The 60948-nt window shown below is 58.9% G+C and overlaps 1 long non-coding RNA gene across 1 annotated transcript; it reads right to left on the bottom strand.

Annotated features, from left to right (window-relative positions):
- Positions 1-18331: 18331 nt before the first annotated feature.
- Positions 18332-29360, bottom strand: LOC139085181 (uncharacterized). Its single transcript, XR_011543284.1, has 2 exons — positions 26976-29360; positions 18332-21753 (listed from the first exon to the last, which is right to left on the bottom strand). It is a non-coding gene; the product is annotated as an uncharacterized lncRNA (long non-coding RNA).
- Between the last annotated feature and the right edge of the window lie 31588 nt (positions 29361-60948).

Genomic DNA, 60948 nt, shown 5'->3' with positions numbered 1-60948 from the left:
CATCCGGGAGCAGGGTGGGCCGCAAGCCAGGGTGACTGGTGTCCTCATGAGAAGGGACATTCGAACGCAGACACGCTTGCAGGGTGAACGCCACGTGAGGGAGGAGAGGCTGGAGGCTGCCTGTGCGGGCCGAGGAGTCCCAGGTACGGCCGGCCACCACCAGGAGCTGGGGGTGGGCTCGGAACAGGTCCTCCCTCACAGCCCAGACAGGACCAGCCCTGCCAGCACCCTGGTCGAGGCTGAAGGCCTCCAGGCCTAGGGGAGAGCGCACGTCCAGGGTTTGAGCCGCTCCGTCTGTGGGACGTGCTTGCAGCAGCCCTGGGTGCCGGGTCTAGCGTGGGAGCCGTGAGCGGCCGGGACATGGTGAGAGAGAGGTGAGAGGGCAAGGGGGCGTCCACCCCAGACCCTCCTAGCCGGGAGCTCCTTGATTTGGGCCAGGCCAAGCTCCAGCCTGTCCCTGACCTGGGACCGGCCCTCAGAAGCAGGGCCAGCAGAGGTAAACTGAGGCAGCATTCTTGGTAGTGTTGATGGAAATAATCCGTAACGAATCTAGGTATGAAAATTTGGGTGAGTTTATTCTGAGCCAAAATGTGAGGACCATGGCCCAGGGCCTTTCTTCCCAAAGGAAGAAAGGGCACCAAAGAAGTGGGGTGTACAGAGTGGTTATATGCCCCCAAAGAGGATGTTTCACACAGGATTGGAATGTCCTTTTTACAACAGTCACGAGACTGCTCTGTTGGCACAGCAATTGATGGACACAGCAGGTAGGTCTGCTATCTCAGTGGACACAGCAGGGTGGCAGGTCTGTTGTCTCGAGTTGGGTGGTCACACGTGAGCTGGGTGGTCACAGGTGAGCTGGGTGGTCACAGGGTGGGCGCAGCAATCAGTTCCTAGCCTAAGGAAAGATGCTTATTGCTAAGGAAATGCCAATGTGGGGGGAAGTTGTGCCTTTATCTTAAGGGCATTTGTTCTTGTCATAGAAAAAGTTTAAAGCAGATATACAATGTGTGCTCGATGGCCATGTCAGGCCCTTTTGGAAAAACAAAGTCAGGCCAAATTAGGTTTACGCCAAATGGCTTCCTCATATACTCCAATATATCCTATCGCTTGCCATTTCCGTTTGTCAGTAGAAGGGGGCGAGGGGAGAGGGGCAGTGCCCTGGACAGTCCAGCTGCTCTCCCCTCGACACCTGTGACCCGTCGGTCACGTTTCACCTCTCTCCCAGGGGCGCACTGAGGCCTCTGCGGCAGAGGGCCCGTGATGCCCATCTCTGAGTTCTTCGTGCTTTCATATTCTCAAGATGGCGTTCGACCTTTTGGTCTGATAACTCATTCAGTTTGTTGTGTTCCAGAACCACTGACAAGCTCTGAGTGGCCCTCCCCAGGCCAGGGATGCACGGGCCAGATTCCTCTCGCGCCGCCCTCGTCACCGAGCTCAGTGGGCCTTTCCACGTTCGTTTCCTCGTTCCCAGGAGTGAGTGTGCAAACAGCAGAGGAAACTCCAAGGTCTTTGTCTTCTTCAGGGGAATCATTATTCCCCATAGAAATTCTGATCAGGGATCCAGGCAGTGTCCCCGCTGAATGCTCGTCCACGGGCACACTCACAGCGCCATTATTAATTCCTTTATGAATAACTTGATCTTCATCACAGCCGCGTATTATTTATGATAACTGTTACATTATTTAGATGTCAGCGGCTCCGTGCTAATTGCAGCTGCTGGCATGGGCTGTCAGCTCAGAGAGCCCTGGACCCTTCTGTCTGGGTTCCAGGTGGTGGCCAACCCCTGAGCCTTTCTCCCCCGGCCTCTCCCTTGTTCTCTGCCCTGTCACCCACTCTGGGAGGCCAGCTGGCACCCTGCAGCAAAGAAGGGCAGCCGACCTGCTGGGCTTTTCTGCTGGGTGGGGGCTGGCTGGGGGCCTGAGACTCTGGAAGTCCTCAGATAAAAGGCCATTTTGACTCAGGTTTGTGGAAACTAGGGTGGGGGTGGGGGGTCCTGAGGCTACGAGGATGGCAGTCCACACACGGATGTCGGGCCTGTAGGTTGGATCACAGCGCTGGTGGGGGGAATCTTACCTGCCATCGTCATGAGCAGGTCCTAACTGGTCCCAGCTCCTTGCCCTTGTCCCCACGCCATCCTCTGCAGTCATCAGAGGGATCCCAGTAAAACAGCACTGTCCAAGGTGCTGGTCACCAGTCGCACGTGTCCCCTTCAATTGAAATTAATTCATTTTAAGGTTAAATATGAAAGGGGGTGAATGACGAGCGAGGTCTGCTCCAGGCTCCAGCCTTCCCACCCCACACCTGTTCTGACTACGCCTCTCCTCTGTCACTTCCTTCCACACAAGCCAGGGCCCTGGGGATTGGTCATCTCCGGCTGCCGTGAACAAGCACCATGCACGAGGCAGCTTAAATGACAGAAATGCACTGTCTCCCAGTCCCGGAGGCTGGAAGTCTGAGAAGGAGGTGTCAGCAGGGCTGGTTCCTCCTGAGGCCTCTCTCCTTGGCGTGAAAGGTGGCCGTCCCCTCCCTGTGTCCTCACGTGGCCGTCCCTCTGTGCATATCTGTGTCCTGATCTCCTCTTCTTATAAGGACACCAGTCAGGCTGCGTCAGGGCCGCCCTGTGACCTCACTTACTTTCATCACCTCTGTGAAGACCCTCTTTCCTAATGCAGTCACGTCCTGAGGCGCTGGGGGTTCACTCTCAACAGAGGGATTTTGCTGAACGTCACGGAGACCCAGCTCAGCCCACAACAGTCACTGCTCGGTTTACAGATGGACAGCGGTCTCAGAGAGAGAAGCGACCAGAACCCGCAAGTGTCGGAGGGAAGATGCGACACAGGCACTTCTGCCCCCAGGGCCAGCGTGTTCTCCAGTAAGCAGCCTGCCCCCTGAGCCAACCCAACAGCTCCCGCGTGGCTCCCGGCCTGTTTCCTCAACGGTGAAGTGGGCACCTCCTTAGCTCTTCCCCAGCTTGTTTTGGAGAGTAAATGAATGGCTCACTAAGTCCGGAAGCATTGTTGCAGGGTGGGCGCCAGCGGATATCTCTCCCTTCACTTGTCCCTGCTCCCCTCCCTCCTTCCTTCCAGGAACATGCGCTGGGTCCTCACGATGCGCAGCCCTGTCCTGGTGCAGGACACTGGGGGCAGGACGTCAGGGGCCTGCTTCTAGGGCTTTCTGTTTGAGCAAAGGAGCCAGCGGTAAATAATAACTGGGAAAGGTGGACAGTGCCCTGGCAATCCTTGCCCTCGCAGGAGCGGGGACACAAGACAGGAGAAGGGCTCCCTGGAGGACATGACATTTATGCTGACCATAGAACCCAGGCTGCCCTCTGCCACAAGAGCTGGCATGGTGGCGGTCACTCTGGGCTCAGGCGAGGCCTCATCCAGGGAACACAGAGCCCACCCCAAGGAAGAGGGTGAACTGGCCACCCAGGCCCCTCGGAGATGTGACCCCTTGTCCAGTGGCAGCAGTGGGAAGCGTCCATCTGTGCCTCCAGACCTCCTTCCCTCTGCTGAGCCTGCCTGTTCCCGCCCTTCCCCCACCCGAGTCATCTAAATGAATTTGCATACATTGTTGATAAATTTGCATACATTGTTTCCAGTGATCCCTGATTGTTTCAGGAGCTAGACATTTTGAATCTAAATAGATTCACCCTCCCCAGCCTTGTATTGAAGAATTCCAGAAATACCCCACCTGACAGCTCCCAGCCAGCTTTGTCCTGACCACCCCCACTTTCTTTCTTTTGGTTTCTCATTATCACGCCGCCAATGCGGGCGGGGGATTCTATTTTTATTTTTCATTTCTCGCTTAGCAGCTTCCCTTCTGGGTGAATTCTGGCTGCTGGCCAGCCTTTGACGGCCCCCGGGAAAAACAGAGGGACTTGATTGTGGGTGGTGACATCTCGATGTCCCCTCGGATGGCAGGCGTCAGTCCCTACAGCCGGCAGCTTGTTCTGAGCCCTTGCCGGGGGCTCAGGAGCAGGACTGCGAGGGAGAGCTGGCGTTGGCAGCAAGGCTCATTGGTTCTGACTCTCTCTTTGCCTCTGCTACTGAGGAGAAAACTGAGGCCTCGAGAAGCCCAGCCACCCGCCCACTGTCCCAGGCTCTGGCCACGGGGCTGTGTCTGCCACCCCTCTATCTGCCCCAGAGAGGGGAAAACGGGCGCTCACCTCCATCCCAGAAGAGGCCCTGCGTCGTGGCACAGGACCTGGCGGTGTGAAGCGAGAAGGTTCACAAGCCATGCCCAGAGGGGGCTGTAGCCTCCAGGCGGGGTTTGGGGAAGAGGCGGCTCTTGCACTCCTCGCTCCAGCGCCCTCCGTGGCTCCCTATTGCAGACAGGCAAAGTCTCTGCTTCCTGCTCAGCACCCAAGACCTCACCACGGGCTCCTCTCTGCACCACTGGGCCCTCCACACAGACGCTGAACAGAGGCAACATCGGCCGGGCCCCCAGAGAGGCTGCCTTGCACCTGGCCTTCCCTCTTCAGATGCCCTTCCATTCTCCCCTCGACCCTACGCTGCAGGAGCTGCTGTCCCCATTTTACAGAGGAGGAAACTGAGGCTCAGAGGTGTCACACAGCTGGCAGGGGGCAGGGCTACGGGTGTATCTGAGTCCAGAGTCTGTACCACTGTCCACACCCTCACGTGCATCTGTCAAGTCCCTGGGCCCGCCCAGCACAGGCTCTGCACACAGTGGGGGCTCAGTTCATGCTTATTATTATTATTATCATTGCCATGTGTGGTGGTCAAAGGGCCCGTGGCTAAGGGTACCGGCCAGTGCAGAACGGAGGCTGGGGGTCTGGACCTCCTGCTTCCGCTCGAAGGGCCTGGAAACCCCTGCACTCACCTCTCTCACCCCTTCTTGGATTTTCTTCCTTCATTTGTTCATCCGTCTCATCTCACAAACATCTGTTGGGCCTCTGCTCCCGGCAGGGGTGGGGTAGGGAGGGGAGGGGGGCCGACCCAATAGAGGGCTAGGGCCCAGGCTGCCCCAGCAGGGAGGCAGACCCAGGCCAGGAGGACCGCAAGGACTGGGCCTGTCCTGTGGACAGAGGGGCCGGGAGGGGGCCGGGCCAGCCCCTGCGGCCCCACATCTGCACCAAGGACTCACGTGGATCCTGATGTGGTGGTTCACTGAACACACCCGGTGTGTTTTCATGTGGCCAGATCCTGCTCCCGCCTCTGGAAGGGAGGGTGTGAGCGCCGGACGCTGAGAACCAGGCGGCACGTTGGCTGAGCACCAGGCTGTGCTGCAGGGGCCACAGTCAGGACTCAGGTGGGCTCCCACACAGGCGCCCCAGCCCTCCGTGCTGGGGTCTTTCAGACAGGCTCGGCCAGTCGGCCACAGTCCTGGGCTGTGGGGCCAGGGTCGCGCCTCCTGTTTGCCTCTGGGAAGCCTCGGATGGGCTCAGGACCAAGGCATCGCTCTCCTTTCCCGGGTCCTCTGGAAATCGTCCTTGCCCACCGACCCCTGACACTCATTTGGCTTTTCCTTGTAATTTCTGTGACTGTATCCACGTGCAGCGGATGGGCTAATTCTCTCTGTTTAAAAAATATATTGTGCTGGGGGCCGGCTCCACGGCCGAGTGGTTCAGTTTGCGCGCTCCACTGCGGCGGCCAAGGGTTCGGATCCTGGGCATGGACATGGCACCGCTCGTCAGGCCACGTTGAGGCGGCGTCCCACATCCCACAACTAGAAAGATATGCAGCTAAGATATACAACTGTGTACAGGGGAGGTTTGGGGAGATAAAGCAGAAAAAAAAATATTGTGCTAAAATACACGTGACATAAAATTTACTATCTTAACCATTTTCAGGTTCACAGTTCAGTGGTACTGAATGCACACACGGCGGGGTGGCCGGGTGGCGTAGTGGTTTCATCTGTGCGCTCCGCTTCAGAGGCCCAGGGTGTGCAGGTTTGGATCCTGAGTGTGGACCTAGGCGCTGCTCATCAAGCCATGCTGAGGCAGCATCCAGCATAAAATAGAGGAAGATGGGCATGGATGTTAGCTCAGCGACAATCTTGCTGAAGCAAAAAGAAGGAGACTGGCAACAGAAGTTAGCTCAGGGCTGATCTTCCTCACACACACACACACTCACACACACTCACACACTCACACACTCAGGCTGCCGTGCAGCCATCACCACCGTCCATCTCCAGAACTCTTTCTTCTTCCCAAACTGAAACTCTGTCCCCATCAAACATCATCTCCCCGTTCCCCTCCCCCAGCCCCTGGCACCCACCATCCTACTTTCTGTCTCTATGAATTTGACTGCTCCAGGGACCTCATATGAGCAGAATCCTACAGTATTTGTCCTGTCGCGACTGGCTTATCTCACTCAGCATAATGTCCTCAAGTTTCACCCACGTTGTAGTGTGGTGTCAGAATTCCGCTCCTTTTTAAGGCTGAGTAATATTCCACTGTGTGGATGGACCACATTTTGTTTATCCATCCATGCATCCATCTGCAGACACCTGGGCTTTCGTGAACAACGCTGCTGTGAACACGGGTGTGCGAATGTCTCTTTGAGACCCTGCCTCCACTTCTTTTGGGTGTATATATACCCAGAAGGGGAATTGCTGGGTCATGTGATTGTTCTGCGTTTATTTTTTTGAATTTTAAAGAGCCACACTCTTTCCTACAGTGGCTGCACCGTTTACACTCCCAACGGTGCACAAGGGTCCCTCTCTCCACAGCCGTGCCAGCACTTGTTGTTTTCTGTTTTTTGTAGCAGCCATCCCACAGGTGTGAGAGTGTATTTCACTGCGATTTGATCTGCATTTCCCTGATGATTAGTGATGCTGAGCATCTTCCCATGTGCTCCCAGCCTTCTGTGTGTCCTCGTTGGAGAATGTCTGTCAACTCCTCTGCCGGGGTTTCATCGGTTGTTCTTGTCGGGTGGTACAGCTTGTGTGTCTTGGGTCCTGTCTGTGAAGGTGAGCCAGGACGGAAGGATGGATGGCCCTGGCACGTGGCACGCTGGTGATGGTGGTCATGGTGGGTGTGGGTGTGATCTTGGGGATGACAACACTATGGGCTATGGTCACTGGGACCAGAAGAAGGGGCTTGGGTGACACTGTTGATGATGCTGAAGGTGGTGAAGGTGACGTGATGACAGCGATGGGGCTGCTATTGATCAGAGCGTGGCCTGATTCACTGAGCAGAGTCAATGCCATCGCCTGGTTCCTCGTTTCACAGAAGCTTTTCGTGGGATGTGGGTGGGGATTAAGGGCCTTGCAGCTGTCACCAAGTTGAGGACAAGGTGGCAAGCAGGGCAGTGGGGAGGGAGTATTTATGGAGCAATGGACTCCAGGAGCTGATCCCTCTGGCTGTGGAGGAAATTACAAACAATCCTATCAAGGGTGGTTATTGACTGAGGCTGAGACCGAATCTGACATTCATCCGCCCGCGTTTGACATTAAAGAACAAGCCGGCAGTTGGATTTGCATACATCTCCAGGGGAAGAGGCAGCTGGGGAAAAACTCATTGAGAATGGGCACGGAGCTCTCCCGTCCTGCAGGGAGGGCAGAGGTGGAGAGGCCCCCGCATCCCTGGGTCATCTGGAATTAGCACAGCGGGGCCAGGGCCCGGGTCCACACTGCAGAAGTTGTGGCCCTTGGGGTGGTGGAGCCAGGTCTGGGCCTCCTGCATCCGTCTCTATTTTTCTCGGCCCCAACAGTGTGACAGGGAGCCACGGCCTGGTGGGGAGGCAGACCTGTGAGCAGAGGCCCGTAGGTGTCCTTGAGGACGCCCCCGAGCCCCACACAGGCCTGACCCAGGGAGGAGGCTCCCTGTGTGATGGTGGGGCAGGCTTGGCCTTCCTTCCTGGACCCCACTGCGCTGCCTGCTGCCCCGTGTCCCTCAGCCCCAGGGCCAGTCTCTGTCCCCTGCCAGGTCTGCTCCTCCAGCCCTGCTCCTTCCTCAGTGCAACCCTCCTCTTCAGGTCCCCAGCCACCTACCTTCCCAGCCCAGTCACTTAGGCCCAGGTTCCCGCCCCAGAGCCCCAGCTCAAAGCGGGGTCCTAGTCTGCTTGCAGCCCTGCCTTAGCTCCTGGCATGTGGCCTGGTATGTGTCCACTACACAGCACATCTGCGGGTCAACAGGGAGGTCCCCAGATCGACTGTACCCCAGGATGAAGGCTGGGGGTCAGAGGAGCGCAGCGGTCTCCGAAGTCTCCTGAAATGAGCCTGTCAGGACCCCCCAGGGCTTGGATGTCAGGTAAGGGCCCAGGGCCAGCAGGGAGGGAGGGAGCCGGGGCCACCCCTGATGGCTGTCCCCAGGCCTGGGGACAAGGAAGGAGCAAGAGGTTCAGCCGAGGTGGCCAAGCAGGGTCAGGTGGGGGTGGGGACTCCACCCAGTGGGGCAATGGGGAGAGGGAAGGGCCCAGCAGAGCCCACCCATCCCGTCGCTGGGCAGGCGGCTCACACACAGCTCTCTTCTGTCCCCACTGGGAGACAACGCTTGGGGGGGAGCCAGAGTGGCTGGACCCAAGAGGCTGGTGGCTGGGCCCGGCCATCCCCGCATCGACGTGGCCCTCTCCCCTGCACCCTGCCAGCCCGGCCGGCGTCTGGGCTCCGTGGACACATGACATTAAGATTTTCCCAGATTCGAAGGCTCACCTCCTCATTTCCCTGGCAGTTAGGAACACGAACAGTGTGGCCACTCAATAAAGCAGGGGCAGCGATGGCCGTTATCGATCAGAGGGCCCTGGGCCGCGCTCAGCAGAAGAAAGTCAATTTTCCCCTCCAGTTCAGTTCAGCAAACATCTATTGAGGGGCTACTGCAAGCCGGGCCTGTGCTGGGCGCGGGGGGCGCAGGGGACGGACCTCCCATGCTGGCCGGGAATCCCAGCTCTTCTCCTCGCTCTGCACACGCTGTCCATCCAGAGGGACGCACTCAGCTGGTGTCCTGAAGACTTCGCCTCCCTGAATGCTTCCACCTGCTCGCGGGGGCTCCAGGAGCTGAGGGAATTGCCCAAGATCAGCCAGCGAGGAGGAGGATTTGCCGGGCCGTGCTGGCAGACGTGCAGAGCACCGCGCCCCCCTGGGGAGTCGCCCGGGTCAGGGAGGCCTGGCTGGAGTGGGCTCAGCAGGCGCAGGGAGTCGGGACACCTGTGTCCAGGGGGCCGTGCTGTGTGGCCAGGCCCGTCGCCTCTATAGGCCCCACTTTTCTCCACGGTAGACACGCCAGCGGACACTGCAGGCACCGGGGAGCCAGGCTCTGCACTGTGGGCACCGTGGGACCGGGCACCCCAGCCCACACGGCCAGGAAGGGCTGGTCTGAGAGAGCTCGGCAGCCGATGCTCACCCCCAGGCCCGGCTGCCTCGGGGGCCGGGGGGGCAGGAGCCCTGGAGCGTGCAGCGCCTGCATCCACAGAGCCTGCGCCCCTGCACAGTGGGGACGGGGAGGCCGTGGCACAGTCTATATCCCCTCCTTTGCTGCCCCCCAGCCTGCTCCCCAGCGCCCAGCACCCCCGGCTCCCAGCCTCGCTCTGAGTCAGTCTGGGCTCTGCCCAAAGCTTCCTCTGCGCAGAGGGCTCCGGGGCAGGGACGGGGATGTGGACCACAGGTCCAGCTGCTTCCCAAGCACCTTCCATCTGGCCCTCTGGGCGCAGCGAAGGTGGCATCTCTCAAGAAGGCGATTCGTCCCCCGGGACACCTACTGGGTGCCAAGTCCCGGCTGGGTGCTGGGGGGCTGGTGGGAGCTCCTCCAGGTCCTCCCTCTCCAGTGGGAGACAGCGGATCCCCTGCGATGATGGAGCTGGAGCGGACATTCAGACGGACCCCATGGATGGCACTGCAGAGCGGTCGGGGGCCGGGAGGCTGGGGAAGCACGGATCCTGTTGGCCAGAGTCGGCGCCACGGCTGTTGACTTCTCTGCACCTGCGCTTCGGGCTGGGACTAGAGAGGAGCGAGCACAGGGCAGGGAGCAAGACTGGCAGGTGTGCCCACAGCTGACACCAGGGACGAGGACGGCGCCGCTGTGAGCTGCTCGGCCTGCGACGGCAGCAGTGACCAGCGACCTGGCCTTGAGTCTGCTTCTGGGAACAAGGTGTTGCCAGGCCTCCTCTGGTGAGAAGGCCATTGGGAGGTCAGTGGGCGCATAGCAGTGACACAAGAGGGTGACTAACAGGTCAGCGAGGCCTCTGACGTCCTGGGCACGGACCACTGCTGTCCATGCCTCTGTTCACACAGCCCTCGACAGGCCCGCTTGGCAGGTACCACTCCCCCCACTGTAGAGGTGAGGGCCCTGAGGCTCAGAGGGGATAGGATGCGCCAATTGAGTGACAATAGCAGCTGGGGTCAAGCCCGGGTGTCCTACTGCCAGGCCAGGTAAGTGGTCACAGCACACAGGCTGTGTCAGAGGAAGGAGTCCCCAATCTCTGTGTCTTGGTGAGGCCTCCCTGCAGCCCAGCCTTTGCCCTGCTGTCACACTGTCCGGGCACCCTGCTAGATGTGCTCGAGCTCTGAATCGGCCTATTAGCCGCTGGGTGACCCTGGGCCTGTAGCTTGCCCTCTCTGGATCTCCACCTCCCTTACTAGTTAGGCATGATTATACCTGCATCTCGGACCCCGCAGGGTCTCTTCTCCCCCCAGCATGTCAAAGAGCATAGCTGGAGAAGAGGAGTGAAATAAACCACCTGATGCTCCCCTGACATCTCTTGTCACATCTTAAAAATCTGCTCTGCATTCATAGTGTAGCCAAGTGTGTATGTTTGTTCCGACCTAGACAAGGCGTTCTGAATCACGTGCAGTTAAGTTACTTCATTTTCCAGCTTCATATCTTCTTGGTGCCCCAGGAAGACAAGCTCCACGTCTCCTGCTGGCTCTGTGCAGCCCTGCCCTGCATGGCCAAGTGCCCTGGGGAAGACGGGGGCGCAGCCAGGCTCCCAGCACTGCAGGGTGAGAGAGGACTCCGATCCAGGCACCCTGGGCTGCGGCCGGGTGGCATGGTGGTTACAGAGAGTGCGTGCAGACCCTGAGGACAGACTGCAGGTACGGATCCCGGCCCATCCACTTCTCCAAACGTTGACCTTGAATCGTTGGGCCTCCTTGACCCACTGACCTCATCTGTGAGGAGGGACCAGCTCTGGGGCCAGCCCCGCAGGATACCGTGAGGCCTGAAGAGGTAACACACAGAAAGTGCTGGACACTCAGCAAGTGCCAGGCAAGTGCCAACTGCTGCGTGGCTCTCTCCTTGAATCCTGACAGCCTGAGAGCAGCCACATAGCTATTCTGTGCCTCAGTTTCCTCATTTGCCAAACGGTTATTAACTTGAGCCCCGTGAAACTGCCATTTATGTGGATGCCTGGGCACATCTCTGCTGAGGAGGCGCAGATCCCAGGGCGTGCCCAGAGGATCACGGCCGCCACTCTCCCTGACCTGGGTCAAGCATGCTCCTAAGAAGGGAGGGAAAGACGAGGTCGGCCAGTGGGGACATTTCCTGAGCTGTGCAGCCCGGCGCCGGTCTATCTCCTCCGCAGGCTTGTAAATCACTGCCTGTGACCAGACTGCGTGAGGCAGGCATCGAATGTGCACCTGCTTCTCCGCACATGGGTGGCACGGATGGGCCCGTCTCCCAGGGCTGGTCCCTGAATCTGTGCTCCGGGTGGCAGGGGTGGAGGAGGGCATGGAGGACGCAGAAGGTTCTGGTCAGAGGCCACATCCAACTCTGCCACACTCGGGGTGAAAAACAATAACAAACAATAAGCGAACAAAGGAAACAGCCATTGTTCCCGACGGCACAGTGGCCCAGATGGTTTCTCAGCCGCACGAGGTGGAGGGCCTGGTTCCGGGACACGAGTGAGCGAACTTGCTTCAGGTGACGCCTGGGCGATGGCAGATTGGTTCAGGTTGATTTAAAGTGTCAGCGTTTTCTAGGCCTGCGAACAGACGACTATTCATCACGCTGATCCTGAAGTTGAAGACACAGGGCCCTTCGTTATTCGTAGCTCACATCCTTCCCGAGGGAGGCCTCGCCCCACAGTTAATAACATCCCGGGGCTTCCGGCTCAGGCAGGTCAGGCGAGTAGATGTCTTATTTATGCCAAGTGCATTTTTCATGCACTCTGTGTCCCCAGGCAGCTGGGCAGGGGAGGCCTTGGTGTCCCAGCCCCATATAGGCTCCTTCCTGGACTTCGGTCTGAAAATGTATTTGAGTCCTGTCAATACCTCTTGGTGGTCAGAGACAGAGCCAGCCAACTCAGAATGGGTCTGGTGTATCCAGATCCCTTCCCCAAGTGGCGTCAAAGACCCCCAACTGGTTTAATGACTGTTGACAGAGCCCCAGTCAGCATCATGTCTGCGGCCTCAGTGTGATGACCATGATCACCATTTGGTGACCACCATCCCACCTTATGCAGGGCACTGCCTTCATTGCCACCACGCCCACCTTCCAGTCAACACTGTCACTTCCATAGTGTTCACCAGGCCAGACTTGGCCATCCTATATGGTTACATGACCATGACCTTTGCCACCACCACCATCACCACCACTATCACCACCACCCCCACCACCATCACCGCCACCATCACCACCATCACTGCCACCACCACCAACACCACCACCACCGCTACCACCGCCGTCACCACCATCACCGCCACCACCACCACCAGCACCACCATCACCGCGACCATCACGACCATCACCAGCACCAGCACCAGCACCAGCACCACCACTACCGCCACCACCACCGTCACCACCATCACCATCACCCCACCACCACCATTACCACCATGACCACTACTACCACCACCACCATCACCATTACCACCATAACCACTACTACCACCACCACCACCATCACCACCATCACTGCCACCACCACCACCACCATTACCACCACCACCACCACCACCATCACCATCACCCCACCACCACCATCACCACCACCATCACCACCATCACTGCCACCACCACCACCTCCATTACCACCATGACCACTACCCCCACCACCATCACCACCACCGCCACCACCACCACCACCTTGCCATCACCATCATCACCATCACCATCACCATCACCACCACCACCACCATCACCACCACCACCACCATCACCACAACCACCTCTCCACAATTACTGTCCTTGAATTTTAGCCCCCATGGTGAGTTAAAGCCAATTGCTTGGTCGATGGGTTCACCCAGGAAGCAGGGGTTGTGTGCTGAGGGTGTCTGTGGCACATTGTAAGGTGCTGTGGTGCAGTGAAAGAGGGGCTTGGACCCTGCCCCGGGGGAGCCAGTGGCCAGACTTAGATCAGGAGATGGAAACAAGCATCATGGATGTTCCAGAACCAAAGATCTGGATGTTCCAGGAGTACTCAGTATGGGGTCCTGGGCTCTTCTGGGTGGTCAGGGCGAGGCCAGGGGGTGCCCCAGCAGGGGGTCAGCCTCCCAAAGGAGGGGACACATTGGGAGCCAGAGAGCAGGTTGAGGTACAGGGCAGGCAGGGCCAGACTGGAGAGGAATTTAAAGCCCAGGCTGGCAGGTGTGGAGCGGTGTGCTGTGAGCATGGGGCGAGCCTGTGAAGGGTTTTTGGAAGGAGTGGGGAGAGAACAGTTTGGCGGTGGTGAGGGGGATGGGCCGGGGGCAGGGTTGGCAGATAAAACACAGGATGCCAAGTTAAATTTCAATTTCAGATAAACAGCAAATAGCTTTTTAGTATAAGTATATCCTAAATACCAGATGGGACATACTTATACTAAAAAACAAATTATTGTTGATCTGAAATTCACATTTAAGTGGGCATTCTATATTTACCAGGCAGCTTACCTGGAGGCAGATGGACTTGGAGGCTTAGTACGGGGACACGGGCAAGAAGTGAGGGTGGCTTGGATCTGAGAGGGGGGTGGCTGGGAGGACAGACTTCATGACAGCCAGAGACATTCACAAGGATGCTGCCCTGACCACAGGCCCCATGAGGCCCCTCCCACCACCACCCAGCTGCACAGCCCTGCCTGAACGAGTGTCCCTGCCTTGGAGCCAGCCAGCTTTGGGCCGGGCTGCAACCTGTGCAGGCCATGGGTGGCCTCTCCAAGCGTCCAGAGCGGGGACCACACTCAGATCCTGGCCCATGTGGGGTCAACAAGTGGCTCACATCTGGCTGTCAGGAGCACCTGGGCAGGCGTCTGGACAGGGCCGGGTGGTCTGTTGTCCCAGTGTTGCCCACCCCAGGTAGAGTGGGTTGGAGGTCCCCGAGAAGGATGAATGGTTGTGTGACACCTGCCCTCTCCTCTGGCCTCCCCGTGCCCGGCAGGGCCCTGTGCCCCAGCTACACCGATGTGGATGAGCTCTGCTCGCAGCTCTCGTTTCCCCTATCTGGACGGCGCTGAGTGCTTCCAGGAACCGAGCTGGCCAGGGAAGCAGGCTGGAGGGGAGGCTGAGACCAGAGCTGACCCAGCTAAGTGTCTGAAGTGGTCTGTGCCCTGCTCAGCCTCCTGACCAGACCTGCACGTGGGCTTCCCTCTAGGGGCTCAGAGTCATGGAGCCGGAGACTCAGAAACCTCTGGCAGTGGGTCATCAGAGAATCTCACAGTTTCCAACCCTTTGCTTTCCATCACCGAGTTAATATAAGTCAATCTATGAACCTACACCATACAGCTGTGCGGATGAGCAGGCTGGCAGCCGCATGCCCCCAAAGCCATTCTGGAGCGCAGCCATGTGTGCCATCAACAAACAGCAGCAGATGGAATCATGCCAGCCTCTGTTTAACCCCCTGAACTGTCGTTTAGCAAAATCCACCTCACACACGTGACGACATCGCTGCGTATGTCGGCACTTCAGCAGCCAGGAAGTATTCCCTTGCACGGATGTTTCACCGTGAAGCCAAAACTCTGAAAATTACCTGTTCTCCCTGAATTTTGGACACAATGAAATTGTGCTTACGATGCACATGCTGGCTCGTGCACCTGCCGCTTGAAAGGTTTTTACTGACGTTTTCACAGTGGTTCCTCCGGGGGCTGAGGGGACGAGAGAGGGAGGGACCGAGGGGGTCTCAGCTCTCTCTGTAATAGTTTATTTCTTAAAGAACATAAGATCAGAGGCAAGGATGGCAGAATATTATAATCTGATAGTGGTGGTATTTGATAATGCCAAAGTGGCAGGTTTGTGGGTGTTTGTTACATGGTTTCTCCAGGCTCGTTTAAAATACTTTATGTGACATTTCTAGTCATTTCTCCTTGCCCCTCTCCCCCTCCGGCAGCCGCCCTCCTGCATACACAATCGCAGCCTCACATATCTTGGCTTGCGGGTGGGGCGGGGGGTTCCTGGTTTACAAAATTGGCATCAAATTGCGTCCACGTCTCTGTGATGGCCTTTCTCCCCCGCTGGTGGGGCTGGGCCTGGCTGCGGCCTGTCGACGCGGGTGTGCAGGGGTGACCCCTGCTCAGTTGGCAACAGCTGTATGTGTGCACTGCTGTAGATGCCCGGGGGCAGGGCCAGCGCTCGGCAAACAGACACACAGGACACCCGGGTAAACTGCAATGTCGGATAAATGATAGGTACTTTTTCAGTAGAAGAATGTCCCATGCGATCTTTGGGACATACTTATGTTAAAATAGCATTTGTCGTTTGGGCAGTAAAGGCTTAAACTCGCCCAGAGAAAGGTTTGGCCATTGCTGGCTCCTGGGAAGTGGCCTCCGAGCCCTTGGAAGGTCCTGCCTGACAAGAGGGTCTTTGTGGCCTGGGGGCCTTGGGCCACATGGGTGGTCTATGCTAACAAAGGGATTTGTGTGGGGCCGGGCGTCAGCTCCACGTCTGGAGGGGCTGGAGACTAAGGTCAGCCATGCAGGGGGTCAGCTATGTTTGCAAAACTGACCCCCAATCAATACCCAGGACAGCAGGGCCACACATCACGGCTGGGAGAGGTCAGCGTGTTCATGTGGCTCCGTGGGGAGAGGGCAGCTGGGTGCTCCCGCCCGGTCTCCCCGGGGCCTGGCGCCTCTTCCCTTGACTTGTTTTCCTCCATATCCTTCACCGTGATAAACTGTAGCTGTGAGCACAGTGGCGTTTCTGGGTTCAGTGAGTCCTTCCTGCAAATCTCTGAACCTGGGGGTGGTCATGGGGACCCCAGGCTTGTAGTTGGTGTCAAGGGTGAGGTGACTTTGGGGATTCCTGAAATTTATGTCCTTTATTCGAAGTTCGGATTTAACCGGGTGTCCTGTGTTTGATCTGGGAACTTTCTGGGGGGCATGCAGCCTGAGCCGCCTGGCCCCTGCTCCCCAGGCTTCCCCCACGGGGACCAGCCTTGGGCCCTGTGCTCTGTCCCCTGCCCCTCAGCCCGAGGCCTCTTCGGCAGTGTCATTGGGGTCAGGCAGTGCCATGGGCCGCCTCCTCAGCCTCCCGGACCACCAGGCTCACCTCGAGCTGGCCCCCCAGGGCTGGGCCTGCTCTCCAAGGTGTTCGCTCCTCCCAGCTTCTGCCGTAAGGTGGCCCCTGTCCAACAGAGCGAGACGCAGCCCTCCCAAAGAGGACGCTGAAAGGCTCAAAACTCACCGTTACAGGAAACACGGATCCATGGGTCCCTCATCCCAGAATCCAGGCGCAGTCATTGCTGACTGATGAAATCGGCCTTAAGCATAGCGCCGCCGGGCCGCTGTGGCATGCCCAACGGGAGAACGTAGTGAGCTCTCCGACTCCGTCCTTTTGGTCTGCCCCCTGCAGAAGCGCGAGGTTTGTACCAACCCTGATGTGATGCTGTCCAGGGGGCTTCGATTTACTGAGATGATGAGAGTGTAGCCCCTTTGGTCCCCTTTCCCAGCAAGCCAGGGTAGCAGCCAAGTGGGAGGGATGTTGGGGCTGAGGCTGTCTTGCTGGGGGCGGTCCCCTAGGTGGTGGGGGACAGGAGGGGCCCTGAAGTGGCTCATGCTGAGAGTTATGTTTTTCTCCAGTACTGCAGCTGGTCGGGGAGCCAGGGGGCCAGCAGTGGGGGCGGGAAGAACCTACCCCAGCCTGCCAGCCCTGGACGGAAGCTCGCAAGGTCCAGGAGTGAATAGGGTGGGTGCCATGGGCACCCGCTGCCATCCGGCCAGCCACCCAGAGGGGTTTGACCAGCACCAGCGGGAGGGAGGGCCCAGGACACCCAGGGGGCTCTCCTTGCCGAGGTGGAGACGCCAGAGCAAGAAGGGTCCTGTGGAAAATGCTGCAGAGCAAAGGAGGGCAGGCCTCTGAGAATGACTTAGGACAGGAACCAAGAGACAAAAATTCCCAGCCTGCTCCTTCAGTGCGACGTATCAAGAAATGTTTGCTCCGCAGCAGGAGCAGAAGCTAGAAGGGGTCGGGCTGGGGGGAAAGGACGCGCAGAGGGTGACTGGGATGGGAGGAAGGCCGCAAGCAGCAGGGGACCCACAGCTCACAGAGGGGCAGGGCTGCTGTGGGGGTGGGGTGCAGGTGAGCCGCCCCTCCGCTTTGATTAGAGGGAGACGTGGAAGACAAAAGCCATAGATGCAACCTGAGATTTACGGAAGAAACCGGAGCAATGGGAGCAGAAGGAGTAATCAGATGTGACGTGGGAAGCCATCACGCGGAGCGGACCAGCGCTCTGAGCGTGCCCATTAAGGGGGCTGCTGTGAGAGGAACCCGTGCTTCCAGACGTGTTCTGGCAGAATCTTTGAATTTTAAAGATAAATAAAAAAGAACTCAGTAAGTAACTGGGCAGGAAAAACAATCCAGGGCATGTCCTGATGAGCAAGCATCCGCAGTCCCAGACTTCTCCTCCGCAGTGCTCGTGGCGTGAACCAGGAGACGAACGACACTGGCGAGTCAGGAGGGGGACACTTGTCTGGAGTGGACGTCACATGAGCCGTGTGGCAGCTCCCGATTTGGAGGATGGCTGGTTCCCAAACTTGCGAGCCTGCGGGAGTCACCCCACCTTGGGCTTCTGGGGGATTAAAGCACTGAGGGAAATCGGGGGAAGAGCAGAAGCCAAGCCACGCCTCGGAGTCTGAGCCCTTGGCACCCAGGGCAGGGAAGGACCCATCGAGGGGCGGTGGGGCCCTCGGCAGGCCTGGCATCCTAGTCCTCGCCTCCAGACGGAGACCCCCGATTCCCCTGGGCACACGCACGTGCGGAAGGGCAGACCCCCAGCCGGGTGCTCGGTGGGGGCTCTCCTGGGCCCCCTGGTTTCGAGGTAACTTGGCAACCACACATGCAGATTCCTTCTAGAAAAGGGTCTCTCTCAGGAAGGATTCGTCAAGGAATTTAAAATCTAATTGCAACAAGGTGTTTTTTCTTTTTTTAAGAAAAGGATAAGCTTAGGAAAAAAGCCCCCATCGCAGCACAGCTGTCTGCAGGGACTGGGTGGGTGGGCGAGGCTCTCTTCCTGTTTCTTTGTATTTGATTTTTCTTGTTGAGAATAAGAACATGTTACTTTTTGTGGGAAAATGCTTGAGACTAAAAGAACGTTGTTCATTTACTGGTCCATAACATTTAAAGACCTCTTTTCTCCTTCCTGTAAAATGTAGACTACAAAACAGGACAGAATACTCCTGGGGTGTCCAGACAAGTACAGTGGAGCAGATTGGGGTGGGGATGAGCTCCCCGGGGGTGGGGGCCAGTCCTGAGCGAGGGGACGTCCACTGAGTGCCCTGAGCCTGAGCAGGGAACGTGGAAGGGGCACGGATGCCCATCTGGCCCGGCCCACAGGGAGCCCCTGAGGGCTTCCTGCTCTGCTTCCGCAAGTCTGTTCTCTCTGAACCTGCATGACCTCCCCTGTGTGTGAGCCGAGGGTGCCCGCGTGGGGCAGACGGTGTGGAGACGCTGGGAGTCCAGGGGACCATGTGGCAGGGCCTCTTGGCTTACCAGGCACTGCTCTGTGTCGGGTCTTCCCCCGCACGCTGCTCCTTCAGCCACAGCAGGCAAGGGCCCTGGAGTGGCCCCCAGGACAGGGGTCCAGAGTGTACCCCTAAATGTACCAAAGTCAAGAGTGGCCCCTGGGAGAAGAAGAGACGGCCCTGGGTGGAGTGGCCAGGAGGCCAAGGAAGGGGACTTCACGGGGCAGGGGGACCTCGAGGCTGCTGGTCACCCTCCTGTGTTATTTACCCGTTGGTGGCTTGTTGCAGACTGGGTGCTGGGCAGACAGGTGGGCGAGGTGTGGCCGCTGTCCTCAGGGTCTCAGCGTCCCCACGATCAGTGTGGCTCCAGGACCTGCTTGTTTGCCACCAGCCCATGCAGCTCTCACTCCCTCCCCGTCCCAGGGCTCCCATAAGTCTCTGTGTTGACCTCCCGGGCTCTCACATCTGCCTGTGCCAGCGCGGGCCTGCCCTGGACCCGGCGTGTGGCCTGCGTGGTGTGCAGTCCTGTACGTGCCAGGCTCACAGGGTTCCACTGACTTTCTCGAGTTCCCATGGCTCTGAAGGCCGCCAGCCTCTGGCCGCTTTGCCTGGTGTGCTTGCAAATGTCAGTGAGGTGGTGGGCCCGGGCCTTTCATGCACGCAGCGTCCCCATCACGGGGCCGCTCCCGGGAGGCTGAACTCGGGTGGGCACAATCGGGGACGTGGGCGGGCTCTTCCGCTGTCACTCCCCTGTGGCTGGGAGGGACCTGCCATCTGGGCATCCCTGGGCCGGGCCCTGCGTCTAATCCTTAACAGCATTAACTTAAACCCGATCAGAGGGAAATACAGGAAGAAGAGCGAGAAGATCAGCGCACTCGCAAGGTTCTTGATCCGCGCGAGAACAAGGGATTGAGGACAACAGCGTGTGCTGGCCAACAAGCGGATCCAGATGGCACAGCGATCGTCAGAAAGCGTGAAACCCAGATGCGGCGGATGAAAGAGGGAGCTCACGAACAGGCAGGTGGATGGCCGTTCGTGGGAGAGCCCGCTGAGAGCTCTGGGCCTCCCCCGGGGGCTGTCTGTCTCGCGGACACGGCTGCCTCGGACGTAGTGTCTTCTCCACGCCATCTTGGGATGGATGTCTGTACCCCACCTACTGCCCCTCGCATTCCACAAGGCCCCTTCTCATGTGAATAGGGCCCGTGTCATCGTGCCCATTTCACAGACGGGGAAACTGAGGCTGGCAGGATGAGTGACTCCCGTTCCGGCTGCCAGCGAGGGCAGAGGTGGGGCAGGGACCTGCGTCCTTGTTCACAGATCCTGACGCTCACACCCCGTGAGCTCCGGCTGCTGCGATTTGATGAGGCGAGCCGTGGGCACCAATAAGAGACCGCCAAGGTCAGCTCGGTACAGCAGCTTCCGGGGGGTTGGCAGCGGGGCAGGGACCAGGGCTCGGTGGGGAGGGGGGTGACGGAGGGTCAGCAGGCTGCTCTGCCACCCCTCACCCAAGACTGCCGGGCTCTCACCTCTCGGATGCTGCTTTCCCGCATCTGCAGAGCGGCCGGCCCGTGAAGAAGGGCTTAAGAGGTGCGAGCGAGGCCCGTGGTGTCATGAACTGTGAAAGGGCCTCTGTTTCTGCTCTTTTCTGCGTGTTTTCTCTGCTGTTTATTTGCTCTTCAAGCACCCCCTGGAGAGGGACCAAGGAGAGGCCACCTCCGTCCTTGTGTCCACGTTCAGTTTAGCCCTGCTCCTGTGGCACCAGGTCCTCCGCTCCAGTCCCACTGGCCCTTCACTGTGGCCTGTTTCTCAGAGAGGTTGAACCATCCTGGCCCAGGGGATGGAAGACTGCACTCGCGGGCCAGGCTCTCTGCCACTCTCAGCTGGTTCATCTCCCACTACCCTCTCAACAATCAAGGGCGTTAGAGTTTTATCCCTGTGTACAAATGAGGAAACAGGCTTGCACAGGCCCAAGGTCACACGGAATTCAAACCATGTGGCTACAGAGTTCGTGCTCTTGACCATGGACACTCAAAGGTGGCTATCATAGAGATGAGGCTCGGAGAGGTTCCACAGATCACCCCAGGCCACACAGCACACTGGAGCCCATGTTGGAACCAGACTCTGTCCTCCTGCTTCCCTTCTGGGTCCCTGTTCTATGAATCTCCCAGCTCTCTGCGGGCTGACTCAGGAGGCATTGACAGATTTCTTCTAGGTATGGCACACAACGCATGGGGGCCATATGCCAGGCCGGGGTCAGGGAGCCAGGCTGTGCCTCTGGAGTCATAGAACTCTGCTCTGGAATGACCCTTGGAGGGGTGAGGTCTGGCCTCCCTGGCCCAAGCTGGGCTACCTGGAGAACACCTAGCCCTCTCTGGGCCTCGATGGCCCTATCGGAAATTCAGGGGCAGCCTCCTGCTGGGCACACCAGCCTGTGGGCCGCAGGGCAGGGAGCAGCTTCTGACCACAGTCGGTGGTCAGGTTGGGAGGCAGGTGTCTTGGCCGGGGTCTGGGAGGGACATTCCCCTGGGCAGTGGCCCCTCCCACAACCCTCTCCGAGTGGGCAGCCGCCTTGGGCCTCGCTGTTGAGGAAAAGCGGGGCACGGATCCCCCGGGCTGGGCCCATGGGTTGCGGAGCACCGCTGAGCCCTCTTCTTGGGCATTCCTCTGTGAGCTGCTCCCCACCTGCGCTGGAGTCAGTTGCCTGGGTGTCTGCTGGCTCCTATTTGCCACTCACCAGCGCCACGAGGCAGAGGTCCAGGCCGGAGCCCTGGTCTCTCAGCTTGGGGGGTGGCTGAGGTCTTAACAGCCCCTCTGGTAGAGGCCTCCCCCTCCTGCTCTCCTGGAATCTGCAGCTGCGGGGGGAGGAGTCCCAGCTGTGAGCAGACACAGAGAGGCCTCAGGGGAGCGGCGTCTGTGATGGATTGGGACCCATGCAGAGGCTTCAGGAGGCGAGGTGGGAGTGCTGACCGGGAGCGCGGTTCCACAGCCCCTGGGGAAAACCAGGGAGGGAGTCCGTCAGAGACATCATGCAGGCACAGGATTCCACAAGAAGCAGGACAGAGGACAGGTCACGGTCGAGGGCGAGTCTCCTGAGAGGCAATGTGAGGGCAGAGGAGACACACGGCTGGGTGTGCTGGCCTCAATGTGCAGCCTGGACGGAGGGGAGCGGGGTCAGGAGGTCAATGTGGACATGGTGCAGTGACCCCAGGGAGCCTGGAGTGATGCACGGGGCTCAGGCGGGCCTGACTGAGCATCTCCAAGGAAACAGCTCCTTCCCTTCATGCTCAAGATGCTCCGTGGACCACTGCTCTCCAGCCGGTTTTGCTGCGTCCCAGGGTCTCAGGAGGGGCCCGGATCGTGGTCTGGAGTGGAAAGGGGGAGGTGTTGCTTCCAGTTGAAGCAGGACCTCTGCCAGAAATGGGTAGGTCAGGGTCAGTTCCCTGAGGGGAGATGGTGTGGCTAATGTCAGCAAGGGTGTCAGAGCCCAGCCACGCAGTGAGCCTGCACTGGGATTGCAGAAATAAAGGCAGTTTCCATTACACGGTCCAGGCTCTCTGGGGAAGGGTGGTCAGACAGGGTGTGGGCAGCAGTTGCAGGGTAGGAGTTCCAGGGGTTCAGGGCGGAGACAGCGAATCCAGTGGGACATGGAATTCCTGTTACTCTGCTAGGTCCTAAGCACTGGATGAAGAACACACTGGGCAATCCATCCATCCATCTTTCTATCTATCCGTCCATCCCTTCACCCCATCCATTCGCTCATCCATCTATCCATTGATCCATCCAGCCATCCAGCCAGCCAGCCATCCATACATCCACCCATCCATTCATTCATCTATTAATCCATCTGTACATCCACCCATCCATTCATCCTTCATCCACCCATTTACTCATCTGTCTATCCATTAATCCATCCATCCATTCATCCATCCATCCATCCATCCATCTACATATCCATCCATCCAGTCATTCATCAATTATTTTGAGTGTCTGCTGTGTGCTAGACACCTTTCTGACCTGGGCTGGACAAGGGGGATGAGGAGGGCGGGTAAATAAGACATAGTCTCCATGTTCGGGAGCAATCATTGCTCTGTGCACAGCCCGTCTTCCTTGAGCGAAAAGCCCATACTCTTGAAAGGAGGTGGGTGGTCAGTTTTTGAAGACGTTCTCATGGTCAGTCCGTATTTGGGAAATTATTTCCTGAACTTCCCTCGGGACCTGACTCCATCTGGTTTCGTCTCCGGTCACCCCTTCTCTTGCCCCAGCCGCAGCCCCTCCAACTGGAAGCAGTATTTATCTTCCTCCTAAAGCTCAAACTTTGCTACATTTCCTAGACCTGGACTAGAATTTATGGTCGTTTTCTTCGACATCACAATCGCTGTTATCGATCATGATAATAAATCAGCGATGGACCCTCATTGGCCTAGCCTTGAGCTCCCCGACGCCCTGTGGGTGCTGCTGCCTGAGATTGCTCCCTCCTTCAACCCGGCTCAGGTCCTCTCCAATGCCGTTTGGCTGAACTCAGCTTTGCCAGAGCCAGCCCCTGTCCTTCTGGTGGGTCCCCAGGGACAGACGCAGATGATTCAGGTCAGAGCTCTTGTGCCTGCAACAACGCAATACCGTTTGAACTCTCCCGCACTTCCTCCTTGTCTGTGGCTCCTGGGCTGAGCACGGGAAGGGGGCCCTGGCCCTGTCCTGGAGAGAAAATGTAGGTGGAGGGCCCCACCTGACCTTGGGGGTCATGGCCACAGGGCATTTGCCACGTGCCACAGCTCGGGTATGGCTGTTGTTATTGGTCACACGTGTCTGCAAGCAGGCAGCCTGGGGGCTGGGGCGTGGAGGGAGGCCAGAGGGCCCAGTGGCCCAGCCTGATCTCTCTCTGTCCCCCAGCACTCTGCCCGTCTCTGATCCTGACTTGAGCTGGAGGCAGCAGACTTGGAGGAGCGGGGCCGGGACCCCTGTCCTGCTGCCAGCACCGTCTCAGGGCCCCGAGGACCAATTAAGCTGAAAGGGCCTCTCACCCCTGGGGAGTTAAAGTGCTTTTAAGAGGCCATTATTCAGGATTTTGTGATTTCTGCTTCCTAAGTGCTCTCCCCTTTGCTTGTCCTGACCTGAATGGAATTATTTCCATCCGCCCAATTCGGAAGAGGGGCCGGGCCTTCGCAACACTTGATACCTACAGCCCCCACCTTCCGCCCCGGAGGCCGAACGCACCCCCAGACTAGGAGAGCAGCAGCCTGGCCCGGCCACTGGAGGACTTCTCCTCTGGGGAGACTGCCCCCTCTCCTGGTCCCCAGCCCCAAGTGCCAGGTTAATTCATTGGCTTCTCCGTCAGTTTATTCATTTAGCACCGAGCTGTGGGGCATCTCCTCCTGGCCAGTGCTGTGTAAGTACCAGAGATCCAGGAAGGAAGGGACCCCATGGTTCCTGCCAGGAGCTCCGTCCAGTCACCACCGCCCAGCGTGAAGGCCCCAAGGTGCCCGGGGGGAGTTGTACGGCTGCGAGGCCGGCCGGGGTCCACTGAGGCTCAGCGGGTCTCAAGAGCCGGAACTCACTGCTGGCTTGTGATGGTTCTGTGCTTCCCAGGGGCCCGCCCTGACCACCCCCGCACCGGAGCCCCCGAGGGCAGGAGGGGTCTCCCCAACCGTGGACGTCTAGTGCTGGACTTCAGAATATGAGCACCGCATGGAGGGAACTCAGACCAAACTGAATCGAGCTGATCTGATGTAAGTTATGTTGAATCAAATCGAGAACCAGTGGTGGTAAGTTGAGCGGAGGACAGTTGGCAGGTGGAATGGGGGCGCGACTGGCGGGGTTGGGGGCGTGGGGAGGGGAGGCCTCGCCGCTGGGGAGGCGTGGGCTCAGGGCTGACCTTGGAAAGAGTTGCGAGAAGGAGAAATGGACGTCCCTGGAGCCAGGCCCTGGGATTGGGCTCCCCTTTCTCAAAGGGCCCAGGAGGGGCATGCTCAGCATGGAGCAACTTCCTTTGCAGGGTCCTCCTCGTCCCCTGCCCTCCAGCCTCCGGGGGCCTCTGCTCTTGGCCTTTCCTCTTCCCCAACTGCCCCGCCTCTGCGTGAGGCCAACACGTCTTACGGCTGTAACGCAACGACTATCCGCAGCTCACCACCTGGTCTGTCCAGCCCGGACCTCTCCTGTAGCGTCCACACCCTCGTTGGCTTCTGTCACCCGCCATCTCTACCCGGGTGCTCAACAATGCCTCAATGTGTCCGAAACAGAACTCTTGGGTTCCACCCACCCTGGACCTCCGACCCTCTTCCCTGGCTTGGGCGACAGTCAGGACCTGGAGTCATCTTTGCGGCCGCTCTTTCTCCCATGACCCACATCCAATTCTCCAGCCAATCCCACTGGTGCACCCTGTTTCCCCTCCACCGCCCCCAGTCTGGACCAAGCTGCCATCTCCCCTCGGCGTTTTGACAATGGCCTCTAGTGGACTCTGGCGTGCACCTTGCACTACAGGCTTTTCTCCAAGAGCGGGTCCTGTTGAAACAGTCAGATCCTTCCTTCCCTGCTCAGGACCCACCAGTGGCACCCCCCACTCAGAGTACAGCATGTCCTCTCCAGGACCGAGGCCCCCCTGAGCCCATGACCCCATCTCCTGCTCTTGACTGTCCCCGCGCTCTGCTGCAACCCTGCTGTTCCACTGGCCACAGCCGGAATACAGGATGCCCCTGCCCGGGGCCGTGGACCACTCCTCTGTCTACTGGCTCCTCCCATGCTCCGTGCACCCCATGTGCATGGTGCTATGGACCTTTCATCCACGCCCAAACCCACAGCACCCTGACCACAGCCCTGCCCTATGCCTCCCCAGCACCTTTCAGCTTCTGCCCTACTACACAGCTTGTCTGTTCTGCTTGCTGTGGGCTGCCTGTCTCTGCCACTGGAATAGAGCTCCTGCAGGGCTGGAACGGCCACCCACCCTCTCCCGTCTCCCCGTGGGGCTGCGCTCCCTCGCGGCCTGCGGTTGGGCCCCATGGGGCCTCCCGCAGCTCTCCCGAGATGGGCTATCTCTCACCCTTCCTTTCTGACAGAGAATGCCCCAAATGAGCCTTATTTTCTCTCTATCTTCCTGCCGCCTTGCTGGTTGCATGAACCAGGCGAATGGTGGTGGGTCGGCATGGCAGGCTCCCTCCTCCGGCGGCCGGGAGCTGTGGGTGCCCGACCCTCTCATTAGGCTGAGGCTGTGCCCAGGGCCTTGCACTGATAAGCCCAGGAGTCCACTGCAGGCCCACTTGAGGCCAGGATGCTGTGGAACCTCCCAGAACACGGACTGGGCTGATGGGCTGGGCGCCACCTTGCAGACATTGGGGCCCCACTGGACACACAGGGCTGTCGGGGCAGCTGGGAGGAACCTTGACAGAGGGAGGATGCATGGCCACTGTCGTCATGCCCCAAAGGGTGATCCCGGGCACTTGGACCCTGGCCCAGGGGGCTGGGGCAGCTCAGATCAAGTGGGGTCCACAGAGATGCCAACTGGGGTTCAATTCAGGAGACAGCTGCGCCCTGTCAAATCGATTCCAGGATGGGATGGCTGCCTGGGGGTGGGTGCCGCTGCTCCCCGAGGGGAACGAATGCCTGGTGGCCCCATGCGGGGACGCGCAGGGCGGGTGGTGGAACAGACGCAGGATTGCTGGGATTGGGCTGGTTACCATCCCGAGAGGTTGCTTCTCAGATCTGAGGCTTGCGGGGGGCGGGGGGGGGGGTGCGGGCCGGCTTCCTGTGCTTGGTGGGGCTGAGGGCAGGGGATGAGGCAAAGCCGCCCCAGGACCGAGGGTGCAGAGACTTCGGGGTGCCCAGCAGGCCTCCCCACCTTGGTGGCCCCAGAGTGAAGAGGAGTTCTGTGCTAGTGGGTGGTCAGGGCCTCATCCTGGAGGGAGCTGGCTGCAGCACACCCCCAACGAGCAGAACAGACATTTTAGGGGGTCTAGGTCCTAATTCTTGGGGGTGCCCAGTGCGGGGGGGAGAGGCGGGATCCCATTTTGGGGGACGTTGCATGCTGGTGAGGAGCATACGGCCTTTCCCTTTGGGGTTCACTGGGGAAAGCTGGGCTCCTCCCGCGGGGGCTCTGTTTGATCGGGACCCAGAGTAAGGTCGCCAGGTTAGAATGACCACAGAGGTTTTAATTTCAGATAAAGGACGAATAATTTTTAGCATCAGTGTGTTCTACCCCCATGATCCCACCAGGGACGTACTCACAGTGAGCGAGTCTTCGAGTCTCCCTGGCGTCGGTCTTCATCTGGCAACCCCTCCGCCCGGGGCCAGGTTGACGAGGCAGACGCGACTCCTTCCCGGGCTTCCTCATCCGCACAGAGGTGGCACGGCGGGGACCTGACGCATACACCAAGGGGCGCGGTCCCAGCGGGTCCCCAAGACAGGAATCAGACCAAGACCTGAAGGAGCTCCACAGATGATCTCAGGTCCCTGGGGCCTCGGCCAGCGGCAACAGTGACCTGGGGCCTGTCTGGCTCTTGTAGCCGAGCTGCCCGCCCGCTGGGGGCTGTCAGAGGGTCAGTGGCCTGTGAAGAGACTGAGCCAGCCGCTCTCCTGTCTCTTGAGGCTTTCTCCTGGAGCCAGCTGGGTGCTTCCTCAGAGCGATCCTGCTGGCTCAGCCAGGACCCCCAGGGCTGGGCAGACCCGGGATTGTGCTGAGCCCTCTCTCGCTCCCTGGTCACACCGACACCAGGGTTGCGGCCCCTTCCACTCCCTGCAACTCTAGTAACAACTGTGGTGACCCCTTCTGTGTACTGGGCGCCTCTGAACACACACACTGTCCTCGGCACTCCGTGCTCACATCCATGCTCTGCTCAAATGTTGGTATCTCCACTTTACAGACAAGTCAACTGAAGCTCAGAAAGACCACACGACTTTCCCAAATCCCACAGCAAGCAGGTGGCAGAGCCCAGCAGGAGCCCCAGTCGCCCCCTCTAGAGCCATGCACTTGCCCTGGACCACACCACCTCTCACGTGACGGAAGGATCTCTTTAGACCATCCTGAACCACCACCTCCTCCAGGCTGTCTGCTCTGACTGTACCATTGCTTTTTTGAGTTCCGTGCACCTGAGTAGATATTTATGTCCTGACTTGCATTCTTCAGGACACCACAGAGGCACATGTCCCCACATGGGTTGTGAATCCTGGGAGCAGAGAGCAGGTTTTCTATTGTGCTGTTTCTTCCTAGGTACCAGGTAGTTACAAGGCCTATGTGAACGCTCAGAAAAATTCCTGCCCTTGCTGGATGGCTGACTGCACGTCCAGACCACTGCCAAGCAGGCACTTCGGCCCACGGCCCTGCCAGAGTCTTCTGGGCATCCTGGGCCCTTGCACAGGGCAGCCTCAGGATCAGGGTCCAGGCTGGGTAAGTGTTCACTGCTGTTCACTGCTCAGGAGGCGAAAGCTGCTGATCAAGCCAAGGAAAGGGTGGGTCAGCCAACCCCCACCCCACAGTCTCTGCAGCCCCTTCAGTGACAGTGTCATCTCGTTTGACACCCACAATCCTGGGAGGGACTTCATGATCCTTGTTGAACGTGGGGGAAACTGAGGCTCTGGAAGTGAAGTGACTTTCCTGGGGTCACCCCTGCACCCTGGGTGGGCCCCAGAGCTTGGACCTGCTTGCCTGTGTCCAGGGCTCCCGGCTCTCCTGCTCCCTGCACAGCAGTGGGCCCAGCAGCCCACGGTGGGGTAAGGGAGCCCCTGCCCAAGGGGCCCAGGGCACCTCTGTGTGATGGCACGTCCTCCTCTCTTCTCGTGACAGTTTGTGGGGGGACTCTCCACTGTCCCCTGACTGCCTGCATGTGACAGTAAACACTGTTTGGATCCAAAGCAAATTGGCTCTAATTAACCAGCCGCCAGATTATAGCTTGGAGGAGCCAGTGGAAAGGACGGGTCTCCCCGAGGGAGGGGGGAGGGGCCTAATTAACGTGGCAGCCAGGCCGCTCCTTCCACCAGACACTGTCTGCTCCTCTCCGCCGTCCTCCCGTGGGAGCATCCACCGAAACTCAGGACCCATCTTGACAAACGGTTCAGCTCGGCTTGGAGCAGCCTGTCGGGGGACAGCGCTTGCGATCTTAGAGGCCCACTCACTGTCGGCCATGTTTAGGGATGGAAGGAGACAGTATCTCCGTCACAAGAAAGGTCTTCAATGTCACTTTGACTGCTGTCATGAGTACCATAAACCCTGTAAGCATCTCTGTTGATGCTGTCACCACCACCATCACCGTGGTTACCACCACCACCTCCACCATCACCATGGTTACCTCTGCCATCACCATGGTTACCTCTGCCATCACCATGGTTACTGCCACAGCCTCCACCGTCACCATGGTTACCACATCACCACCCCTGGGCTGGATATTCTCCACCAGCTCTCCGGATCCACCCTCCATTGATCCAGTGTCTTGGGAGGCTGACCTTTGTGGAATGCATCAGTGAGCTACTTCCCTCTGATTCTCGTGGGTTCTGCCAACAGGAAGTGGAGGAGGAGGAGGAGGAAGCGAAGGAAGAGGAAGAAGGAGAGGAGGGAAAGAACGAAGGGGAGGAGGGACGCTCTGGGAGAGGCTGGAACTGTAAGGAACCACCGAGTGTGAGCAGGTGGGAAGAAGGAGGGAGAGAGTCCAGGGAGGGGTTGGAAGCCTGAGGTGATGTCAGCTCACATGCAGCTGTGAGCAATACCACAGAGAGATCCCGCACAGCCTGCACTCCTTTCCCCGCTGGTGGCATCTTCCAGAACAGTCACAGTAGCCCGACCAGGATGCTGATGTGGTGGGCTTCCTTTTAGGATTCCATTCTTCCTGTGGCATTGGGGTGGATTCGGAGGGTGGGAGGCACATGGGCGACGGCTCCTCCCTCCCAGCTCCCACTGCCCCCCACCCCACCCCCTGCAGAGAAGGGCCCGCCCCTGCCCTGCCCCCACCTCCTGCCCACTCTGCAGGTGGGAGAGAGGTGCCCTCCCTGCAGCCTGCACCTCTGTCCCAACGGCCTCACCATTGCCCTCCTCCCTGTGCTTGAGCCTCTGGAAATAGGTTAAAGAAGTTTGTTCAGGAGGCCGAGTCGGGCGAGGAGCGTGGTCCAGCCTCGTCCACCCCACCTTCTCCTCCGAGAACCCCACTCAGGAAAGCAAGGAGCACTGATGCTGAAATATTTAGGTTCTAACATACTGCTCTGGGGTGAATGTGGGTGCGACGGAGGCCCCAGTACTGTCCGCACAGCCCCAGGACGGGCTCCACGTGGGAAGGCCGACGGCCAGGGGATCGGGGCCTCTGACTGCAGACTGTTCCCACCCCCATCCCGCAGGCGCCGTGCAGACAAGGTGCTGAAGTTCAGTGTGGCCAGTTACGCTCGAGGTCCAGACCCACACGGAATACCTTCTCAGGTTGTGTCTCGTGTGACGCCTGCCGAATCTGGCAGCCCTCCTGTCTCCCCCGCTTGTAGGAGGGTGGTGCTGACCCAGGCTCGTCCACGAGGCCGCAGCCTCTGAGCCCAGCCCTGCCTGGTCCCGCCCTCGCGGGCTCCGGGTCCGGCTAGGGGCAGACAGAGGGACAGTTCTCACCCAGGGAGGCCCGGGGAGCCGCGGTGGGCAGCACCTGCAGGGCATTCGCTCCCATGGTTCCTGGGCCCCAGTCTGACCACAGGCCCAGGTCACTGCAGAGCTCTCTGTAGACAGCGGTGGACTGAAGGGGGGACCAGGTCTGGCCACCACCCCCACCCACCAGCCCACCTGCTCTCTTTAATCCCCGCACCTTGGGCAGGTGGACGCGGTTCTTACCCCTCGCAGACGAGCAACCAAAGCTTCAGGGACCAGAGGCGGAGGGGTTGGCGTCTGAGCTGGAGGACCAGCTCTCCCATGACCACCTCCCACCTGGCGTCCTGGCTCCCGGGGGCCTCCAGGAGGGGGAGTGCTTGGGGAGAGGCCGGCGTGTGCTCCCAGCAGGTTATGGCCTCCTCATGAGGAAGCAAACATCAGCGTCAACGCCATCAGGAAGAGAAACGTCTCCCCTGCTGGTTTAGGGCCTGGATTTAGAAACGCTCCCAGTGTGTCCTGCCTTCGGTCTGGAGAGACCTCCCCGCGTCTCCGCCTCCCTGGTGCGCTAGCTCCCACGGGCTCCCACGAGCGGAGGTCTGACGGTCCTGATGGCCCATCGCAGCACTGGGATGGTAAAATGATTATGCCCGTTTCACAGTTGAGGACGCTGAGGCTGGGAGGGGCAAGCTGCCGGGAGAAGGCCGCCCCATGAGCCGCAGCGCTGGGTTCCATGGGCAATCTCTTATGTTGGGATTGTGTGTCCACAACTGCCTGAGATCCTTATAGTGACGGGGATCTCACTCCTCCCAGCCTGCCCCACTGTCTGCATGTGTCCCTGTCTTTCCCCCCGGCCCCCGCCAGCCGTGGCCTCGCACACCCAAATCGCTTCCTTTTCTGGGGGATGCGGACCAGATCTTCCCCCTCAGGGTTCTCACCTGGTTCCCGGACATCCTGGCTGCCATCCAGGTGTCCCCCTCGGAGGGAGGGCCAGGCTGCTCGGGGAGCAGCCGGGTGTCGCGTGGCCTTGCAGGAGGCCAGGGTTTGAGCCACTGGCAGGAACCCGTTCTGCCGCTCAGGAGCTTCGTGACCTTGGGCAAGTCCTTCCCTGACGTGAGCCTCAGTTACTTTCTCTGTGAAATGGGGGCAGAGGCTGCGTGGGTCTTAGACGACGTTTGTGAGAACAAGCGGCCTATGTGGGAATTCAGGAAATATCGGCTCCTCGTGCCCTCTCCCTGCCAGTCCCAGAAGGCTAGGTGCTGCACCGAGCAGACGGGACAGACAGGAGGTGGCCTGCAGCCCTCTGGCCCGAACAGGACTCCCATGGGTGGCACCGGCCGTGCCCACGGCGCACAGAGGCCAGGCCGATACTCCATTTCAGTTCCACCCCTGAAGGGCCCCATGGGCCCTGTGGGCTTCCTCTCTCCTTATTCTTTCCTTGAGGAGCCCGCTTGTCGTGAGTCTGACGCCCAGCGACGACAGCGCCCGGCTGGTTTTATGCCGGCCCGCATAATGCGCCAGCATGCTAAATCTCCTTGGCTGTGCATGAGCGCATCCTGGGGAAGCCGAGTAAACACCATCGGGGCCAAGCGGCCACTCGGCGCCTCCCCAGAGAATTCAAGATGCTGCCACGCCACTGTCCCCGCGGTCCCCGGCCAGGCTTCCAGTCCCCGAGGGGGAGGCCGGGGCCCGGGGCTCCTTGCTGTCCAGAGCCAGCCTCCCAGGCCAGCCTTGCCCCCGGTTCCTTCGCTTTCCCTCTGCATGTTCCATTTTCTGGTGTGAAGGACAAAAGCCGCCGCCCGAGCCCCTGGCAAGGTGTTTCCTAGACTTCCTCGGGCTTGATGGGCACGCAGCTCTGCAGCGGCCACCCGCCCACTTCTTTTGGGGTCAGATGTGCCCACCTGTGAGACTGGGCCGTGCCCTCCCTTCGGCCAGCTCCCCTCGGCCTGCTCGCGTCCTTCCAGGTGAGTCACGCTTTAGATCTGTGGGCCAGTCCCGGGGCCCTGCGACCCCCTCAGCCAGTCTGAACCTCAGGCCGTCTGACTCAGGCTCTAGGGCAGGCCGGTGTCTGCACCTTCAGAAAGGGCCCCACAGGTTCTCAGGGGCTTCTGAGGTGGGGACGCCAACACGGGTGGGCTTTGGAGGGTCTGGCGAGGAGGCAAGGTGAGGATCGGGGGTCAGTGAGTGTGGGACCCTCAGGTTCCACAGACTGACCCTCGTGGGACCCCGGATAGAGGTGGGCAGAAGATCAGGGTCTAAGGGCATCCTGACGCCGCCCCAGAGTGGAGGCAGGTCCACACCTCAGCTAAAAGCAGGCCGTCCGCCCTCCCCCTGCCCACCCCCCCCCGCCCAGCAGAACGTTGACTTCTGAAAGGCAGAAATGGGTGGAGCACAGGCCGCCGTGCCCTGTGCCCTCGCCTCCAGCGACCTGAGGGGAATGGAGTCTCCCCTTCAGAGCCCACGGCCTCCTGCGCCCGGCACCCTCCAGCAGCAGCAGCCGCAGCAGCTCCTAATCAGGCCCCTTATCTGCCTCCCCTTCTGTGCCCAGGCTGCTGAGGGGTCAGAGCAGAGCTGGGTGGAGAGGTGGGAACAGACCCCGGACAGCTGTCCACCCTGCTGGTGCAGGGGAGGCCGGGATGGGGAGGCGCATGGTGACCAGGTGCTGTGGTGGTGTGGGGAGGGCCAGGCCAGCCAGCCTCCCCAGCCGGCCCCGCTTGGGCAATGCCTATCCCTGCCTGGACCATCCCCCCTGGCCCATCCCCCCTGGCCCATCCCCTCCTGGTCCATCCCCCCGGCCCATCCCCCCTGGCCCATCCCCTCCTGGTCCATCCCCCCTGGCCCATCCCCCCTGGCCCATCCCCTCTGGCCCATCCCCTCCTGGTCCATCCCCCCTGGCCTATCCCCCCTGGTCCATCCCTGCCCTCCTCCATCGTCGGGGCCTGTCGTGGGTTGGCTGGTGTCCCTAAAATGCGTGTCCACTCAGAACCTCGGAATCTGAACTTCTTTAGAATAAAGGCTTTTGCAGATGTAATTAAGGTAAAAATCGCGAGATGGGATCATCCCGGATTAGGGCAAACCAGTGACTAGCGTCCTTAGAAGAGATGGAAAAGGAGGGACACACAGAGACAGGAGGAGAAGGCCACCTGAAGATGCAGCGAGATGGCGGGCCGCGGCTGCAGGGAGGAGCGCCTCCAGGGACCACGGCCGCACCAGAGGCGGGAGAGAGGCTGGCAGCCGCCCCTCCCCTGGAGCCTCTGGAGGGGACCGGCCGCCGACCTCATTTCGGGGGAGCCTGGCAGGCAGAGGCGAGCACGGTGCCTTCGGGAAGTGAGGCACAAGTCCCTCTGTGACTCATTATTCACTCACTCCTTCATCGCATGGTCAGCGAGTGATCACAGCCCCCTGAGACCCGGGTCCTTCCACCATTCCAGGTGCTGAGGACGCTGAACAGAGCAGCCAGCAGGAGAGGGAGGACCCTGCCCTCGGTTCACCTTCCAGGGGAGCGGTGGGCGGAGACAATGCAAAATGCAAGAGCATTTCAACGTGCTGACTGCTGTGACCAAAGTAAAACGGGGCCCCTGAGAGGACCTGAGGGTGTCCCCTTAGATGGGGTGGCTGGGACAGCTTCTTGAGGGGGAGATATCTGGACTGAGACTCGAATGATGTGAAGAGAGAGCCATGCAAAGATGCGGGGAAAAGAACTTTGAGAGGGAGAAGAGGCTATGCAAAGGCCCTGGGGCAGGAGCATGCTTGTGTTTGTGCAGGGGGCAGAGCAAAGGCCGGTGGTGAACTGCGATCCTCAAGGTAGAAATACCCTGTATGTGGGGGGCTTTGAGCCGGCCAAGTCCTGGCCCTGGGGACAGCTAGTGATTAACAGATAGCCTCAGGGCTTGTTGCTCTCGGTAAGATGGAGTGACTAGGAGGACATGGTTTTTTCTAGTCCTGGGGATGTGCCAGATGGGGGCGTACAGCCTGTTATGGGACCGAGGGACACCCGGGCCAGGCAGGGAAGGCTTCGTGGGGGAGATGACCCAGGGGTGGGACCTCTAGGCTGAGAGGCAGGCTCTGGTCAGAGGGTCCGCCCTGGCAGGGCCCTAGGTGACTGGGGAATGCAAATGGTCCCGTGGCTGCTCGCTGAGGGGCAGCAGGTGGAAGGGAGCAGGGAGCTGAGGCCAGAAGAGGAGGCCAGGAGCAGATGACGTGAGGCCACTGCAGTTAGCGGCTGTGCCCGAGGGGGGTGTGTTCCTCCAGGAGGCGGGGAGCAGGGAGTGGGGTGAGGTGTGGGGGCCTGTCTGGTTGGACCTCAGCCGGGGAGGGAGTGGTTCGCCCTCGCAGCCTGCACACGGGGGTGGCCTCTCCCAGCCCAGAAGGTGCCGTCGCTCCTCCTAGCCCCTAAGGGGCCTCTGAGGCCCCCCGGGAGCACCCAGCACCCAGCACCCAGCATGCACTGCACGAGTGGGTGCGCGTGTTCGTGCCTGCTGGAATTTTTGAAAATTCCGCAGTCCCCACATCTTGCAAAGTTCAGGCTCCAATGACCAGATATTGTTAATTATGCAGAACTGTCAGCGACTTGTTTTTATGGAGCCGGACAAGCCCGGCCTCAGGCCACCCTGAGTCCTGTGTGTATGTGCAAGAGAACACCGCGGGGTCCTCGCGGTTTCTGGCTCACTTCAGCCCCCGTCAGTTCTACTCAATCTGACAAACGTTTGCTAAGCACTCGGGGGTGAGGCTCTGCCATGGGAGCAGGAGGAGGGGTGCCTGCCCCCCAGAGCTGGCAGCCTGCTGGTGGAGCAAGGACTGGGCTGCGGAGGCTGGGCCTCTGGGCTCCTGTGCTTCTGTTCCCTCTTCCATTCCCTCTGCCTGATGCCCTTCCCTCAGGCGCCACAAGGCTGACTCCTCGACCCCTGCCGTCCTTTCGCGATGCCTCCTTCTCATGACCAGCAGATGTGAGATTGCGCCCACCCTGATGCCATCCTTGCCCCTGCCGGGCCTGACAGCCACATTGCCCAACTCATGCATTCCTGACCGCCTTCCTCCCCCAGGATGTGGGCGCCCTGGGAGCGGGCGTGTTGTCCGTCATGCACATTGTGGCTGGTCCGTGAAGACGGACGGGGTTGCCTGAAGGTCACGTGAGCCTCACCTGGTGACGGAATTGGAAGACATGGTGGCTCAGGGCTTCCCGGGCAGAGACAGTGGCGGCGCCCTCATTGAAGTGGCAACGCTGCCGGGGCCCCAGGCAGGTGAGGGGAGAAGGTGTGGTGGGCACGGTGGGTGTGCTGCAGGGAGTGTGGGGTGTGTGGTGGATGTGAGGGCGTCCCTGGCACCCTCTAAAGGGAGGCTCAGGGCTGAGCCCTCCCAAGTCCCCATCCCCCAGGGGACAGAGGGAGACACCAGTGTTCTGGAAGATTCCAGCACGTGGGTCCGGGGTCTCAGACTCCACTGCTCAATACGCTGTGTGGTGCGCAGGTCGTCCAGGAGTCCAAACTATCCTGACCCAGCGTCAGCCTTGGTTAATCGCATCGCCATGGTCCTCAGTTTACTCAGGGCCCCGGGTGGATGACGCTGTCGTCATGGCGCTCTGCAGACCCTCGAATCCAGGCTCCCCCAGGGGCTGGGACCAGGGGCACGCTGTGCAGGAGAGCTCTGGGGGTGCGGGCTCCACCCTCAGGAAGGGAACCATGTGCCTGCAATGCCCGCCCCGTCCTCAGTCTGATAGAGGAGGTGCCATCCCTGCGCTCGCTCAGCAGCTGGCCCGACGTCGGGGCCCTCTTCACGGATCCCAGGGCTTTGGGGAGTGATGTTATCCTCCCCAGGGCACCCCGGTTCTGAAGGGGGAGACCCCTCCTCCCCGAGTGGTGGGGAGCACCGGGCGGTGCTGTCTGGCTGGTGTCCTGCTCTGTAGATGGGGACATCTGTTGCTCCGCCCGAGGTCTCATCGCCAAGCGCAGGGAGCAGAGCTTCCAACCTGGCCCTGTCTCAGTTGGACGAGGACGTCAACCTGGGAATGGGGTCCTGGCTGTCCCAATGGGAACCACACTGGGCAGCCTCGCCGCCCTCACTCTTTGGGTTTCCTTCCAGGCTTTCTTCCTGGCAGAGCCCCTCTCTGCACTGGAACAGACCCCGACTGCAGACGGCTCAGCTCCATGACAGAGCGGGATCCCTGCCTCCCTGTCTGCCGGCTGCTGCCCGGCCTGCCCAGAGCTCATCGGAATGTCCTCGCCTCGGTCTGCCTCATTTCTCTCCAGCGCTTGGCTGGGGTCTGTTGGAGCAGGTGCTCAGTTAATGCTGACGGAGAGAGGAAGGAACGTGCTGCCCACTGGCCACGCCCCACAAGCACTGGCTTGAGGGGTCAGCGTCCACTCCCCTCTCTGATTCAATGGAAGCAAATTTCTTTGTGATTTTTAATCACAACTTTATCGTAATGATGATAATTATCGTGCTCCGCTGCAGCCGGGGCTGTAGAGGACATCCACACACAGCCTGGTCACCCAATCGTCTCAGCCCGGAGCCCACCTGGCTCCAAGGAGCAGCAGGTTTGCCGAGGCCCCCGCCCGCGCGGCGGAGGTGGGAGGTGTGCCTGGTGCCACCGTTGGCCTGAATTGTGCCGCTGGGACCTGGGCGGCCAGAGGGCAGCGGGACCATGTCGCAGGGGTGTGGTTGTGTGGTGTGCCTGCGTAGGGGCCTGCATGCTCATCTAGGCCCCGACATGAGGGTGGTAGTCCCTCCAACAGTCAGGGGCTGACACCTCTGCAGGGCTGGACGCAGGTGGCAGGCGGGGCAGAGGGCAAGGCAGAGAGCGGCGGCCGCCCCCGGGTGCCTGTGAGCCCGCGCCGCCCATCCTGTGAGGTCTGGACCAGGGCAGCTGAGAGCTCACCCCTGCCCCCGCCTCCGAGCTTCAGCAAATCCTGGAGGGTTGGCCTTCACATATGCCCAGGGTCTGACCGCTTCCTTCCAGCCACTGTCCACCCCGGGCCGAACTCTGGCAGCTCTCACCTGGACCGTGGCCACAGCCACCAGCCTGGCCTCCCAGGCCCTGCCATCTGTCCTCCCCCGGCAGCCACAGGGATCCTGTCTAACCTCAGACTCAGGCACCCTGCTCCCTGGGATTGGCCTGTGCCTCTCACGGTAAGTGCGTCACTCAGGGCCTCACAAGCCCCTCCCCATCACCTCTGACCTTGCCTCCTACTCCAGGCCCCTTTGCTCCCTTAGTCCGGGGCGGTTCCCCAGAGTGTCACCTCCTCCCTGTGGTAGCCCTGCATTCCCTCTTGTAGCCCAGTGGCTAGTTCCCTTCCCACTCAAGTGTTCAGCCAGAGACCTCCCCTCCCCAGCACCCCTGCCCTCTGGGCAGCTCCCTTCTCTCTCTCTTCTCTGTGTCACCTGTGCCCTCTAACGCACGAGGCAACCAGCTCGTCCTTTGTGCCGTCTGTCTCCGCCAGTGGACGTCAGCATGCGAGGACCAGGATTCCTGCCTGTTTTGGTCCAAGAGCCTAGAAGAGGGCCCGGTGATGCAGGAAGCCCGTGGGACAGAGCCTCTCCTCGCACTGGCCTGGGGCGGAGCTTCCTGAGTTTCCAGGGAGGGAGGTCTGGAGTGAAGCTCTGAAGGGCCCCCATCCCAGCTGCTTATAAGTAGGCAGCTACCAAGCTGCTCTCCTGCTCAAGAACCTTCTGTGGCTCCTCTGCACCAACAGAGTAAGGCCAGAACATTCTCCAAGCGTTGAGGGCCTCGAGGGCCTTGGTCCTCTCAACCCCACCAGGTTCCCATTCCCCACCCGGGCTGTGCCTCAAACCCCGTGTGCCCTGCTCATCAGGCTGGCTGAGCCCCTGAGATGCAGCCACAGGCACCTTCGCAAACATAGCTCAGCTACCTCCTGTCACCTCTCTCTTTTCAAGGCTCAACATAAGCCCTGTCTTCTAGAGGACGCATCCCAAGACCCTGGTCCACGGGGCTGGCCTCTCAGATGCTCCTGCATGACGTCGCCGGGGCCTGCAGGGCCCGGGATGAAGCGGACCCCATTCCAACCACAAGAGCTCTTAATCCCGTGGGTTCGATTCAGCGGGCGTCTCTCGTCCCCCCTGTGTCACCTCATTTCATCCTCCCGTTAAACCTCAGCCCAGCCCTGCAGGGAGTGTGCTGTTGGTGCCCATTTCACAGGTGAGGGAACCGAGGCTCAGAGAGATATGGCAGGTGGTGGAAGGTGCCCAGCTCTGGCTATCCCCAAGTGTCGGCGGCTGCTCGTGCGTGGCTCGTCCCACCAAACGCTGAGCTTCACCAGGGTTGTGCTGCTTTCAGAGCCCCATTGTCACGGTGGATACATTCGGCTGTCCCAGCTGCCACAGAGGGAGAATTGCCTCTCCAACATTGAGTGACTTATGTGAGATGTCAACACGCCACCTAGGAGAATAGAGAAACACCAGCAACGCCGCTTTAATTACTCTTCTCAGATGAGGTAATGATCGTTAATGTGCACTGGATCTCATTAATTAACTCTCTGTCTTTAATTAACTTCTTGCCTATTTCACCTGACATAATATATTATCACAAATGTCAACTTTGCAGAATGTTTCCCTCTTGGAACAAAATAAGAGACGTCAAATAAATGTTGCATTTCTGATGCTGTACAGGACAGAAGCCCTTGGTGGGGGGTGAATGCACCACCAGTGGGTCACAAAAATGTCTGGATAGAAACAGAGTTTTCTAAACACCGCCTAAGATTCATAGTCATAATCAAATTTGTTCCTAATCACACTGCCGTGACTTCTTTCTATTCCTCAGACACAGCGCAATGAGAAACAGAACAGCAGAACTCCTGAAGATACAGCAATGTAAATTTTGGGGGAAAAAAGGCACTTTATTTCCCCCATGGAGGCTCCCAGGCTCCATTAGAGCGTGCAAGGCTTGTGAGATGCGGGTGCAGGACCCCAACTGAGAGGGCATCCTTCACTTTTTAACTTGTTTGGAGAACCAATGCCCTATTGTTGAGGAGACTGGAGAGATGGTAGAGAATGGGTTCATAGTCATGACAACTCAAAGCTTCCTCCTTTGCTATCACTGTGACCTCCACCACCACCACCACCATCACCATCACCATCAGCACCACCACCATCATCACCACCAGCACCACCACCAGCACCACCACCAGCACCACCACCACTACCACCACCACCACCACCACCATCACCATCACCACCATCACCACCACCACCACCATCACCATCAGCACCACCACCATCATCACCACCTCCACCACCATCATCACCATCACCACCACCGTCACCACCACCACCACCACCACCTCCACCATCACCACCACCACCACCATCACCACCACCATCACCACCACCGTCACCACCACCACCACCATCATCACCATCACCACCACCGTCACCACCACCACCACCATCACCATCATCACCATCACCATCACCACCACCTCCACCACCACCGCCACCGCCACCACCACCATCACCACCACCATCATCACCACCTCCACCATCACCACCACCACCACCATCACCACCACCATCACCACCACCGTCACCATCACCACCACCACCACCATCACCACCACCATCACCACCACCTCCACCACCACCACCACCACCACCATCACCACCACCATCACCACCACCGTCACCACCACCACCACCATCATCACCATCACCACCACCGTCACCACCACCACCACCATCACCATCATCACCATCACCATCACCACCACCTCCACCACCACCACCGCCACCACCACCATCATCACCATCACCACGACCATCACCACCACCATCACCACCACCACCACCGCCACCACCACCATCATCACCATCACCACGACCATCACCACCAACACCACCACCACCATCACCACCACCACCATCATCACCACCACCGCCACCATCACCACCACCACCATCACCACTACCATCATCACCACTACCATCATCACCATCACCACCACCACCACCACCACCATCCCCACCAGCATCCCCACCAAAATTACCACACGCTCCATCCCTATTCTTGCACAACACCACTGCCATTCATAATATAATGACCGTCAACATTATGCTCACTTTACCATCATCTCAGAAAGGCCCAGCTCTTGTTCCCTTCACTGTGACCAATTCGGCCGGCGTCACCGTGACCATCACCACCGCCTCCATCAGCGTCCTTCTCCTCTTCATCACCACACTTCTGCACCACTATCACTGTTATCACTATCACGTTTGCCAACGCCCCCAGCACGTCGCCCCCATCTCGGCAGGACCCAGAGCGCTTTGCAAGCACTGAGGTGGAGAGCGAGAGAGCTCATTGTCATGACAGCAGCTGAAGAACCACGTGTCCCCAGGCTCAGCACCATTGCTCCAGCTCCACTGCCAGCACATCTGCTGGTGTTGTATGTCACTACTCTGTATTACTCCTGTCCCCTCTGCTGTGCCTCCTGCCAGGCCCCCTGTCACCTTCACCAAGCTGGTTTGTCCCAAACCTCAGTTCCCTGGGGCCTCACTGAGGGTTATCTCCCCTGAGAGTGTGAACTGGCTTCCCTCCTCTGTGCGTTTCACATGACTGACACGAGGTCTGACGCCGTTAGATGTGAGTTAAACACGAGACCGTGCACTGGAGTTGGGCCTGGACTGTCAGCCTGGCCAGCAGACGAACTCCTCAGCCTTTGGGGGAGCAGTGGAGGCCCCCAGCAATGGAAGCAACCTTTCTGTGAGGGGGTGGCAAAGTGAACAGTCCCTGTCCCCGGCAGCTGGAGCACTGTAATCAGTCCAGCTGGCTAGAAGCGTATGACTTAATTTCATACCTCAGTGGGCATTCAGAGGGAACACAGGCTATCGGCTTGGGCCTTTGTCTAGCTGGGCCCTGTTGCTGTCATCTCTTAAACTGTCTCTGCAGGGGACTTCTGACTGCTCAGATGCAATGCATCTCCATTCCCCTTTCTCTCTGCACCACTCACACACATGCACATACACGTATCACACGCACATGTGCACCAGGCAGGCATGCACATACATGCACATACTATGCACATGAGACTATACACCACCCATATACACATATCACATACATGTGCACACACAGGGCATATAAGCACACACACACGCACACACTGCACATGCATGCACACACACAAGCACACGTCATGCACATGCACATACACATGTGTGCACACACATGCAGAGTAATGCCTTTAAGCTCTCAGAAATGTGGCGATGAAAGAGCTCAGGTGAGGAGTCGTGCAGGACAAACAGGGCCCTGGGAGCCGGAGGGACAAATTTACCATGTGGATTTGGGTAAAATCCCTTTTCGGGGCCTCAGTTTCCCTATTTGTCCATTTTTCTAAAAACATCTGTTAGGAGCCTACTGTGTGTCAAGAGCCTTTGGGGGGGCGGTGAGAGCCTTATTCCAGTTCAAGGTCACAGCTGGGGGTGGCAGGTCCCCGCTCTCTCTGCTTGCCCCCGTGGGCCTGGCCAGGCATGGGCAGGAGGTGAGCTCAGACTGGGCGGGGAGCAGCGGGGCTGCACCATGGCGGGCGGGTGTCAGGAGGGAGCGTCAGAAGAAAGGGCACGTCCTCTATAGGTAGAAGCATTGAAAGTGGGGGCCAGAGGGAGCTGACGGCGACAGAGATGTCAGCAGCCCCCGGCCACCAGGATCCCTGCGGGGTGGCTGAATGGTCCAGGCACCTGGACAGTCTACACAGGGCTCCGATAGCCGCAGTCCTGCTTTATCCTCATGACGCCACGTGGGGTAGGTAACCTTGCAGATGAGGAAACCAAGGCACGGGGGGTGAAGGGCATTGCTCACAGCCATGGGTGGTCTCAGCCTCCAGTGTCCCAAGGCCAGAGCCAGAGCTCCGTGCCCCGTCCCAGGGTGGACTGAGCGGATGCCGGCTTCCTTCCAGCTCTGACAGCCTCTGTCTCTCTCTCTGGTTGCAGTAAATGAAGATGTGTGTGGGGCCATGTGGGTGACTGTCACACCGGGAGATGCACTCCCAGGTGACATCCTTGAGGGCTCGGCTAGGCTGAGGCTCGTGCCAGGGCTTCCTGCCTGGCAGTCTGAAGGCCTTCTCACGGACATCGCTCCAGCCCAGGAAGGGCCACCCATGCCGTGTCCAGTAAGCAAGACGGGTTTGAGAGGTGGGCACTGTGCAGACCGATCTACAGATGGCTCCTGCCTCCGTGGTCCCTTCTGCTCTCCTCCGTTGCCACCAACTCTCGCCACCCCCTCAGGTCAATTCAATCCAGCCAGAGGGCGATTAAATCCGGGCCTGTCAGACTGATGGATGAGCCGAACGGACTGGGTGTGCAGACAGCGTCCAACGTGGACAGGCCTTGCACAGAAAGCGTGGCTCACTAAGTGTGGGTCACCACCTTCGTGCAACACTTGGGTCCCGTGCACTGCCATTCCTTCCATGACCTTTAACATCCACCCACGGTGTGCTGGCCACCATGCTCGGGACAGACCCGGCCCCTGCCCTCCCAGAGCTCAATGTCTGGGGGGGAAACAGAAAATCAGCAAAAAACCCCAGCAAGTGGTCCCAAATAGTGGTGATGCCACAAAGCCGGGACAGGGTGATTCAGGGCAGTGGGAGTGGACGGCAGGACAGTCCAACAAGCTGTGGTTACTGAGTGTCCACCGAGCGTCACTGTCAGCTGTCCGCCAGCTCGGGGTTTGCAGATGAGCGACACCGGGGCCTGTCCTGCCTGAGCTCGCGGACCAGGGCAGCAGACATGGTGTACACTCTCATACACGTGCAGTCAGCGGCTTCCAGGCTGCTGTGGTGTCAGGCGGCCCGGCGGCAATGAGAGGGTGGGGTCCAGCTGAGCCTCACCTGAGGCACCCGGCTTGGCGGGAGAGCGTGGGTGGAGTTCACCTCCTGGGCATCACTGCCTTCGGTGCTCTGAGGTCCAGGACTGTCTTGGGGCTCAGCTAGCCCACCTGTAAGATGGACAGTGTGGATGTGGTCACCTCCAAGGCTCCATTTGTACCCAGTAATCTGACCCTATGATGGAGAACCAGGTAGCGGGCACCAGGCCGTGCGGTGGCCCGCCCCCTCTGAGGGTCTGCGATTCAGCAGAGGGTGCTTATCCCTCACTGGAGGTGAGGGCTCGACGCCCCAGCCACAGGCAGAGACCCCACAAATGCCGAGCCCCCTAGGGAAGCACCAGAGTCATGTAGGCAATTCTGGTTGAATGACCGGTGACTTTGGCTGAGATGGCAGAACTCAGCCAGCAGAGCTCGGGCTCCAGGACGGAGATGCTCAAATGAGCGAAGCTTCTGGCCAAGGGGCACCTGGCTGTCAGCTGCCGGGTGGGGAGTGCAGAGGGCAGGGGTCTGTGTTATGAGTCTGTGCGTCGTTTATCCAGACCCTTCCCCCTGGGAACCTCTGCAGCCCCCCAGGGCCTCAGGGGAGCCTGCATGGCAGGGTCCGGGTTCAGCAGCTGCCTTTTGCTGTGAATAAAAAGTTTTATTGGGATGCAGCTTGTGCGTTTGCGTATCGTCCACGGCTGCTGTGGGGCTGTGACAGTGGAACCAAATGATCGTGACAAAGAGTGGCTTGCAAGACTGGAAGCGTTGACTCTGTGGCCCTTTACAGAAAATGTGTGCTGAGCCCTGTATCTTGGGGACACGGGTTTTGGGGGAAGAGCAGGCAACAGACAGGTTGAGGACAGGACGACAGGCCTGTGGAGAAGGGGGCTCCATCCACCTGGGGAAGCTGGGGGTGAGCGCTGGGGGTGGAGGGACTCAGGGAGGAAATGCTGGGAAGGAGGGCAAGATGGAAGTGAGCTTCCACATGGGCAACAGGGAGCCACTGATGGTTGGGAGTGAGAGAGTGGCACCTTCTGATGTGAGCTCCTCCCCTCAATACAGTACAGGTCTTGGTCGTTGCTGCACCCCTCCTCTGAATCACCAGCCTGGGCTGACTGGTCCCTATGAGTGATCCTGGGGGGGTTCCAGGGGGTTCCTCTGGGCATCCCGACTATGTCCCACCCCATCACACAGAGTTGACAGCTTGCTCTATATTTGAGGCTCTTGGGGGCCCCCGAAGGCTCGGAGGGATGGCAGACGGGGGTCAGCCCATCCCGCCAGCCCTGGCAGATCTTGGAGCAGATCTGCACAGACTTGGAGAACAGATGCCACAGAGGCAGCCAGAGGCGGGGAAGTCGCTCCTCAATACTAAATAATTTGTGTTGAAATAAATATTTCAGAACTGGAGATGAAGCAGGGACCTTCCAAGAGGAAGGAAGAGGCGCCTGCCCTGCTCTGCCTTCTCCCGGCTTCTCCCGGCTGCACCCTTCCAGCCACACTTCAGGGCAGGAGCGAGGGGCAGCCTCTTCTCTCCTCCGGGTCGGGCTGGGGCTCCCATGTGGCCTCGGGACAGTCACTTCGGTTCCAGGGTCTGGCTGCAGCCCTGAGGCCCCCTTTGCCGGGCCTCAGTCGTCTCCTGCTCCTTATGGGGGAGTAAAGTGAGGCTCAGGGGGGCGGAGCAGCCTCTCAAGGCCACCGGGCACACAGGGACATGGCACGTGGCTCGTCAGCACTCATTCCGTGGCTTCCTGTGGGGAGGCAGACGAAGGCCTTTGTTTTGACGGTCCTGTAACCAGCTGGGTGCCCCCGAGAGGACATGCAGGGAGGGGAGGGGCCTGGGGCTAGCCGGCTCCCCACTTCTCCCCACCTTCCCTTTGGTCTCAAGTGGCCACTTTATTTTGGTTAGATCAGCAGCCACTGGGTGTTTCCACCAGGCTAAATGCTGGAAAGAGCAGGAGAAACACAGGGGGCAGGGTGAGGGCAGAGGGCAGAGGGCAGAGCCAGTGAGGAGCCTAAAATGACCTGGCAGCCAGGAGCTGGCCTCGACACCTCCCACCAGAGCCGGGAGACGGGCTGGTGGTCCCATTTGATGGTTGGGAGACCGACGCTCAATTCACAAAGGGCAGCAAGCGGGGGTGGGGGGAGCTGAGGACATCGGCTCCACACCCAGGTCTGTGCCACATGGCCCTCCCTGCCATACCAGGCTCCTCCTCCCCTGCTAACCATGCCTGGGCCAGCAGGTGTTGACACATAAGGAAGTAGTCTCACATGGGGAGATGGCCCTGTCCAGTCACACCTGGGGAGGGGCAGGGCAGGGCTCAAATTCTGGTTCGGAGGCTGGAGCTGCCCCTCCACATACATCCTGGCGGGCTCTGGTGTCAGCAGCTGGCAGATGACAGGAAGACCCCAGCTGCTCACTCACCAACCCTCCAGCCTGGTGTGGTGAGTGAAGGGATATTGTCCCCAGACCAGGTTATGAAGACTCACATGACAGAGCCAGGCCTTCTCTAGGGCAGCGGCAGACAATTGTGTCCACCATTCTTGTCAGAGAAGCAAGCCAGCTCATCTTATTGACAGAATCAGGGAAGCCCTCCAGGAGGTGGCGGGACTAAAGCAGGGCATTGACATATGGGTAGAATCTCGGTGGGGAAAGATGGTGCGAGCAAGGGCATCCTAGACAGAAGGCACAGCGTGGGCAGGGCCTCCAAAGCAGGGACAGTGAGTGATGCAGCCAGACTATGGGAAGTGGAGTGAAGTTGTTGTGCAAGGTGAGGTTAGACAGGAAGACTAGGGCCTGGAGAGTGTTAAGTGTCAGGCACAGATTTTTGGATTTAATTTGGTAGATAATGGGAAAACAGGGTGCTCGGAGAGCAGGAACCACTTCTTAGTAATCTTTTTATTCCCAGTACCTGAAACAGTGTTGGGGCATAACAGGGGCTCAATTAATATCCATTTAGTGGATAGCGGATGGATGAATAGGTGGATGGGTGGATGGATGGATGGGTGGATGGGTGGATGGATGGATGGGTGGATGGGTGGATGGATGGATGGATGGGTGGATGGATGGATGGATGGCTGGATGGGTGGATGGATGGATGGATGGATGGATGGATGGGTGGATGGATGGATGGATGGGTGGATGGATGGATGGATGGGTGGATGGATGGATGGGTGGATGGGTGGATGGATGGATGGATGGCTGGATGGGTGGATGGATGGATGGATGGATGGATGGATGGGTGGATGGATGGATGGATGGGTGGATGGATGGATGGATGGGTGGATGGATGGATGGGTGGATGGGTGGATGGATGGATGGATGGGTGGATGGATGGATGGATGGGTGGATGGATGGATGGGTGGATGGATGGGTGGATGGGTGGATGGATGGATGGGTGGATGGGTGGATGGATGGATGGATGGGTGGATGGATGGATGGGTGGATGGATGGATGGATGGATGGATGGGTGGATGGGTGGATGTGGATGGATGGGTGGGTGGATGGATGAGTGGGTAGATGAGTAGATGATGATGGTGATGAAAGTTGGGGGATATAAATGGACAAACGGGTGATGGATGATGGGAGATGCACGGATAAATGCTTAGAGGAATAGATGATGTACAGGTGGAGGGATAGAAGATGGAAAGATATAGGCATGGATACATGCTGGGGTGAAAGGGTAGGAATTCAGGCAATGGTGGATGAAAGGATGGATGGACGGATGGGTGGGTGGACAGGTAGATGATGGATAGGTGAGTAGATGGATGCATGGATGGGTAGATGGACGGTTGGGTGGATTGATGGATGGGTCGATGGACGAATGGTGGATGGATGGATGAGACGGTAGATGCTTGGGTGGGTGGGTAGATGGACGGGTGTGTGGGTGGATGGACAGGTGGTTGGATGATGAAAAGGTGATGATACATGGATGGACAAATTGGCTGCTGATAAGTGACAGACGGATGAATACGTCAGTGATGATTCGACGGATGGGTGGGTGGGTGGATGTAAGTTGTGGATCCTGCAATTCCTGGAGCCAGCATAAATGGAGAAAAGGGGTGAGTTCTTCCCAGACTGTCACTTACTGGGGACAATCTCATTCTTTCCCATAAGGAAAGTCGGAGACCCTCCATTCAGATGCCACTTTCACCTCTGCACGGTGTACTTTGGAGCCTAAATTCCTTCATAATTGTGTCCCTGTGTATTTGAGATTAATCCAAAGTTAATATATTTTTTTCAAATCACCGAAATGCTGTCAGGAAAGTTGCCTAAGGCTTGTGTGTGTGTGTTAGAGAGAAAGAGTGGGGCAGTGGGCTGTGGCCTCTGCCTGCCTCCCTCAGCCCTCCCCCAGCACTGGCTCCTGCTGTCTCCGGCCAGTCCGCTACCTCTCCTGAGGGCCTACTGTGTGACACCAAAGCCTCTGAGGCATGGTCCCGGCCCCCAGGAGCTCGCTGTCTGGTTGTGGTACCTCTCCAACACCCAGGTTGGTGAGTGCCTCATGGAGGGGCACACTAGTGAGGCACTGAGGGGGCTGGTCCCCTGGGAGCCTCGTTGTCAGCCAGCCTCCGAGAAGGAAGAAGAGCTGTCTAGGCGGGTGAGAAAGGCCCCGCGTGGGAGGGGGAAGCGGGCGTTCCAGGCTGAGGGACTGTCCTGGAGCCAGATGAGTGTTTGAATCCTGACTGCATTCCTTTGAGCCAGGGGGACCACCTCCCTTCTCTGCTGGGACGGCCTCGGCTCCCACTCTGCTTCTGATCTCAGCCTGGGGCCCATCTGCATTGAGCAAGGTCACATAGCACTGAGCCCTGAGTGGAAGAACCTCAAGGCCTCAGAGCTGGAGGAGGCGTCTGCGTGTCCTCAGGCTGCATGCCTGAGGGCCAGAAGAGGGTCAGGGGGACCCCAGACTCCCACGCTGTAGGAGGCTCCCAGGTCTCCCAGGCGCGCCACAGGGCAGCTCTGAGCTTTCCACCAGTTCACAGCCCCGTCCGCGGTCTCCTGGTGAGCGGCCTGGCGAGCTGGCGGCACAGCACGAGGCTTCCTGCCTGACTATCCACCCTGAGGCCCCCCTGTCTTAACTCTGAGGTTTGGCTGGCCCCCCCCAAGGCCTCCTTGGAGGTCCCCTTGGTCCTGCTGACACCCCTGGGGTGAGGGCGGAGGGGCCCCAGCCCAGACGCCCCCTCCTACTGGGCTCCTGGATTTCAGCAGAGAGAGGGAAGGCTAGCGGTGACTCTAGAAAAGGGGTGGGTCCCAGGCAGGCTGCAGAGCTCCTGAATCCTGGGCCACCCTCAAAGGGCTGGCTGGTGACCCACAGCGAGCCTCCTCGTGGGGGGAGCCAGTGCTCTCCCTGGAGGTTAGCGGGTGCTGACGCCTGGCGAGCAGACCAGGTTGGTCTGGGTCTGGGGGTGCCCAAGCCCCTCACGCTATTGGCTTGGGGTGGGGAGGCCTTTCGACCTGCCGGCCTGGCCGTGTCCCAAGGTGGGCTTCCTGAGGGCTCCACCATAGAGAGAGAAGCCTGGGGCCTCGGTTAGGACACGTGTGTGAGTGAAGGAGCACGTGTGAGTGTGTGATTTTGAGTGTGAGAGCATGAATGTATAAAAGTGAATGTGAGAGGGTGAGAGTGAGTGTGTGAGGGTGAGTGTGTGAGTGAGTGTGTGAGCACAAGGGTGAGAATGAGTGTGTGAGGGTGAGTGTCAGTGTGAGTGCGAACAAGTGTGTGAATGTGAGAGTGAGTGTGTGGGGTACTAGTGTGTGAGGTGAGTGTGAGCAAGTGTTGTGTGAGGGTGAGTGTGAGGGCACTGCCCCCACATGGGGCTCTCCAGGGGCGCGTTAGACTCCAGGGCGCTGGGGTGGACTGTTGTGGACCACGTGGGAGGCCACCTCCTCTGTGGCCGGGGCGGCCTGGCCGGGACTCTGAGAGCAGGTCCTCCTCAGCGGCCCCGTGGCAGCCGGGGCCCTTCCTCCAGGCATGGAGGAGCCCGAGCGCACAGGGCCGCCCAGCGGGAGAGGACCAGAGCCGGTCCAGCATCCCGGGTGGGGGCGAGCCGGCTCATCCTCCAAATTCCTCCCTGTCCGCTGCCTCTGGGCCCGCGGGTGCTCCTGGCCAGCGCTGGCCTTCCCGCCGACAGTGGCTGGGGGAAGAGGACGCCAGCTGGCCCTGCGCTGGCTGGGCAGCGGGGATGTTTGGTTTGCACAGGGCTGTGGCGTAATTGTGTTAATTAAAGTTTGATGGAGTCAGCGGCAGCCAGCGGGTGGGAGGGAGCATCGCCCAGTTTGGGGCAGCGGTGCGTTTAGCCTCTGTGGGTCATTGGGCAACATCCTCAGGCGTGGGGAATGGCCATGTTCTGCTGCTGGAAGAAGGCAGACCCAGCATTTCCCTGAGCTGCAGGCCAGGGGTGGCAGTGCCACCACCGTCTGCTCCAGAGAGCTGTCCCACGCCTCCTGCATGGGTGTGCTCTGCCGTCAGAGCTCGTCAAGCCCTTCAGTACCTCCCGGTCTTTGCCACAGATTGTCCCTGGCTTCCTGCTCCTGCCCAAAACACCAGGGACCCCTCGCTTGGCAGCGTGGCTCCTGCTGGCCTCTGTGTGCCCAGGGGTCTCTGCCTGCCCTGTGCTCACACATCCCAGAGCGGTGATGGCTCAGGGCCTCAATGCATACCGTCTCCTCCACGTGCCTCCTCTCATCGCCAGCTTCTCGCTCATCATCAGCCCCCTCACTGCACAGCTCACAGGGGGCAGATGGATCGTGCCCCATGGGCTGTTGGACTAGTACTGGCTGGCTGCAGTGCTGTGTTGAGAAAGAGTCTGAGGCTGTGTCTGGACTCAGCAGGTGGCTCCATCTGCAATGTCTGCAGGGGAAAGGCAGGAAGCAGGGGGTCAGGCCTGTCTACCCCCAGCCTTCTCCAGTCCTTTCCCCTTCCACCTTTCCCAGGGTCCTGGGGACCTTCGGAGGGTGTCCGTGAGTCCAACAGGCACTTCTGTTTGCAGAAGGCACCACCCTCCAGAGAAAGGAGAAGAGCCCGGGGTCCCCACGAGGGCGTGAGGGTGCAGGCAGGTGGGCAGGGAGTCCTGGCTCAGGGTGGCCCGTGGTGAGGGGTCTAGTGTTCCACCCACACTTTACCCCAGACCCTTCTCCCTTGTCTCTAGCCCAAGCCCCAGACACATCTGGCCACATCTGGAGGTCTTCTGAGGAAGGGAGAACAAAGACCCCACCTCCCCTGGCACCGTGCATGCTTGCTCTCTCCCTCTGTCTCCTTCTCTCTCTGTTTCTCAAAGCGACTTGCAACCTAGTGTCCGAAGGCTGTGTTCGGCCTCAGACGTGACGTTGGTGGCCAGCAGAGTGACTTATACAAATTACAATGTTCATACACTCGGAATGGACTGCGAGGACCCTTGGCTCTCGTCCCTCCGTGTCCTCTTTCTCCAGCCAGCTCACCCCTTCATATCGTGGTCTGGTCCCTGTAGGTGTCTGGGTTTTTGTGCCCCGGGTGTGGCTGTCAAGGAGCACAGACGGGAGATTCAGAGGAGAATAGTGGGGGCATCGCTGGAGGGCACACGGGGAGCAGGCGGTTCAGGGTGGCCCTTCCCCCGGGGAAGGTCCCAGGAAAGGGGCTGCCTGTGCCAGGCCCCAAACCAGAGATCCAGAGCTTCCAGCTGAGGAGGTGACGGGGTGCATGGGGGGTGGCCAGTGGCCCCAGTCCTGGGTTGACTTGTGTCCCCCAGAAATACCTATTGAAGCCATAACCCCCAGAATCTGTGAATGTGATCTCACTGAAATGGAAATAGTGTCTTGGCTGATATAATCAGGGAAAGATGAGGTCATATTGGAGCAGGTGGACCCTGATTCGGTGATGGGTGTCCTGGGAATAAGATGAAATGTGGACACACATGGGGAGAGTACCACGCGGAGATGCAGGCAGAGTGGAGGGGTGCATCTGCAAGCCCAGGGCTGGCAAGGATGGCCTGGAGCCACGAGCAGCTGGGAGAGAGGCCAGGGACAGACCCTCCCTCAGGGTGGCCAGAGGGAACCACCCCTGCCCACACCTTGATTTTGAACCTCTGGCCTCCAGAACTGAGAGAGCATAGGCTTCTCTTGTTTGAAGCCCTCAGTTTGTGGTGCTCTGTTAACGGCAGCCCCAGGAGATGAACTCATCCCCTACGGCCATGGCGACTTCCCCCGGGTCTGCCAGAGCCATCTGGACTTCACCACCTTCCAGTCACTTTGACCGGCAGGACCACTGCATCGCCACAGCCCATCACTGCCACCCCCTCACCTGTCTCTCACGTGCAGTGACTGTGCAGCTGCTCTGTGCACTGGCTGGGCTTTCCACCTCACGTAACTCCCATGGCAGCTTCTAAGAAAGGATGACGGCCTCCGTTTCCTGCCATCGTTCTGCTGCCAAGAGGCACTGTTAATGCCGGGTCATCCACACCCCGCATCTCTCCCTGGGGAAACTGCTCCCCTGGGCTGGGATGGCGCTGACGGGTATGTGCGGAGTCGCCCATGCGTGTGGGTGCTTGGCGCTGGCTGCCCGCAGGGAGACAGCATCCATTTGCCGCATGGAGTCAGCGCCCTTTGCTCTCGGGGGAGATACATGCCCAGATATGACAGTGCAATATCCTTCCGCCGGACAGCTCCCTCGGATCCCCAGATAAGCTGTCGATTGCACTGCTCCTCCAGTCGCTGGCTATCTGGCTTCATTTCGCCGTAATGGTGGGGAAGATGCAGTTGGTAACGACCCGTGACAGCTGCTGTATTGATATTCCCAGTCTTGGGGAGAGAGAGAGGAAAAAAAATAAACACTTGATAAAAGTATGATTGAAGATTAATAGTTGTCTGGCGACGATTCGCAATGAAACAGGCCATAAAGAGATGCCTTGTCTGCAGAGCCGAATTGCTCCCAGCGGCAGCAGGCTGCAGCGAAGCTGGCATTTCAGAGCCGGCACGGCTGGGCCGGGGGTCACTGGGTTCCTCTGTGTCGGGCCAGGGAACAGCCCCAGGGCTGGTGACAATTTCTGGAGCCGTTGGCCAGGGTCTTGGAAGATTCTCAGCCAGCGAGGGCAGATGGAAATTGCTTTGGAACTATTTATTTATTTATACTCCACCATGTTCCAGAAAGGACTTAAAAAGGCTTAGAAATGGCTTTGTATGAGAAGCTCCCGGGAACCCTCGCGGCTCTTCCCCAGGCAGGCGCAGTGGATTCTCCAGCATCAGTGCGCGGAGTGGGGGAGGCTGAACCTGGCTCCCACTGGGGTGAAGTGACTTGCCCGATGTCACCTGATAATTGGACGGAAAAGCCAGGGCTGAAAATCACTCATTCATTTATTCGTTCGAGACCTGCGTCTCATGTGAGCTTTTATTCATCAGGAGAAGGCAAGAAGACTAGTCACAAGCTGGGAGAAGCTATTTGCTGCAAACACATCCCACAAAAGATCAGTGTGGGGAATACACAGACAGCCTCACACCGACAAGCCAGTAGAACGGGGCGGGGGGCGGAGGGCGGGGGGCCGAGACTCAGACGCTGGCGCCGCATGGAAAGGGAACCCGCTTGGCCAGGAGAGACGCTCCCGCTACCAGCCTCCAGGTCAAAGCCGCAGAGGGTACGATGGTGTCTGTTCACTCGGCAACATTCCAGATTGGAAGTGAAGCTGCCCTCGGGAGGGGGAGCAGGAGGGGCGCGCAGGAGACAGACGCTGTAGACGGCCCCGCCCGCAGCCCCGGGTTCACGCGCTTATCACATTTACGAACAGCAGACGAAGCAAGGCCGGGTATTACTTCCCTGTGGCCACCGGAACCAAGCGCCATGAGCTGGGCTGCCGAAAACAACAGAAATCCGCTCCCTGCGGGTTCTGGAGGCCGGGGCTCTGAGGTCGCCATGTGGGCAGGACTCCTCCTCCGGAGGCTCCTTCCCGCCTCTTCAGGGGCTGGTGGTCCCAGGGCTTTCTTGGCTGGGGCAGCATCCCTCGGATCTGCACATCTGTTTTCACGCGGCCTCCTCCCTGTGTCTCTGTGCTCGCTCTGCTTCTAGGCCTTGCAAGGACAGCAGCCACTTGCTTTAGAGCCCACCCTGGATTCAGGATGATCTCGGCTCGAGATCCTTGACTTAGCTACATCTGCAAAGAGCCTTTTTCCAAATAAGGTCATGTCCGTGGTTTCTGGGGTATAGGGTGTGGGCTTGTCTTTTGGGGCCCATTCAACCCACTACAGCAGGTAGGTGAGACAAGGGTGGTGGACTCGGCGTGGCCGTGGTGAGGCTGCCCTGCCCGGTGGGGCCCATGGAGGTGTGTGAGGATGACATCCTTCTCCCAAGGGGCTACCACCTCCCCCCAACCCACCTCCGAGAGCTCAGGGCCACCCACGTAGCTGGAGGCGGAGCTGAAACTGAAGCCAGGTCTGCAGGGCTCCGCACCTCAGGGGCCCTCCTCATTTATATTTCTTTGTTCTACTTTATGTATCTTCATAAGCTGCCTTAAATCCTTTTTGAACAAGGCAGGGCATAAATAGATAAATAAATAAAAAGCCCGTGCTTCCAATTTGAAAGCCTCTTTCCCAGGGCCCCACTCATTCCGGGAGCAATCCATTTATAACCCTCTGACAACTCCCATCCAGGCCCCAGGCGCTCTGCGCTCAGAAAAATGAGCTGGCTCAGGAGTTGGCTTTCGTTGTCTGCTAACATTTACAAAGCCTCTTCCAGGTCCCCTCTTGACACCTTGGAGGGGATGCAGTCTACGAGGGGTACTGCCTTCTCCCGCAGCTGGGGATGGAGAACCCCAGAGCCAGGGCCTGGGAGGTCCCGGGCTGACCAGCATCGCCTGTACCACTTGTTCTGCTTGAGCCAAAGTGCACAGGACCTGAAAGGCAGCGGGTGACTCACAAGCCCATCAAAGGGATTCCAGACACACTTGTGCCCCCAACAAACAGCTAGCATTTACTGAGTACCTACCATGTGCAACATACCGGGGTGGGCGCACTGCCAAAACCGTATCACAGAACACATTTTTTTCGAATTGTATGCTGCCTTCGGGCAATCACCTGCCTTCAGCTCCAGAAATACTGAGATCCTTGAGAAGGGGGATGCAGCTTTGCACACTAGGACCACGGGGAGGGAGACCCTGCACAGAGACGATATCAATGAGGGATTGCTGATTGACTGATCGACGACCGGGAAGCCCAGAAAGTCACAGTGTTGAGTAGAGGCTGGACTAGAAGATGAGCAAGTTTGCTTCTTCATCAAATGGACCAGGGTGTGCGTGTGTGTGTGTGCGTGTGTGTGTGTGAGTGTGTGCATGTGTGTGTGTGTGTGTTAGTGGGTGGGTCTGGGGCGGCCGAGCAGAATATTGGACATCTGGATCGCATCGTTTTTTGTCCCCACCGTGATGCTCCCTTTGGTGCCCCAGACGTAAATCAAAGGCCCACTCCTTTCGTTGTGAAAATAGCCTGAATGTGAGTGAGTGTGTGTGCGCGTGTGTGTTGAAGGTGGTTGTGCGATACCGTCTCTGTTCCATCTTGACTACAGATAATTCCGTCTCCTTCCTCTTTCTCAGAGCATCCCCAGATCAGTGGATCATATTTCAGAGGTCGAGGAATCCTGAAATCCAGGCCCGAGGTCCTTTCCTGTGATGAATGACCCTCTTCCCATCTCCCTGCCCCAGCTTCCCCAGCCTGAGCGCTCACCATGTGATGTGAGAATTAGGATCTCCTCGTTTCGGGTGAGTGATAGAGATGAGATATCAAGGGCATGGGAGCACTCGGAGCCCGGCCGCCATATTTCAAGCACAACCACACAATTTATTTCAGAGGACACACATATTTTAGCCGTATGGGCTTCTATTTCATGGGCCGGAGCCACGGCTGTCGGCCCTGTCGTGGCTGGACACATGCTCGGTTGTGCTTGGCTGAAGGTGTTGGGGGTGAAGAGATTGGAGTCTTGAACTTGGAGGCTTTCCCAGAGCTCCGTGAATGCCCACTGAGGAAGGAGCTGAGAAGAGAGGTGTGTGGGTCACAGGTGGATATGGGTTTTGGGCAACTGGGCTGCCCACAGGAATGACCTTGGCTGGGAGATCATGGTGCCACAGAAAGAACCCAGGGTGTGGGGTTCAACGTTGGGCTCCCGTCCCGACCCTGGTGTCCCTGGCTTCGGTGCCTAGGGGAGATTTAATCCATTTTTCTGCCCCTCAGTTTCCTTACCTGTGAAAATGGGGTCATGGTAGTGACTCCTGTGTTTTGTCCACCAAATGCTGCTGCTGCAAGGACTGATGAGTGTGTGTTGTAAAGCATGCAATGCCAGCAATGTACGTGGTTAACATGCGGCCATTTCCTCCAACGATATTTCTAGCCATTTTTTATGCAGGATGAGGAATAATCGATGCCAATTAAAAAACCCACATGCATTCATCATATTAGCATCTGAAATAAATTAGTGACAAAAGCAGGGAGCTGGGGTTTGGGGGAGTGGGGTCTGAGGCTTCCCTGCCACTTATGGAGTGGGCAAGACCTAAAACACCTGCGGATTCCACTTTCCTCACCTGTGAAGTGAGGGGTGAGCTCAGAGGCTGTGGGGTACAGGCCTGTCAACCTTGCATGGATAGGAGTCCCATATTCATCTCGTGAGACAGTCTGTGTCCTTCCACTTAAATGGAGAATCTGGCCCCAGACACCTTTCCAGCCTCCCCTCCGATTTATCCCCCAGGGGACCTGCCAGGCTGGTCACTGTTGTTTCCAGAGCTGTCTCGCCTGGAACAAGGGGAGAATAAAGCTACCTCGTGAGGTGCACTGAGGATGATACAGAGCTGGTGGGATGCCTGGCACGGACCCTAAAATGTGAGTGAGAGTTGCTGTCGCAGACAGGGCTTGTGTTCAGCCTGTCAGCAAGGACACGACTGACAAGCTGTGCAGAGAAGCACGGATGCTGGTTACCCCCTGAAGCCGGAGTACAGACAAGGGCAGTGGGTCAGGCTGGACCACTGATGACCTGCGCAGCCTGTGGGAAGCTCCCTGGACACTCAGCGTTGGTTTCTCATCTCTAAAATGAGAGTGGTGGGTGGAATCCTGTCCTCCTGAAATGTGTCCAAGTCCTAAGCCCGGGTCCTGTGAATGTGGCCTTCCTTATTTGGAGACAGGTCTTTGTGGATGTAATCAAGTTAAGAAGAGGTCATCCAGGAGTAGGGTGGACCCTAATCCAATGACTGGTGTGCCTGCAAGAAGAGGGAAATCCGCCCAGAGCAGATGCTCCCTCGGAGCCACTGGAGGAACCAAACCCACTGACTCCTCGACCTCAGACGTCTGCCTCCAGACCCACGAGGGAGACACATGGGAGCCTTAGAAAGGCAGATTCCCGGCCCTCCCCAGACAATTCTGCCATCAGCTGATCTCGAGGCCCACCCGCAGAGGTGTCAGCTCCGAGGCACTGTCAGCCGTGGCCCTGGGGCCTGGGATGCGGCCCTACCTGCCTTTTAGAGAGAAGCGTTTGGGGCATTACAGAGGGTGGGGGGAGACAAGAACAGAGGGAGGATGACCTTCAGGAGGATGTCTCCACAGTCCAGGCAAGAGAAGAGAGTGACGAGGACCCAGACTCAGAACCCGGAGCCAAGACGCAGAACTTGGACTTAAACTAGCCGTTAGAAGCTGGACTGTAAGCTCCACGCACGAGGGATCTTGTCTGTTTTGTTCATTGACGTACACCAAGTGCCCACGATAGTGCCTGGAACATGGCAGTCGCCCAACCAGAATGGGTTGAATGACTGAAAGAAAGTAGTGGATGGTGAGCTGACGGGTGTGGAGAGGGTAAATTCGGACATGGAGACACACAGAGCCAGCACGGCCTCTTCTCTCCTTGCACCAGGGTGGGCAGGAGGCAGAGGGGTGCCGACTCCGCACCGGTCCGTTCTCCCTACAGAATGGCACCAAGGGGTGTCAGATGACACACAGCACAGACGGGGTGGGAGGAGCCCCAACGAAAGGAGGGTGGGCTGTGGGTGGACAGGAGCCGAGCCAGAGTTGACAACCTCACATCTCCAGCCTGGGAAGGCGGGAAACCGTGCGGCTCCCACGTGAGCTTCTCTCCCTCAGGGCCAGACCCGTCCCAAGTGGCTGCGCCCTGCCAGGCAGGCGGCAGGACAAGGCGGATGCGGTCCATGCCCTTGTGGATGAGGGGGAGGGCCGTGAGCTGGGCCGGGGCAGAGGGGCCCAGGGGACACCGGGGGTGCATCCAGCAGGTGGCCGCTTGCTTGAAGAGTGTGCGGTTGGTTGGGAGGGCAGCCGGAGCAACAGGAAGGTGGGTGCGGTGTCTCTGCGTGTGCGAGGGCACAGAGTCACCAGGCGGCCTTGTAGGGTGGAAACAACCTCTGCAAGTTCCCAGGCTGGTGTGACCCGCGACGCCACCCTGGCTGCTCACAACAACTCGGGGTCACCCTCTTACGGTTCTAGAGGGCAGAGTCTGACATCAAGTTGCTGGCAGAGCCCCGTGCCCTCAGAGGCATCAGAGCTGGTTCTCCCGCTTTTTCAGCTCAGACAGGCCACCTGCTCTCCCTGGCTCGTGGCTCCATCCTGCGTCACTCCAGCCTCTGGCTTCCGTCGTCACATCTCCTTCTGCTCTTTCTGTTCCTCCTGCCTCCTTCCTGTGAGGACCCTTGGGATTACGTTGGGTGCAGTCTCCCCACCTTCGGGTCGTTCTCTGCTGGGCAGCTGTCCTGGGCGCTGTAGGGTTTTGGGCAGCATCTCTGGTCTCCACCCATAAGATCCCGGTAGCACCCTCTCTCCAGTTGTGACAAGCAAAAGTGTCCGCAGACCTTGCCAAAGGTTGCATGGGGCCCAAAGCCAACCCCGGGTTGAGAACGTCTGACTTAGACCAACGAAGAACGATAGCGACGCTGACGTTTGGAATGTGTCCCACGTGATTTGTGTGTCAAATTTGCAAGATGGCAATTGTCACAGACACCTACTGTTCCATGGAATCTGGAGAGATTCTCTCCAAACCCCGCGATGGGGCTTTCCACACCATGTCCTGAAGAGTTCCTCCCGGCTTTTCTCTTCACTGTCAGACTTGGATTTCTGACTCTGCCACCCTGTCTGGAGGCTCCTGTGCCTCCCAGGACGTGACTTTGCCGTGTGCTATGACTCCCGGGTAGACGCTCGCTGCGGGAGGCCTTCCAGCAGCGTGTGAACCAAGGCCCAAGGCTGTGCATGCAAGGCCCGAGGCTGTGTGTGCTCCAGGCTCCGGGGTGACGCTCCGACCTCGCCACGTCTTCTGGCCGCGCATGTGGTGGTGGGCGAGACTTCTGGAGAAGGACCCTGCAGACACGGCACCCCGACCATCAACAGCGCAATCCCAGTGCAGACGCCGGTTTCCTAGTCGCCACGGCCAAGCCTGCGAGAGTCCTGTGAAACTCCTGGGGCAGCGAGGACTGCCTTGTCCCCCTGCCTTTCAGGAAAGGACGGGTGGAACAGCTGGAACCTTCCTTCCACGAGACAGACGCCCGCTCTCGAGCGCCGGCGTGACAGTAACGGATCTGTGAGAAGCGCCGCGGGGGAGTTCTTTCTTTCCACTCTCTAAGCAGAAGGTAACATTTGCTCGTTCTGCTCAGGTTAAATTACCATATTAATTATTCAGGAGACTTAATGCGATCAAACCAGGGATCTGTGTACCGGATCCAAGTGGGAACAAGAAGCAAAATCGATGGGTCCGAAGGCCTTGGTAGCTGATGCATAATTAACTCTCCTCTCTTGAAGTTAACTGGGAAAGAACAGTTTACACGACACGCAGATGAGACAGAAGAGGGAGAGACAGACAGAGAGATGATAGATAAACAGAGAGAGAGAGAGCGGCAGGCAGATATAGATAGGCAGGCAGATGAAAGATGGATAGGTGTCAGAAAGACAGACAGATGATAGATAGAGAGATGAGAGAGGGACAGAGAGAGAGAGAGGCAGACACAGAGAGAGGACTTGGGCCCAAGTCCAGCGGCATCTCTCTCTGTCCTGGGTCCTGGCTCAGCTGTGGCCGTCCTGTCAGAAGTCACGGCCTTAATCGCATTCAGAAGTGACCACAATTTCACGCATCTTTCAGCGTGACCCTGAGAGGAGGTGCTGCCCGGCCGTGTACCAGGATGGGTGTTACGCCATCTATTTATATCCAAATCAATTCCAGGTCGGCTGCTGGACTCTGCCTAATCGAATCTGCTGTCCTTCATACACAGAGATGAGACACCTGACCCCCGTCCCCCTGGGGGAGTCCAGACCCTTCTCCTCGTGACCCGGGAGCCGGCAGAGCATGAAAGGTGCTCTGGTCTGCTCAGTCTGGGTGGGCTTCTTACAGTGTTCTTGGTGCTTTTCTGATGGCTGGACACATTTATTAATTAATAATAGTGCGAATAGCCCCAGGCTGATGGAGGGCCGGACAGACCCCAGTGCACCCCGCCCAGCTGCATGACGTCCAGCTGGTCACTAAACTTCCTGGATGAGCCTGGGGGTCCTTTGTGGAAGGTGGGGGTCCTGACGCCCGTGGTGTCTACCGCACGGCGGGAGGAGGAGATGGAGCACGTGTTGCCCTTGAAGAGTGAGCTCAGAGAGGCTGTGCCAGTCTCCTGAGAGGCTGGGCCAGAAGCCCTGCTCCACAGGCTGGGCTGGCCTTGCTCTGGCTCACAGCAGCCGGCTCTGGGGGCCTCTCAGGGACGCTTGTCTCTGGGGTCTGCAAGGCCCAGGGGACTCCATCTGCGGCTCACCCAAATCCCCGGGCTTGTCCCTCTGGGCTCCCCCTCTGATCAGTTGCTTCCCTGGAGCCGCTGCTCCTGTCTGGGAGGCAGGGGGCCTGTGCGGGGCCCTCCGTCCTTTGTCAAACTTTCTGAGTGTGTGCCGAGCTCCAAGCTAACCACTGGGGAGTCACCCCTCGAAACATAGCTCCCCCGGGGCCCCCATGGACCTCAGGAGCCTAGGACCCCCGTGACCTCGTGGACTGGACCATGGGCCAAGGCTGCAGGGCGGGGTGGCGACTGTGGCTCGGGGTGTCCACACACTGCAGCTCCCAACGAGGTCCCTCTGGCCTGGTCGGGAAACCTCCCCCTTGCTCTCTGTTTCTTCCCCCTCCCTTGTCATTTCTTCTGAGCCATCCATCCCAGGGGCACTGCCCTGGCAGCCGGAGAGATGATGTCCGCAGCCTCTGGGGTCCTTAGAAACGTGGCTCGGGACCAGCAGCCCCAGGTTCGAATCCTGCATCTTTGTGGCCCCTTGACTCACCTTTTCTGGCCCCGAATCTCTTCATCTGTAAATGAGATAACAAAGACGCTCACTCGGAGAGCTGTGGGGGCCCAAACGATGACAGTAATAATAATAATGACCGTAATAACCTCCTAGGACCTAGCACAGGCCCGGCAGAGGACGTGCCCGGCAGAAGTTGACAGCTACCACCCTTGTTCTTGCAAATATTGTTGTATGATTCATTCAGGCTCAAGAACTCGCCTGTCCGCAGCACATTCGCACCTGCTGTGTGTCCCCCAGCGGGAGCCACGGGGCGTCAGCGTACGAAAGACTTAGGGGTGTAAATGGATCTCAGTCTGGGACGAGGGGGCCTGGGCCCCAGACCTGCCTGAGCAGCGAAATCGCAGAATCAAGAGGAAGGGCACCCGGGGGGTGGATGGGGGCAGGCCTGGGTCAGGGAGCATCTTGGGCAAGGGGATCATTCTGGTCTGGAGGATGGGGGGACAGTGGCCCTGTCTCACTGGGAGCTATGAATCGGAAATTATGGTTTTCCAATTCTGGGTTACAGAAAGCAGGCTCGGGACGTAACTGAAGCCCACGGACTCCACCCACCATCCATGGTGACGCTCCGTGTGGTTTCCATCTTCATTAGAAACATTGA

Source organism: Equus przewalskii, chromosome 8 (genome assembly GCF_037783145.1).
Source record: "Equus przewalskii isolate Varuska chromosome 8, EquPr2, whole genome shotgun sequence".
Classification (NCBI taxonomy): Eukaryota; Metazoa; Chordata; class Mammalia; order Perissodactyla; family Equidae; genus Equus; species Equus przewalskii.
This window is presented reverse-complemented; position numbering and strand designations above follow the sequence as displayed.